This window comes from Pristis pectinata, chromosome 24 (assembly GCF_009764475.1).
Source record: "Pristis pectinata isolate sPriPec2 chromosome 24, sPriPec2.1.pri, whole genome shotgun sequence".
In the NCBI taxonomy this organism is placed as follows: domain Eukaryota; kingdom Metazoa; phylum Chordata; class Chondrichthyes; order Rhinopristiformes; family Pristidae; genus Pristis; species Pristis pectinata.
This window is the reverse complement of record NC_067428.1, coordinates 26369650-26441738: the sequence shown is the minus strand read 5'-3', so window position 1 is coordinate 26441738 and position 72089 is coordinate 26369650. Positions and strand designations below refer to the sequence as shown.

The following is a 72089-nucleotide window of genomic DNA, read 5'->3' as shown; positions in this document are numbered from 1 at the left end:
CAAAGCTAGCTCATTCATATCAATCTCTGAGAGTGGCCATTAACAGGATGAGGTTCAAAGTTGTCAACTCCATTATTTGGACAAACCCAGCAGACCAGGGTGGGTTCGATTTTTTTGTCGCTTCACATGTGCAATGTTCTGGGCTATCTTTGCTTCATAGAACCTTGCAGTACAGAAATAGACCATTCAGCCTGTCATGCCTGTGCTGGTTCTTTGAAAGAGACATCATATTTAGTTTCATTCCTCATACCTTGCAAAATAATACTCTTCAACCACATGTCCAATTGGCTTTTGGAAGTTGCAGTGGAATTAGCCTCAAAGTCAAGTTTATTGTCATATGCACGTCCATGTGTGCACAAGGGCAATGAAAAACTTGCTTGCAGCTGCATCACAGAGCATCGTATAAGCAGCATTCAAAGGAAATCATAAATTAATCATAAATTAAATAGAGTTTTTACAAGAAAGAATACAATTAGAACAAGAAAGGTCCATTTTAATGCAAAGTGATAAATAAACTCCTCCTCCATTTAAGGTAAAGCATACTAAATCTAAAGCTTGCTGTGTGAAAAAGAAATCTATTCATTATCCCATTAGTTCTTTTGCTAATTATTTCAAATCCATGACCTCTGATAGCCAATCACCTGCTAGGGGAGTAATATTGTCCCGCCTTCCACCACCAAATTCATCATTTGGAATACCACCTCTAGATTGCCCCCAGCCCCTCTGATGAGTAGAACAATTTCAGTATCTCCAATCTGTCCATATTAGGTGAATCCCTTACCCACTGCATTTTAGTAGATGATGCTCAGAAATGTACCTAACACATCATCAGAGTACGATGATTGGTAAAATATTAGCATGATTTCCTTGCTGTTGGATTCATGGCTCTCATTTACAAACCATATGTCCCATGCACTGTCTTAACTGCCTTGTCAACTTGGCCTGGTATCTCAAAGGTTTATAAACAAACTCAACCTATCCAATCTCTCCCCATAACTAAAGTCATCCAATCCAGACAACATCCCGATGGGTCTCCTCTGCACTCTCTCTTGCGCAATCACATTCTTCATATTGTGTGGCAACCATATTGCACACAATGGTCCAAGTGTGCTCTAACCAGTGTTTTGTAAAGTTGCAACATAACATCCCATATTTTTCATATTCTATGACCTGAATTATGAAAGCAAGCATGCCATATGTCTTCTTCACCACCCTATATATCTTTGTGGCCACTTTCAGGGAACTATGAACTGTTAAATCCTGGGATACAAGCCAAGTCCATGCAATCTTTTCTTATGAAACAACCCACCCCATTCCAGGTATTACTCTGGTATCATTATCAGATTCTCACCATCCGGACCATGCCATCTTCTCGCAGCTACCAACAGGCAGGCGGTACAGAAAGCTGAAGTCCCACACCACCAGGTTCAAGAACAGTTACTTCCCTTCAACCATTCAGTCCTTGAACCAACTGGCAAAACCTTAATCACTACAGTTTAGCAACATTATGACCACTTTGATCACTTTGCACTAAAACGGACTTTGTTTTTTTTTGTTCTAATTGTGTATAATTTATGTTTAATTTGTGAATGCTGCTTATATGATGCTCTGTGCCTGTGAAGCTGCTGCAAGTAAATTTTTATTGCACCTGTGCATACACGTACTTGTCCATACAACAATAAACTTGACTTTGACTTTGACTTCAGTAAACTTTCGCTAAGCTGCTTCCAATGGGTTTATACATTCCTTCCTTCCTTAACCAAGGAGACCAAAACTTTACTCATTTGAACACACTGAAATACATGTAAAGTGTAGTCACTATTGTGATATAGGAGCCAGGTAGGAACCATTGAACACACAGCAGTGACCAGAGAACATGTTTTTATGTTGTTTGAGTCATACATGTTGGCCAGAATGCCCTAGTGATAAACCATTACTATTGTTCAAAATAGTGCCATGGGACTTTTACATACACCAGAGAAGCCAGGTGGGGCTTTGGTTTAACGACTCATCTGAATGGCAATCTTCCCTCACACCACAAGTAAACCTTCTGTGACAGCAAGCTGCTACCAGCTCCAAGCATGCCTCCTCGTCACCACTTCCTGATTCACTTCCCCTCCCCTCTTACTCACATCAACCTTGGTGGCATCCTAACCCACATTGAAAGGCCTGGTTGGCAGTTGCTGCTGAATATATGTTGTGTGAAAAAATATGGTTATTTATAAAATATTTATGGTGGGAATTTTCGAACTCTCTGCTTCGCTTCAAGTTTACATTTTTCCCACTCCTCTCTTATTTCTCTAGCTTTCCCCCTGTTTATAGAATTATTGAAATTTATGCCACAGAAGGATATTTGAACCAACATGTCAATACTATCCATAAATGGATTCAAGCTTAATCCCAGTTTATGGCTTGTCAAGTGACCATCCAGAATACTTCTAAGATGTTGAGTGAGTTCCTACCTTCACTACGTTTCTGTAAGAACATGATAAATAGAAGCAGGGACCAGGTCACCACACTGTAGGAAAGATGTTTTTGCATTTGAGACGGTGCAGAGGAGATTCACCATGGTGTTGCCCGGATTGGAGGGCTTTAGTCATGGGGACATATCGGACAGGCTGGGCTTGTTTACTCTGGAGGTGACCTGCTAGAGCTATATAAAATTGTAAGAGATAGAATCTTGTTCCTACGGTAGAGATATCAAAAACAAGAGAGCATAGTTTTAAGGTGAGAGGAATGAGTCCTACAGGGGATCTGGAGGGGGAATTATTTTTTTATGTAATATTTTGGATATCTAAGAGATTTAAGAGACATTTGGACAGGCATCTGAATATTCAAGGCATGGAAGGATAGGGACCTGTTGTGGGTGAATGGGATTAGTGTAAATGGGCAAAAAGTTAGGCATCGACATGATGGGCCGAAGGGCCTCTTTCTGTGTCGTGCAACTCTATGCCTCTATGGATTCAGCCCCTCAAATCTTCTCTGTAATTGTAATTGGTGTAATTGGTTTATTATTGTCACGTGTACCGAGATACAGTGAAAAGCTTTTGCCTGCACGTCATCCAGACAGATCACTCCATACATAGGTACATCAAGATAGTACAGAAGGAAAAAGTACAGAACGCAGAATATCGTGTTACAATTACAGAGAGAGTGCAATGCAGGTCGACAAATAGAGTGGAAGGGCCACGGCGAAGTAGGTTGAGAGATCGAGAGTTCATCTTTATCATAATGGGGGGGGGGGTGGTCCATTCATGGGTCTTATAACAGCAGGATAGAAGCTGTCCTTGAGCCTGGAGGTAAATATTCGCAGATTTTGGGTAGCATAGAGAATGACCAGTGTGGGAGGGGTCCTTGACCATGTTGGCTGCTTTCCCGAGGAAGTATAGACACAGTCTATGGAGGGGAGGCTGGTTAGCGTGATGGACTGGGCTGCATTCACAACTCTCGATGATTTCTTGCGGTTTTGGGCAGAACAGTTGTCATCCTCTGTATTCATTAAAATCATGGTTGATCTTCATCCTCAGATCCACTCTCCTGTGGTAGCTCTATTTCCCTTTCCTGCTTTAATATCAACCTCTTTCTTGAACATGCTCAACGACTGAACTTTCACAGCTGTTTCAGGTACATAATTCCATTCAGTCACTATTCTTTGGATGAAGAAATTTCATCTAACCTCAGTCCAAAATATTCAACCTCTTATTTTGAGATTGTGACTAACAAGTAGGTTTGAAACTTTGAAACTTCAGTCTGTGCTCACTAGTTACCAGTGTCTCTGCTAATCAAAAATAACTCCTTTCTGTTCACCCTGTTCAGGCTTCTCAAAACTTTATACACTGCAGTTAAATCCACTTCCAATCTCCTTTTCTGAATTTGGTGGCTTATACTTGAGTGTGGCGGACCCTCCAATGGACCCTCCAATCTCCCTCCAAAGGATTCCTGAGTAATGAACCTTGTTTGCCTACTTGGTCTTAGGGACATTAGAGGAACACAGCATGAACATGGGCACATCAGCCGAACTCGTCCGTGCCACCGATGGTGCCCACCAAGCTAGTCCCATCTGTCCACGTTTGGCCCATATCCCTCTAAACCCCTCCTATCCCTGTACTTATCCAAATGTCTTTTAAATGTTGTTATTGTACCTGCCTCAACCACTTCATCTGGCAGCTCGTTCCATGTACGCACCACCCTCTGCGTGAAGATGCTTTCCCCTCTCAACTTCAACCTATGCCCTCTAGTTTTTAGTTCTCCTTCCCTGGGACAAAGACTGTGTGCATTCACCCGATCTATACCCCTCATGATTTTATACTCCTCTATAAGGTCGCCCCTCAATCTCCTACATTCCAAGGAACAAAGACCTAGCCTGCCCAACCGCTCCCTATAATTCAGACCCTCGAGTCCTGGCAGCATCCTTGTAAATCTTGAGCAACACACATGAAACGCTAGAGGAACTCAGCAGGTCAGGCAGCATCTATTGGAGGGAAATGAACAGTCGATGTTTTGGGCCAAGACCCTTCATCAGGACTGGAAGGTCTGAGTTCTTCCAGCATTTTGTGTGTATTGCTCCAGAGTTCCAGCATCTTCAGTCTCTCTTGTGTCTCCTTGTAGATCTTCTCTGAACACTTTCCAGTTTTATTATGTCTTTCCTATAACAGGCAGAACAAAACTGCAGACAATACTCCAAGTGCAGTCTCACCAATGCCTTGAACAACTGCAACATAATGTCCCAACTCCTAAACTCAATGCCCTGATTGATGAAGGCCACTGTGCCAAGCGCCTTCTTCACCACCCTGTCTACCTGTGATGCCGCTTTCAGCAAACTACGTGCTTGTACTCCTCAGTCGCTCTGTTCCTCAATGACCATTCTCTGTATAAGTCCAACCCTGGTTTGACTTGCCAAAGTGCAACACTTTGCAATTACCCAAACTGAAAGCCATTTGCCAGTCTTTGGTGCACTTACCCAGCTGATCAAGATTCCTCCGTAATTTTTGATAACCTTCTTCACCTCCTATGATAGTACCTATTTTAGTATCATCTACAAACTTAATAATAATTGGTAAATTGTTTTATTATTGTCGCATGTACCAAGGTACAGTGAAAAATTTTGTTTTGCATGCCATCCATACAGATCATTTCATTACAACAGTGCAATGAGGTAGTACAAAGTAAAACAATTACAGAATGCAGAATAAAGTGTAACAGTTGTAGAGAAAGTGCAGTGCAGGCAGACAATAAGGTGCAAGGCCATAATGAGATAGATTGTGAGGTCAAGAGTCCATCTTATTGTACTAGGGGGCCGTTCAATAGTCTTATGACAGCGGTATAGAAACCGTCCCTGAGCCTGGTGGTACGTGCTTTCAGTCTTTTGTATCTTCTGCCCAATGGGAGGGGGGAGAAGAGAGAATATCCGGGGTGGGTGGGGTCCTTGATTATGCTGGCTGCTTTACCGAGGCAGCAAGAAGTGTAGATAGAGCCCACAGAGAGGAGGCTGGTTTCCATGATGTACTGAGCTAATCATGCCTTGTACATTCACATCCAAATCATTTATATAAATAACAAGCAACAAAGTTCCCAGCACTGACCCCTGTGGCATTACAGGTAGTTTTATACCAAAATACCTTTGGTGAATTGTCGATCACCTGATATATCCACCAGTAGAATTATTGCCTTGTAATAGTCAGAAGCGGAGGGGAATACTTGGATGAATGTGCAACAATGCACTCATTACCTGTATGACAAACCAACAGTTGGTATTTTACTCTTTCACTTTCAATAACCCTGGTGACTAAGACTTAAAGGGGAATTTAAGCACTCTGTTTAGTTCTCACAAGTTTACTGTGCATGCTTGCTTCCTAAAAATAGTCTTGAAAGGACGTAAAAAGAGTATCTCTCCAAAAAACACATTACTGATTACAATATCACAAGTTAGTTACACATTTGGGATGTAACTTGACCCAACTCATCTGAACAGAATGACCCTAAATTTCCCCACTGCAGTCCACAATTTTCTCAATTGTGGTCTGGTTCAAAACCAGGCAACGAGGAGTCACAGACGAGAATTTTCCCCACTGAGTTGAAAATATATCTGGCTTTATGATGCAATCCAAGAGCAGAGGATAAATCCACTGTGTGGTCATATGCGGGGGCATAAAGACTAGGAAGATCCCAGGTTCAATCATGGCCTGGAGTTTAAAATAAGAAATGCTGGCAACTTAAGTCTTAAGTCTTTGTTAAATGACAAATCTCCAGTACACTCATCCACTATTATACAACGCATGTTCAGAAAATGACCATTACTCAACTCGCACACTGTGCCTCGAAGTCCATTCAATCTCATGTGTTTGTTACAGTGAACATGTTTACTTTATGGGTAAAATATCAACAATTTTAATCTAAATTATGATCATTTCCCTCAAGGGAGAAATTTGTAAAGGGAAACAATCAGCTCCAAGCATAGTCAAAGTAAAGCAATTTATGATGAATGAAACCCATCTTTTTCAGTAGGTTGTTAAACTTAAAAGCCAGGTTTAGCCATAATTTTACATTTTAACCTTGTAGACTTGGTACTTTCTTGTGGGAAATGAATTGTGTAATTCTTTCCCAGAAAGGTAGGATAAAAAATTGATTTTACTTTTGCAATAGTGGATCATTAAGTAATGGGTGAGGAAAAGCAGAGGGGCCAGTCTATGACGAATGTCTGACATTCCTCTCCATTAGTCAGTAGAAAAGAAAATCAAAAGGGGTGTAAAACGTTACCCATTAGCTTATGTCTAAATATACCCTTCCATGTTTTTAAATCCCAGCAAACTGAAAGCATATCTGTGGTAATTGAAGCGATGATCAGCACTCTTACTGACTCAGATGTATGGTAGCAAAGAGGTTCTGGACCAATATCCAAAGTACCTTCGAATTCAAATCTGACCAACAGTAGCCTGGGAATTTAAAGTCAGTTACTTATCCAATCTGAAACTAAAAGCAGTTATTAGTTGGAGGTGAAGAAAAAGATTATATATAAAAATCCTTCTGGTTCCCCCCATATCCTTCAGAGAGGAAAAGCTGTTGTCTGTCTGGTTTAGACCCACAGCAATGCTGGTGACACAAGGTATACCCTTGATTCCAGGCCAATAGTAATGTGGTTAACTCTTAACAGCCTTCTGAAATGAACTGGCAAACCATTCAGTTCTGGGGAAAATTAAGGATGGAAAATAAGGTGGCTGCAGCCAATGTCTCCATGTCCATTGAACAATTAAAGAAAATCTATCTCAGCCCTTCCTCTTTGTGCATTTTTAAAGATGTACACTCATATGAGGGTGACCTTTCCTCTGGGGATCACATAACATGCATATATGCAGCTTTGGAAGCTGCATACATGCAGGAACTTGGACACCGTCTGACAATATGCATCATCATGTATGCATATTAATCATAGGGGTAGGTTTTAAGGGGCATCTTGAAGTGAGAGGAGAGCAATCCGGAAGAGAATTCCAGGGTTTAGACTTGGGTCACGTGGTCTGTCAGATCTGCTTCTATTGTTACTGATCATTCTTGGTGTTCTGAATTAGGATATATTCTCTGATGAGGCAATTAGAGTTTAAAAAAGGTAGCCCAGTTAATAAAAGATTTGACCACTGCTTGGGCCGCATCAAGACCTGAACTGCCAGGATTTGGAAGCCAGCCATAGACTATAGTCGAAAGTTGGACTTGAGTGAATTGTAGTGGAAGTGTATAGCATAACTGGTACAAGTACAGATTAATTTTCAATACTTAACTAAATCTATTGGGGCAATTTTTCTTTCATCTGAGGACGAGCCAGGATTTCTTTAGAAAACTGGTAGAAGTTCAGCACCTACAACCCAAGTGTCTTTTTTTGTCAACATTGCTCATGCTATTTGCAGTAACTCACTGCCAAAAGAATAATTTCATCAGCAGGAAGAAGAAAATGATTGTGTAAAGAGGGCATTAGTAAACTGCTGGCCATGGTCACAATATATGTCATGTGTCTCATTGACTAAAAGAAACTAGGTATGTCCAGTATCTGTGTCACACCCCACAAAAGTTTTGGATATAAGTGAGCATACTGGTTCTGCAGCTAACTGGAGGTAGTGTAACTTAACATCAATGTAGCATTCATTCAAGTGCAAAGTTGTGGCTAGAAATTGTGTTGGTGGTAATGCTTGCTTGTAGCTTTGTATATGTACACCCTTTCCTTCAAATAACCATGTACCCCTTTCAATAACTTTCCAATTTAGAGGAACGGAGTTGACGACATAATATTGCTCTGTTTCTACTGAGAAATTTTAGTCCAGTCTTTTTTTTTGTTTGTTTGGTTTTTTTTGAAATTTTTCTGTTTAGCTTAGTTTGGTTTGATATATTGTTTATAAATTTTCTTATTGATTTGGGGATTTCTTTTTCTCGTTCTTTTTTTTATTTATATAATAAGTCTTTTTCTTTCCTTTCTTTTATATTATATTCATTTATTTTAGATACAGGATAATCCATCAACCGAAATGCTTATACCAGAAAACAGGAGTTTGTTAATAACTGATTATTTTCTGCTGTAGCGTCCCCCTGATCTACAGCATTTTATCGTGCAGTTTGACTGTAATTAATCACCTAAATCTCCAAACAAAACCCTCAGTGTGGTGTTAATTAGTGAACCTGAAAAGGTGAGATTAAGGCGTGCCAATTGCAGCAGTGGACAGATGGTTTCAGATTTTCACAATGTGATGTCTGTTAGCTATCAAATTAAATTGGCTTTGTTTATATCTTTTAAATAGGTTAGGCCATATTTCTTGGCTTTACTTGGAACTGAATTATAAACCATCTGCATCGTCTCTCTGCATAATTGCACCAAACAATGGAGCATCACCCACACTTAAACAGCGATGCAAGCTGGGGCCTCAGTTGCTCCTGTGCTGCTGTGGTTGGCTGATAGGTTAACGACTGTTACGGCCTTTTGGTCAAGTCATTATAACTTTGTGAGTTTCCAGCAGGAGGCGGGCTACAAAAGACAAGAAGAACCTTAATTTTTTGGAATGCCTTTCACGACCTTGGGACACCTCAAAGTGTCTTACAACTAATGAAGGACAGAGAATCATACAGCAAGGAAACAGGCCTGTTGGCCCATCGAATCTGTACTGAACATCAGAAATGTCGCCACTATTGTGAACAATGGGGTAACAAAATTCTATATCATTAGCAACTCACAGAAAATGCTGGAAGAACTCAGCAGGTCAGGCAGCATCTATGAAGGTAAATGAACTGTTTGGATTGGAGGTTGGATGTCCTGTAGAGTGTAACTTGGCTCCTTTCCACCATCCACAAGACAAGTCAGGAGCATCATGGAATATTGGTATTGGAATTGGTTTATTATTGTCACTTGTACCGAGGTACAGTGAAAAACTTGTCTTGCATACCAATCGTACAGGTCAATTCATTACACAGTGCAGTTACATTGAGTTAGTACAGAGTGCATTGATGTAGTACAGGTAAAAACAATAACAATACAGAGTAAAGTGTCACAGCTACAGAGAAAGTGCAGTGCGATAAGGTGCAAGGTCACAACAAGGTAGATTGTGAGGTCAGAGTCCATCTCATTGTATAAGGGATCTCATTCAATAGTCTTATCACAGTGGGATAGAAGCTGTTCTTAAGTCTGGTGGTATGTGCCTTCAGGCTCCTGTATCTTCTACCTGATGGGAGAGGAGAGAAGAGAGAATGACCCGGGTGGTTGGGGTCTCTGATTATCCTCTCTTTGCCTGGATGAGTACAACTCCAACAACCCCTAAGAAGCTTGACACCGTCCAGGACAAAGCAGCTCACTTAATTTTCATCCCCTCAACCATCCTGTGTGTTCATTCCCTCCACCACAGTCCTGCAGCATGTACCTTCTATAATTAAACTCCAATAATCCAGCAGATTTTCTGGACTATTGGATGTTACACCTATTAATACCCCCAACACACTTTTATTTCACTGTTTTCACATGTTACACAGTAGTATAAATTTTTTTTCAATGAACTTGTGTGTTTAAAGGGAGCCAGAGATAGCATCTGGTGAGTTTCAGCTTGTAAGTTTCAACTTTTTTGCCACTGGCGACCCCAGCCCTGCCTCCATCCACATACCTGGCCCAGCTCTGGCCTCGCACTCCAGATCCCAGCTCACACACCAGACTAATGAGTGAGGAGATGCTGAACCATCCAGATTTTCAAACCATTGGATACAGGAGTTTTACCGTCTAAAACATGCTGCAGTTACTGACCCAGGCTACACCCACAACACCTCCCAAATCCAAGGCCAGTACCACCAAAAAGGAGAACAGCAGGTGCATGAAAACACCACACCTGCAGGTTCGTCTCCAAGTCAGACACCATCCTGCCTATACTGTCAGTCCTACATTATCACTCGGTCAAAACTCCCTGCCCAAAAGCACCGTAGGAGTGCCTTCACCAGAAGGACTGCAGTGATTCAAGAAGGTGGCTCATTGCCACCTCCTCACAGGCAAATGGGGATGAGCTACAAGTGCTGGCCTTGTTGGCAATGCCCTGATCCCGAACAGAATGAAAGAATGAGTGCAAAGAACAAAAGAAAGGGCTCATTTCAATGTATATTTACAAAAGCTAAAAGGGAAAACTAAGGGTGCAGAAGGAAGTAAGTCAGAAACACGCTGCAGTGCTATCAAATCACAGAAGGAAAACAAATACTTATAGTGGTTATTCGTCCAGCCAGTTAAGTTCAAGAATATGACTATGAATGGGCAGGGTCCTGATCCGAAACGTCAACCATCCTTTTGCCTCTACAATGCTGCCTGACCCACTGAGTTCTTCCAGCAGTTTGTTTTTTTGCAGGACACAAGAGACTGTAAATGCTGGGATCAGGGGCAAAAAACAAACTGCTGAAAGAACTCAGCGGATTTGGGCGGCGTCTGTGGAGGGAAATGGACAGTCAACTTTTTTGGGTCGAGATGCTTCATGACTGGACTTATTGTTTGCTCCTGATTCTAGCATCCGCAGTCTCCTGTGTCTCCTCGATGATGAATGTACATGTTCGGCAAAGCCCCTTTTGTATTTGTTCAGAATTCAGTCAGAGTGATCATTATTTTTTGCACTTTTGACTGGAAAAGAAAATTGGTCAGAAAAATTTTAGGATGATTAATCATTGATGTTTCCATGAGGCAGTTTAGTTCACCCAATAAACTGATCACTTGTAATTTTTCTAATTGCCCTTCAAAACCAAATGTTGGGAACCAAGTGGGAGTAGGAAAGTAAGCAACAACTGTTCAAGTTCCTTTAGTTTCGGAAAAAACCAACATGGTGAGGAATAAATACATTAAAGACTGGTAAAGGGTTAAAAAAAAGAAACAAAAATCCTCCTGCTTACATGTTTAATGGCTTATATGGTTATAAAAATGCAGATTCAATTTCTGCATTTAGGTAGTGGTTTTCCTTTGAAGTATCTCCTAGCCAGAACAGTATTCAACAGTAAAACTATAGAGAAAGCTCAGTTTTACTCCTCAATGTCGTTATCCTTGCATCTGTGAGAAGATGTAGCACTCTTGTCTGTCCAAATAGGGTAAAGAGTAGATTTCTACCCAAAGTAATCAGACAGTAATAGGATTTCCATTTTTGAAATGTTTGACTTTATATTCCTTCTGTTCCATGAGGTTTCAAGCAAAAGAGTGCTGGAGGCTCTGGTGAATTGGTCAGGATGTGTTTGGTGACTAATTGTGGACATTTCCTTGAAACAACTTTTGAGATGGATAAAAATAAAACTGCAATTTATAACTGAGTTCTCACGGCCCAGACTTTCCAAATAACCTTGTGATCTAAGGTGAGGTTTTGAGATCTTGTAGTCCAGGGAAGTCCCAGGTTCAACAACTGCACTGAGTCTGAGTTGGCGGCAGTGGGACAAAATTGGACTTAATTTTGCCTGGTGAAGAGGGAAGGGAAAATTTTTCTGATATTCCCATTTCCAATGGTCATTCTGAGTATTAATTTGAGAGTGGGAATGTTCATCCCATAATATGAAACCCTGTTGCCCTTATGGGCAGCAAAGTGGTGCAGATAATAGAATTGCTGCCTCATAGCTCCAGTGGCTCAGGTTCGATCCTGACCTGTCTGTGTGGAGTTTGCACATTCTCCCTGTGACAGCATGGGTTTCCTCTGGGTGCTCCGGTTAATCGGCCACTGCAACGTGCCCCTAATATGCAGGTGGCAGAATCTGGGGGGTGTCTGACAGAAATGTGTGGAGAACAAAATGGGATTAATGTAAGTGGGTGCTTGATGTTCATCATGGACTCAGTGGGCTGAAGGACCTATTTCTGTGCAGTGTGAATTTAGGTTATCTATCCTATTTTGATCCTTGTTCAGTTTATGGATGACTCCAATTCTCAAATCCCCTATGGTTCCAACCCTCTAACCTCCAGTGCCCCCTCTCCCCTAATTGATGATCCTGCAAAATCCCCAGTAAAAGCCCTGATCTCTACACCCACCTTGTTCACAAAGCATCAAACCACCAATGGCTGAACCAAGATTAACCCCCACCCATGCCCCATAAGATGTGACTGGGCTATTGACTGCTAGCCCCCTCTGTAGCCCGTGCTCCCTGATACAACTGGTGCACATGCCTTTGAATATGATATTTATAATGGGGCCTTGGGTGCTACTGAAATTTGCCGTAGCAGGCCCACAACTGGAACAGTCACTGGAATGCTGTATAATGACTACATGGCGTGCCTCTAACACTGCACTACAGTTGTTGGCTCTACATGTTTCCACACAACAAGAAGCAAATAGAAAGCACCTGCCACCACAGTCATTACACTCTGTAGCTTGACATTTGGATTTTCAAAAGAAATAAGGAAATGCAATCATTTACATAGCTCTATGTACCCATTGAAAGTCTCTTGCAGTGTAGCTACAGTTGCCGTGTAAAGAATGTGGCAGGCAATTTGCACACAGAGAGCAACATGATAATGACCAGAAAATCTGTTTTTATGATGCTGACAATATCGGTAATTGTAGCGGTTAGCGTAATGCTATTACAGAGCCAGCGACCCGGGTTCAATTCCAGCCCTGTCTGTAAGGAGCTTGTACGTTCTCCCCGTGTCTGCGTGGGTTTCCTCCGGGTGCTCTGGTTTCCTCCCACATTCCAAAGACGTACGGGTTAGGAAGTTGTGGGCGTGCTATGTTGGCGCCGGAAGCGTGGCGACACTTGCGAGCTGCCCCCAGAACACTCTACCCAAAAGATGCATTTCACTGTGTGTTTCAATGTACATGTGACTAATAAAGAAATCTTATCTTATCTAATAGGTTTATTATTGTCACATGCACCAGGATACAGTGAAAAGCTTTTGTTTGCATGCCATCCAGACAGCTCATTCCATACATAAGTACATCGAGGTAGTACTAAAGGAAATATAGTGTTACAGTTACGGAGAAAGTGCATTGGAGGTAGACAATGCAAGGACCATGACGAGGTAGATTGGGAGATCAAGAATTCATCTGTCAGGATACCAGGGAATACCTTCTCTGCTCTTCTTTGTAATAGTACATTTATGTCTGTGTGAGAGATTCAGTTGATGCCTTGGTTTGACAACTCATCTGTCAGATGAATCCATTGGCAGTGCGGCACTCCTTCCATTGTGCACTGGAATCTCAGACCAGGGGAATTTGTGGGGTTCAAGCATTTGAAACGGAACATGAACCTACAGTTTTCTGACTCATTGATGAGGGTGCTATGAACTGAGCCATGTCTGACACATTCTGAATAACATGCATATCATGTGTTAAGACTTAAAAGGGACCTGAGGGGCAACTTCTTCATGCAGGAGGTGGTGCGTATATAGGACGAGCTGCCAGAGAAAGTAGCTGAGGTGGGTACAATTACAAAGTTTGAAAGATAATTGGACAGGTACATGGATAGGAAAGGTTTAGAGGGATATGGGCCAACCGTGGGCAAATGGGACCAGCTTAGATGGACATCTTGGTCAGCATGGACAAGTTGGGCCGAAGGGTCTGTTTCCATGCTGTACTACTCTATGACCATGACTCTAAAATAGATGTGCTTCAAACAGGATGTTATCAGACCTGGTAGAGAAGAGAAATTAGAAGCTGATATCCAGCTGTACTTTGTGATTGAGGCCTGCTGTGCTCTTTTACATTCTAATATGTCAAAGTAACTGTCAGTAAACCACACTCTGCAATTGTATTACTCCTTCCACTGTAAATGACATGCAAATTACGCTGATCAGGAAACCATTGCAACCTCTCTTCCTCTTTTCTTCCCAAGGATGTGACTGAGGAAGAGCACACGTTCTCCAACATGTTGGACCCACCATGTTACACACACACACACACACACACACGCACACACACGCACACACACGCACACACACGCAGAGTCACTTTACATCCTTCCCAAGCTCAAAGATAACGTGTGGCTCAGAGGGAATTAGAGTTTGATTGGAAGTGAGAGCTGCTGCTGACATGTTTAGCGGGCCGGCACTTGAGGCCAGAGAACGAGATGATCGGACTCAAAGAATAATAATGTTGAGCATTGCTGTGAGCATTGAGACCATCCCAGGCCATGCATTGTATTGCAGTCAAACTGCGGGGGGGAGCCGGGATTAGACTTATGGGAGTCAGTGGAAGGGTTACTGGGGAAGACATCAGAAACTGAAGAATGTTTGTTTTACCCAAAGAACAGTGTGGGTCTTAAAGTCACAGAATGACAGAAACATGATGGCACAGTTGGCCCCTCTCCCCCACCCTCTCTCTATAGCCCTGCATATTTGTTTCCTTTCACATACTTGTCAGGTTTCCTTTTGAGCAACAGAATTGAACCTGCCTCCACTACTCCCTGGCACTGCAATCCTGAGTCTAACCACTCACTGTGTAAAAAAGTTTTACCTTATATCATTGCGAGAGAGAGAGAGAGAGAGAGAGGGAGAGGGGGAGAGAGAGAGAGAGAGAGATATTCATACGGAGAGGAATAGCACAGAAGCCCACCAAGTCCACACCAACCATCAACCACCCATTTTTTCACTTGTCCTACCTAACCCAGTTTACTCTCCCCACATTCCCATCAACTCCCCCAGATTCTACCCCTCACCTACACACAAGGGACAATTTATAGTTGCCAATTAAATCTGTATATTTTGGAGGAAACCAGACAACTCTGGGGAAACCCAATGCACCATACATTCTGCAAACTCCACACAGACATCAGCAGACCATCCCAGGCCATGCACTGTATTGCAGAGATCAGGATTGAACCCAGGTCGCTGGAGCTGTGAGGCAGCAGCTCTGTTAGCTGTGCCACTGTGTCACCCACAGTCACTTTTGGTTCTCTCAGCAATTACCTTGATTCTGTGTCTGCTTGTTCTCTCTTCCGCTGATGGAGCAGTTTCTATCTAGTCCATCTAGCAGATAGACTGGAATATCCTAAATGCAAGTACCTCCAATAGTTAAACTACTGGAACCACCTGACAGGTTTAATAACCAGTCACATTATTAGTGCAATTAATAAAAATCAAGCGATTGAATCTTTAGGAGTCAGTGATTTTGAATAATAGTCAAGTTAATCAAGTTTATTAACATATTGTCATATGCACAAGTACATGTATGCACAGGTGCAATGAAAAACTTACTTGCAGCAGCATCACAGGCACATAGTATTAGAAGCACAACATTCAGAAGAAAAATATGTTAAACGTAAATTATACAAGAATTGTACAAGAACGAACACAATTAAAGCCAAAAAAATAAACAAAGTCCATTGTACTGCAAAGTGGTCAGAGTGGTCCTGGTGTTACTATTGCTGAGGTAGTGATTAGGGTTGTGCCGGTTGGATCAAGAACCGAATGGTTGAAGGGAAGTCGCTGTTCTTGAACTGGTGGTGTGGGACTTCAGGTGTCTGTACCTCCTGCCCGATGGTAGCTGTGAGAAGATGACATGGCCCGGATGGTGGAAGTCTTTGATGATAGATACTGCTTTGTTTGAGGTCTGCTTCTATCGGGTACCCTCTCAAACTTGTCTGTTGCATGGAGAGCATTCTCAGTTTATCTACGTAAGTAAAGTCACTCATCACTGGAATAATTTTAGTAAATCCTTTCTGCTACCTCAAGAAAATCTTTAAGTCTTTCCCAAAGTGTGGAGCTCAGGACTGAACACAATACTCCAGTTGTCACTAACCATTATGAAGTTTCATTGAGACTTCTTTGTCTTGTGCTCCATCTCTCTGTTTATGAAATCCAGGATCCCATTTGTTTTTTTATTATCTGCTCTCTCAACCATTTTTAAAAATATTTTCTGATGTAGAAGTAGACCATTCAGCCCATCATTATGCTAGCTATCAGAACATTCCCATCAGTTCCATTTCCCCACATATTTCCTTGAAACCTATTCTCTCTCATGTGCCCATCAACTCTTCCCTGATTCCCCTCTCACCCAACTGCACTGCTTACAACAGCCAACTAACCTACTGGCAGGTCTTTGGAATGTGGGAGGAAATAGGAGCATCTGAGGGAAGCCCATGCATTGTAACAGCAACCAAGATCAGGAATGAACCTGGGTCCCTGGAGCTGTGCAGCAGCAGCACTACTGTTGCACCACTGTGCCACCCTAATGGAGCAAACTTGCTACTTTCATTAGTTTGTACAAATATACCAACCCTCAACTCTCTGTCCCTGTATCCCTTTCATAACTGTGTCCTCTAGTTTATATTGATTCTTCTTGTTCTTCCTACTGATATGTAATACTTCACACCTTCTTGCTTTAACTTCCTACCTCGAGCCCACCCACCCCACCGGGCTCCTTGTATCCACCTGAAATCCATGACCATCCTCTTCACAATTTACCGTGGTTCCACATTTTGGGGTATCTGCGGATTAGAAAATTGTGCCTTGTACATCCAAGTCATTAATACATATCAAGAAATAGTCTTGACAGCAACCCATAGGGGTACCTCTGTAGACATCCATTGAGTCAGAAAGGTTACTAATTGTCTTGGTGAAGCAGACAGAATAATCAAAGACCCCACCCACCCAGGTCATTCTCTCTTCTCTCCTCCTCCATCAGGTAGAAGATAGAGGAGCCTGAGGGCACGTAACACCAGACTTAAGGACAGCTTCTACCCCACTGTGATAAGACTATTGAATGGTTCCCTTATACAATGAGATGGACTCTGACCTCACGATCTACCTTGTTGTGACCTTGCACCTTATTGCATTGCACTTTCTCTGTAGTGTTATTGTTACACTTTACTCTGTACTGTTATTGTTTTTACCTGTACTACATCAATGCACTCTGTACCAACCCAATGTAACTGCACTGTGTAATGAATTGACCTGTACGATCAGTATGCAAGACAGGTTTTTCACCGTACCTTGGTACAAGTGACAATAATAAACCAATACCAATACCAATACTCTGTTTTCTGTAACTTTGCTTTTTATCTATGCTGCTCCTTGCCACTTATTGCAGAGGGTTATCAGAGGACTTAGCCCAGAACTTGCCTTTCTAAGGCAAAGAATACTGATATAATTGCTTGAGTTCTAAAGAAACTATGACCAGCTCCCAGCCACGTATTCCTGTGTAGGCATGACGTGATAATTAGTGGAGCACATATTCATATTAGTGCCATCTATGACTCCTTTGACCTTTGGAACCCAAGCTCTCTTTAAAAGTACAATGCCTTATCATGCCATTACCATTGGTCATGTGGAAGGCAGTGAAACTACAAGCTTCAGTTAACAATTTATCTGTCATAATGAATGCATCAATGCACAGCTAATTGGCTGATAATAGTGATATCTGCTGACAGCCTACAAGATTACAGGGTAAGATTCATTTTATTCATTTAAGCGATGTGGCAAAGCTGGCATTTATTCCTTGTCCCTAAGCGTCTTTAAGAATATAACAGTGAGCTGTCTCCTTAAACTTTTGCTTTTCTCATGTTGAAGGGGAGACCCACAGTGCTGTTGGGTAGAAAGCTGCAGGATTTATACTCATCAACGATAAAAGAAGGGTGATATATTTCCAAGTCCGGAGAGTGTGCAACCTGAGGAGAACCTGAAGGAGATGGGATTCCACTGTGTTTGCTGCCCCTATTCTAGATGGTAAATATCATAAGTCTATTGGTAACGATCCCTGGAGCAATGGGTACAATTGCTGCCTGTGGCACAACCCTGAAGATATCTTAGGGAAAGTGGCACTGATGCCTTGGTACTTTTGTCTCAGTCTGTATGTATTGTGCTGTTGGAGGCAGCTGGGTGCTATACATCCCTGTCACTACCTGACCAGCCAGGCATCCCTCTATTCCTCCTTTCCCTCTTCTTAATAAACAAATACAAAAGAGAATTTTCTGGGATGAGGCTATAATACAGCCTTATAGCAAATGGTACCAAAAGAGGAATAAAGAAACTAGTGTGAACTTCCTTAGGTTTACTTCCACATAGAAACCCCAAATATCCTTTCACATACATGAAGGCAGCATCTTGGCTGAGATTCTGCCTCAGTACTGTTATTTATAGGCTGAACCTCAATGTTTGCCTTGGCAAAAATATTAGATTAGAGAAGGAAACAAAACTGTTGCTATTGGATACTCAGCAGTTGTCATCATAACGATCTCTCAAACCATTGATTTGGCTGGTGCCACTTCATTAGAGATGAGATAGACCCTCATCATAAGAGTGAATGATTGTACATCATATCTTTCATTTATTTTCTTACAAAAAATTCCAAATGATTCAGTTTGAAGTAAGATCAACTGCCATGTTTTCGTATCTATTTAGTTTCTTCTTCCACCTGGCACAGTCTTGATTTTGCCCTATGGATAGTTTTACTGATATAGTGGGAATTCTTGGTCTTCAGATTTCACAATGAATATATTAACATTGAACATTTAGTGCCAGTGGCCCTGCTGGCTTGTATCCAGGAGCTTAGAGAATGGGTTTGACTTTAAATACAACTAAATGAATCTGGAGCTAAAATCTGTCATCAACAATGGTAACAACTGGATTTTAGTAAAAAGCCAAGTGGTTCACTAATGTCCATTGGGAAGGAAAACTGTAATTCTTACTTTCAAATGTAAAGGGACAGTACACAGTTATTGGCAGGACCCTTAACAGTGTTGATGTACAGAGGGATCTTGGGGTCCAAGTTCATTGCTCCCTGAAAGTGGCTGCACAAGTTTATAGGGTGGTAAAGAAGGCATATGGCATGTTTGCCTTTATTAGTCGAGGCACTGAGTTCAAGAGTCAGGAAGTTATGTTGCAGCTTTATAAAACTCTGGTTAGGCTGCATCTAGAGTATTGCATTCAATTCTGGTTGCCCCATTATAGGAAGGATGTGGAAGCTTTGGAGAGGGTGCAGAAGAGGCTTACCATGATGCTGCCTGGATTAGAGGGCATGTGCTATAAGGAGAGGTTGGACAAACTTGGGTTGCTTACTCTGGAGCGGCTGAGACTGAGGGGAGACCTGATAGAAGTTTATAAGATTATGAGAGGCACAGACAGGGTAGACAGCTGGTAGCTTTCTCACCGGGGTAGAAATATCTAATACTAGAGGGCATGCATTTAAGGTGAGGGGGAAAGTTTTTTCACACAGGGAGTGGTGGGTGCCTGGAATGCACTGCCAGGGGTGGTGGTGGAGGCAAATATGATAGAGGTTCTTAGATAGGCACATGAATGTGCAGAGAATGGAGGGATATGGACATTGTGTAGGCAGAAGGGATTAGATTAGTTAGATGTTTAATTACTACTTTAATTAGTTCGGCACAACATCATGGGCTCAAAAGCCTGTTCCTGTGCTGTGTTGTGCTGTTCTATTTTCTATGTTCTGTGTTCTATCTGGTCCGCTCTATATATGATCCAGGTCCATTGCAATAAATGGATGACTCTTAAATTCCCACTCAGATGATTCAGCAAGTTACACGCCATGAGTAAATCAATAAGATGACACTTCCTTGGGTGCCAGAGATGCTGAGCTGTTTAAATTAGGACTTTAATGCAACTCATTTTTCAATAATAATCGTGCTCCATAATTTCTAAACCTTTCTCTTCCCTGAAAATTCAGGTTGGTAGTAGGTAGTTATACGTTTATAGATTTACTTCTTGAACTAGCCGTAACTATAATAGTCCAAGCCAGGCTCACACTGGAATGGTAAATCAAGAATCTAATAATTGACAGATTAAATGTAATGTGCATTATCTAATAGAATATATACCAATCTATGTATGGAACTTCCTAGAAATGACGCATGGCTCGCCTTAATTGTGGGATAATTTTCATAAAACATTGTTCTCCAAATTGTTTCCTTCTTGTGTTGACCCTATATCATCAGTAACAGACCAGATAATGAGCTTTAATCTAATTTGATAGGAGAACAAAACATTGGATTACATTGCACTATTTTATTAACGTTGTGCAACTGAAAATTGATTTAACAAGTAGCGAATCACATTTGTGAGAGTTTCCAGGTCAACATTTGCTGATCAGGAGTTTTGGAATTTCTGCAGTGTTGTGGCAACTTGGACCAGGCAGTCATTAGACCACCATTGTCAGACAAACCCTGTTAAATTCACAGAGCTGATCTGGTGGGGTGCTATGGGAGTGATGAGGGGCTGTGTTGTTTTTGTGCGTGCATGGGAAGAAGAGGACATAGGTAACTAAAAGACATCCATACCTTGAGGACTTACCCCTACCATATTAAAATAAACAACTCAGAACCCCAGCTAATCATCAGCCCATTCTTAAACTCCTAATCTGTGTCCGCACCAACCCTATGATCCCCAGCTTTGCTTCTGTACTCCCCAACCTCACACCTGCGCTGACCCATCTTACAATTCTCCCCAATGTGCTGACCTCCCCAATATCACCTACAGTGCCCTCCTGAGCCCCCATATCCAGATCAATCACCCCCTCCCTCCCCCATCAGCAAGCCCTGGTCTGGTCTACCATACCCACCAAATCTGCTGGACTGACCAACCGCACCATCCCCAACAGATGAAGGCAGCAAAATCCCCACTCCTAACACCAAATAGGCCACAAGAAGACAGTGCTGCTGTTGCTGAACCCAGTGCTGGGAGGAGAAGACTGTCAGTGCTTTTCTGATCAAAAAACATTTAGTGCTCAGTAACTTGCAATCGATCCTTGGGACTGAGTGGCAATTGGATTTTGATGCAGTGGAACAACGACCAAAATGGTACTTCTCTGTTCCAACCCACCCTTAATGATGCTCTGGAATTTATAGCCATACATTTGTACTCCCCCTAAAGGTATGCTTGAGACTGCAGCACATGAAACATTGGATCTAATACTTGTGCTAAGCTAACTTTCTTTTCATATTCCCTTAAGACATAAGAGGAGGCCATTAAGCCTATTGAGTCTATGCCATTCTCCAAGTGATCCCAACAATCCCATTCCGACACATTTTCCTTTGTAACCTATTCTCTCACACATGGCCATTAACACTCCCTAGATTTTACAAGGATGTTGCCAGGACTAGAAGACTTGCGCTGTAAGGAGAGGTTGGCCAGGCTAGGTCTTTATTCCTTGGAACACAGGGGAATGAGAGGCGACCTTATAGAGGTGTTTATAATTACGAGAGGCGTAGATAAGGCAGGTCTTTTCCCCAGGGTAGGGGAGATTGGAATGGGGGTGGGGAGGTATAGGTTTAGGGTGAGAGTGGAAAGATTTAGAAGGGACCTGAGGGGCAACTTTTTCACACAGAGGGTGGTCCGTGTATGGAACGAGCTGCCAGAGGAAATGGTTGAGGCAGGTACATTAACAACATTTAAAAGACATTTGGATAAGTACATGGAGGGGTGGGGCTTTGGGGGATATGGGCCAACACACAGGAAACTGGGACTAGTTGGGTGGACAATAAGGGCTGGTTGGGCCGAAGGGCCTGTATCCATGCTGTATTGCTCTGTGACTCTATGGGATTCTTCCACTAGCCACCTATACTAGGGGTAATTTACTTAACAAATGACCTTGGCCACCATGATTATGGGGGTACAGTGGCTGGTTAAAATTCCTAATCCTGATCAATTAACCCTTAGAGGAAGGTGAATATGAGTTAGTGTGGATGCAGCAGTGTTGGAACTGGCTTTGCAGCAGCAATTGATCCAGCTGGAATCAGCTGCTGTGCAGGCCAGGAATTTCCAAGAAATCCAAGGGTGTTTCAATGCAGTTACACTTTTTCTTTAACCACACATACTTGCAGGTAACCATTTGATGCAGAACTTATGGTGATGTGCTGTACAATTGTCTGTGATGTATGTGCACAAATCCATAATTACTTTTCTGCATGCAAAAGATCCTGCAAGTTACCTGGATTAATGTGAATGATGTACTGTATAAATTAATCTCAGGAGTGCAAGCCAAAGCCACTTGATATTTCCATAGTTGATACTTGTGATTAATAGTAATATTTGTTTGTAGTAATTCAAAAATATTCTTACTGAGTCCCATACCACACCAACTCAAATGGTGTTGGTCTGAAGTTTTTTTGCATCCTTGATCTTTCTCCCTGCTCATTTAGTAGGATGGTAAATGGGTGTCCCACTGGGGATGTCGATATTCTACGTAATGTTGGAAGGGAAGAGCAAAGTGAGGGGTCACAGCAGATAGCTGGAGCCCATTTGCAATTATTAATTGTGATGGTACAGCATTTATGTTTGCTTACCTGTAGGCAAATCAGCTCTGCAGAAAATGTTGACATATGTTCCCATTGGTAAGATCACCACTGAGACTGATATAAATTTTAATGTTAGTTCTGCATACAGGATATTATTACAACATATTTAAACATTATTAGTAGGGTTTAAATTGGAGGGTCATAGGTGCTAGAAAGAAAAACTTAAATTTAAAGAGTGCCTTTCCACAACTTCTGATCCAAAGTACTTTACAGCCAATGAAAACACCACTGAATGATGGGAGAATGGGATTAATGAAGGATTCGAGTAAACAGGTAGTTGATACTAGAGAAACAAAGGTCTGCAGATGTTGGAATCTAGATAAAAAACACGATGATGCCGGAGGAACTCAGCAGGCCAGGCAGCATCTGTGGAGCACGCCATCTCCACAGATGCTGCCTGGCCTGCTGAGTTCCTCCGGCATCATCGTGTTTTTCAACAGGTAGTTGATAGTCAGTGCACAGTTAGCCAAAGACCTGTTTCCATGCAGTATCCTTCTCTATGACTCCATGAAATATCTCAAACCATCAACACTGTGTTAGTGCAGGAATCGAGCTAGCCAATTTACACTTGGCAAGTTAATAACCAGATCAATTTTTAGTGGTGTTGGTTAAGGGAGTAACATTGGGCAGGTCACTGAGGAAACTCCTGTGCTATAACTTGCAAGTCTTGTATGTCTGCCTGAGAGATCAAATGGGATCTTGGTTGAATGTTGCATCGAAAGCTTCATTCACTATGAATGCAATTGTTTTATAATGATGGACACTATACCTGTACCTTTTCAAAGTGATGGTGCTGAAAAATAGTGTAGCAGCGCTCTTGTGGTCTTAATCCCTCTAAGCTACATAAACTTTAAAAATATTTTCATCTTGGAAGGGTTTCTCCATTGACTTTCAGCAGTTACCAGTTGAGGGTTGGGTATACTTTCGGCAGAGCTTTAGTTAAAAACTCAGCATAGAAAGCTGGCAAGCAGTCAACTAATCATTTGCTTCAGCAGATACATTCATACGTCCAAAATCCTCTTCCCTCAGCAATTCGATAAAGAGAAACAAGAGACTGCAGATGCTGGAATCTGGAGCAAAAAACAAACTGCTGGAGGAACTCAGCGGGTCAGGCAGCATCTGTGGAGGCAGAGGGATGGTCGATGTTTTGAGTTGAGACCCCATGAGTGCAGAGGGGAGATAGGCAGTGTAAAAAGGTGAGAGTGTGGGCTGAGGCAGAAGCTGGCAGGTGATAGGTGGCATCAGATAAAGAGGGGGATGATGGGCAGATGGCGCCATATGGAGGGAGGGGAGGGTCGAGGTGGAGACAGTGGCTGGAAGGTGATAAGTAAACAGAGGGCTGCAGATTCAGGAGACTGATAAGTAAGGTGATAAGAGGAACCAGAAAAGGAAGGGATGAGGGGCAGATAACGAGGGGCTTGGGGTGGTGAGAGAACATGGGTGGATAAGGAGAGAGAAAGGAACACAGGGGTATATGGTACCAACATTGAATTTTCCAATTTCAGGTAACCCGCACTCTCTCTGTTCCTTTTCTCTCTCCTAATCCACCCAGGTCCTATGATCCCCCTTTCTTTCCTACCCCCCACCCCCAGCCCACTATTACCCAGTTTATTCATGTTGAAGATTAGAAGAATCTTGAAAGAGAGCAATTTGAAATTTGGTGATAAGTTCCATAGTTATTCAGCTGAAAGATCTTTATTTTAATAATTCATAATACAAATTAAATAAAATATTTGGCTATGAAATTCTTCAGATTTTTCTTAAAACATCCACTGTGTTAAAGGTTGAGTCATTGCTGACATCACAGGAGAGGGTGATGGGTCTGAAGGTGACTGTGGCTGAGAGGTGCTGGGGACTGGGAGCAGGAACTGGGATTGGAGAGAGCAGAAGTCAGAATCAGGGAGGACACAGACAGGACTGGGGGTGGGCAGAGACCAAGACTGGGTATCGGAGATGGCGGAGGCCTAATTGAGTTCGCTGTGGGGTGGGTGTGGAGAGGGAAGCAGGGTTAAGAATGTTGCATGCTGGCTACGATAGAGGCGGAATGTGGCACTTGCACTTTGCCTCTGCTTGCTGAACGTTGGGTCAAGCAGAAGACTCCTGGTCTTTCCAATTGCAATATCTTAGTAAATAAACTGCCTCATTTGTTATAGTCTGCAGTTGCCCCTACAAGGTCCATTTCCAGCTCTTCACGTACTTGCTGTTCACCTGTGTTAATGTCTTTAGTGATCATTTAGTGACTAGATTGCTTGGCTATTATTCATAACTTCAGTACGTCTTAGCTCCATGTCTTTATTAGGGCATGAACGGCGCTGTCAAATGTGTATGGGTCAAAGCTAATAACTGTTATGTGGAACTTCCCAGTTCTCATGCAGGTGCTGACTGGATTTTATTGTACTCATTAGTTCAACCTTCTAGGTGGATTTTTGTGTCACGCTTCAAAATATTATGCATAAAATTCCATAAGCGTCTGTATGTCGAAATGAGGAAACTGTTATTTTTGTTGGAAATAACATTTCCTCCTTTTGAATTTCACGCGGTTGGGAAATACTGTAGTGTACAGAGTATCCAAGGTGATTTAGTTTGGCTTATTTTCATTCTTGTTACATAAGATAGTTTTATTCTGACCCAGCAGTAATTTGTTGTGTGATACTTGAAAGTCCTGTGTGTGCTGTTTTTACCAAGTGGGGTATCACGTTTGCACCATTCAAATAAAACTATTCACAGGTTTGAAATGAGAAAACAATAGCAGGACAGGTCAGCAGTTCAATATCTACTTTCCAGCTTTAGGATGCGGTTCCTAAAGATATAAATAATGTCTTTGGCTACCTGGGACACCATCCCTTCATAAAATTATTGTGAATGTAATATCAACTATAACAGGCATTAAATGCTTCAGATAAATTTAATGAGGTGAAAAGCAGTAAAATGTTAGAAATTAGATATGCACTAACTAATGCTAGCAAGGTATAGTCATCTGTCAGTGACATGGGTACACAATAAAAGCAGCTTCCAAGAGTGTTGCTCATTGACAAGCAGAGCCTGCAGCTTGCCTGAGTGTTCCCCAAAATGAGCAAAAGCCTTTCTTTGTTTTGATTGGATCCAGCCCAAGTGTGCAGCAAAACTAATACTGGCAGCAGTTTTCTGTCTCGGTTTGGCAAGCTGCACAAAACAGACCGTGGCTGTACAACAACGCATCAATATCTGGCTGTAGCTTTCTTCTCGTAACACTTGCTGGCTCAAGCAGAGAAAGATTTCTCAAGATTGCCCCCCGTCACATGGTGTGCTCAGAGTGGACCAAGTTTGGGAGGTGGATAAAGATAGGAATATTTACACATTTGTCAGCCTTTTAATGCAGTCTTCAGAATTTAAAGGCATGTGCCCACTTAAATATGGGAGCATTCACACGGAAGCAAAAATGAGTGCTGTCTTTCCAAAGGTTACCAGCACTTCACAATCTGTATAAACTTGATACAAAAGTGAAATTCAGTTTTCTACCATGCTCATTAAAGAACTTTGAAATACTTCGCTGTGTGTAAGATGCAATACAAATCTAAGTACTTTTCTTTTCAAGGTCAATCAACATCTGTAAAGACAGGCTAATGTAGGGATTACATTAACTTCCCTTTTCTCTGTACAGTTCCAATGCAAATTTGCTCCAGTTTATATTTCTATCCTCCAGTAAATCTGATTTGACAGCTTTTCTGACAATTTACCTTTCTTTGCAAAACTGAATACAGTATGTTAAATTTGTTTTATCAGATCAGTGATTCACTGAAAATACAATATATGTTAACATACAATAGTTTAGCAATTAAATAATTTGGACACTTGGATTATTAAACTGTAATAAGTCAAAAATATGAGAAGAAATAATCAGCAGGTTGTGCAAGCAATGAATAAGGTGCTATCTTTTAGCAAATCCAAGACCTTAAAAAGGTTAGGAACAAAAAACAGGTCTAAGAATTGAATCAAAGCCAATGATGTCAATGGTTGTGTAGTATCTACAGTTAAGATTAATCTTCATTGGAGTGTGAGCCATTCTCTGCTGGGTGCAATGAACTTCCTGAGTCTCTGGAAATAAGTGTCAAGAGTCTGGTTTCCAAATTTAAATGTAAGCCTTATGATATTTGATTATAAGGATCCATGGAGAACCAAGTACTACCTTGCTCCTTTTACATTAACAGCTAATAAAAAACACACCAACCTGCACAAAGGAAATAAACTGTCCAGCTAAAAACTGGATGGAAGGTAACCCTAGCAGTGAAATTTAATAAATTAAAAATCTTACAACTGCATGCATTTCCTGCCATCTTTTCCCATTGTAAATTCTTATGTTCTCATTTAAAATTGCTAACCTGCCTCACTATAGTGAGATCTCCCAACAATTGAAGTGCCAAAGCACCAGGAGTGGATGTGTAATAACAGTGTGATAAGTCGATTCCAGCAGTTTCCGTTATGAATATAGACATAAAAAGTTTCTAAAAAAAAATGAGGACAGACTGGGTGACTTCAAGATAAAGTAAATGATGTTTGCATCTAATCCACTTAACCAGACTTTTACTAGGATTACTCCTTACTCTCTATGTGGAGACTATGTCACTAGCCAATATAACTTATTTTAGAACATTGCTCATCGCAGTGATACCATTGAGTAGAATTATTTTAATCAGCACAATGGAAGTAGCTAAACACTATTAAAATGAGAATGCTTTTGCAATATCAGATCAGGTAAGATATAATAATTGCCAAATTAGCTTTTGAATAATCTTTGATAATAAAACACAAAGAAAGGGTTAATACTCAAGACTGCTTTGATTTACCACAGTGTTTTGCAATATCCAAACCTCCTGCATTCTGACTCTCCCATTAATAATGTCAAAATCTCTTATTTCTCTGCAGAACAGTGGCATTAGATGGTCCAGCACATTTTCCCTGTTTCGATAACAAATTGTCTCCTCCCTTATACTTCCCAAGCCACTGCCAGCTCTTCAATCTCAGGTCTTGTTCACCATGGTAATTAACCTGTTACTGCTCAGCCAGGAAAACACATCAATGTATGACTTTTGATCCTTGTTTTCCATGTCTAAGTACTCCTTGTTTTTGTAGCCTTCACCAGTCCTACAACCCTTTGAGATCCTTGTACTCCTCCAGTTCTTGCCTCATAAATTCCTGATTTACAGTGGTCCAGTATGCCTTTGATTTGCAAGGTTGCAAGCTCTGAAAGATTCTGAAATCTACCCCCATACTCCTCCTTAAGATGTGTTTTAAAACATTTGATAAACCTGCTCTAATATTTCCTTTTATGTTTGTGTGGCAAATGGTATTCCAATGAACTGTTGGAACTCTATTATTTAAAATATGCTGTGGAAATGCATGTTGTATTAAATATGACTTCAGCAAAAGCATCTCTCTCTTTCCATCATTGAAATCCTCGCCTTATTTCAAATCCATCTTGGAGAGTACATGCTATTCCAAATCCGTTATAATCACATTCTGACTCCATTCAAACTGTGGCTTTTGATCCAAGGAATCAACATCGTCCATCCTGAGGCCACTACTTTTTGTGTTGATGTTTCGATCATAGCCTTCCTACTGGTTTACTCTTTTAACCATGAAGGTGCCAACACACTCAGAGATTGATTCAGAGATTTATGATTTGCATTTTTTGTTAGCATGAAATTTGTTCCCTAAGCCTTGGTAGTTACTCCAAAAATGAAGCTTCCTTTATAGGTCTCGTTTATCATTTTAAAAAAATCCACAGTGGAGCATTGACATTCCATGAAAGGCATTTGAGTAAACTCCATTGCTAAGAAATTCAATTGCATAATGCAGTTTTATTGAGTATTATGCAATTTAAATTTGTTCTTTTGTTCTGGAATAAACCACTTTCTTAAAGCGACTGGTCACTCTTGTGATACTTACTCACTTATTGCAACGCAGTAGGAAGCCATTCAGCCCAGCGGGGTTATCCTGGCTTCCGAACAGAGCAAATACCCATTCCCCCTTTACTTATCTCCCTGCAGCCTTGCAAACTTATTCTCTCTCACGTCCATCAGCCTCCCTTGAACTCCATTCCCTTTAATAAGGGGTAATTTACAGTAGTCAATCAGCCTCACGTAGTTTTCACATCAGGAGTGTATGGGTTAACATATTTCCCTATACTTTGGAGACGCAAGAGATTCTGCAGATGCTGGAACCTGGAGCAACACACACAAAAATGCTGGAGGAACTCAGCAGGTCAGGCAGCGTCTATGGAGATTGATGAAGGGTCTCGACCTGAAATGTCAACTGTTTATTTTCCTCCATAGATGCTGCCTGACCTGCTGAGTTCCTCCAGCATTTTGTGTGCGTTGTTTCCTATGCTTTGTTCCTTTGGAGCACTGACTGTTGGGTTATTCTGGTGGTGCTCCTGAGGTAAAAACCGTCTGAGGGCTGCAGAGTTGAACAGGTGAAAGAATTAAAATATCCACAGACATTCCCTGATCTCCAGCCAACCTCCCCCAACCCTCTAAACCAGCATTTTACCTCCCCTCCCCAGCCAGCCTCACTCCATCCTCTCACCTGCTTGTCTTCAATCCCCTGCTCCCAAAATAATCTTGCAGCTTCCAAACCCCCACCCCACCTGTACTAAAGAAGCACGCTGGTCTCCGATTCCTCCCCTGCCAATTGCCTCCACAATAGAAACAACAGCAGCTTCAGGCAAGGCAGACCAGATGGCACATCTGCCCAGTCTTTTATGATTGAAGCCCATTTTCATATTAACACAGGAGAAGGCCATTTGCCCCATCGACTCTATGCCAGCTCTCAGAGCAATCCAATCAGTGCATTCCCCCACTTTTTTCCCTGTAACCTATTCTCTCTCACATGCTCATCAACTCCCCTCTGATTCTCTTGCCACCTACCCACCTACACCAGAGGTAATTTACAGCAACCAATTAACCTACCAGGCCTTTGGGACATTGGCAGAATCCCAAGCACCCAGGGAGAAACCCATGCAGTCATAGGAACAACATGCAAACTTCATACAGACAGCACTAGTCAGGAATGAACCTGGGTCACAGGATCTGAGAGGCAGCAGCTTTACCTGTTGCTCCACTTGTGCTATTGACCAATGACCTAAAAAGTCCACCCCATCTTCGCCATTCTAGTGCAACCTAAGTTTCTTTCATTAACATAGGACGTATGGCACAGAATCTACGGACTCATGGAAACTTCTGGCACAGGAGCAGGCCATTCAGCCCAAATAGTCCATGGCAACATTTATGCTCCACTCAAATCTCTCCCACCTCTCCTCAATCTAAATCTACCAATGATATTTTTGCTTTCCCTTTTCCCTTATATAGTGATCTGCTCTCCCTTTAAATGCCATCTACTCAACCACTCTTACGGTTGCAAGTTCCACAATCTCACCACACTCTAAGTTATTTTCTTGAATATGAACATTATTGCAGTTTAAGCACATCCTTCCTATAGCATAGTGACCAAAACTGCACACAATATGCCAAGTCCCGTCTAACCACCATCCCGTACAACCGTAACATGATGTCCCCACTTCTGTATGCAAGGCCAAAGCCAATGAAGGTAAGCATGCCACATGCCAAGGTGGTGAAACCTTGTCTACCTGTGTTGCCACTTTCCAGGAACTACGTATTTGGACCCTTAGGTCTCTCTATTCAATGACATCCCCAAGCCATTGCCATTCACTGTGTAGGTCCTGCTCTGGTTTAACTTCTGAAAATGCACTGCTTTATAGTTAGAACATATAGAACATAGAACAGTACAGCACAGAACAGGCCCTTCGGCCCACAATGTTGTCTGAGTTAAATTTCATCCACCATTTCCTTGCCTACTTTCCTAGTTGATCAATATCCTGTTGTAACCTTAGACAACCTTCTCCATTGTTCTACTATACCAGCAATCTTGGGTATCATTTGAAAACTTACTAATCATGCCACTGATATTCCCATCCAAATCATTAATAATACATGAGAACAACAGGGGAGCCAGCCCTGATCCTTGCAGTACACCACTGGTCACAGGCATCCAATCTGAAAAACAACCCTCCACTGCCACCTCTGCTTCCTACCACCAAACCAATTTTGTACACAATTGGCTAGCTCACCCTGGATCCCATGTGTTCTGACCTTCTGGACCATTTTACCATGCAAGACCTTGCCAAAGGCCTTGCTAAAGTCCATGTAGGCAATGTCCACCACTCTGCCCTCATCCTCTTCATAAAACGCAATCAAATTCATGAGGCATGATTTCCCACACAGAAAGCCATGTTGACATCCTTAGTCTATCCTTGCCCTTGCAAATGCTGGTAGATTCTGTCCCTTAGAATCTTTTCCGGTAACTTTCCCACCATTGCTGTAAGGGTCACCGGCCTGTAGTTCTCTGGCTTGTCCTTGCAGCCCTTCTTAAACACAACATTAGCCACCCTCCAGTCTTTCAGTTCCTCACCAGTGGCTAACAAAGATACAAAAATCTCTGCCAGGGCCCCAGCAATTTCTTCTCTTGCCTCCCACAATGTCTTAGGTTAAACCTGGTCAGGCCCCAGGGATTTATATGCTTCAAGATTGCCAACATCTCCTCTTTGACAATGTCAATATGTTTTAGGATATCACTGTTCTTTTTCCTGAACTCACTAACTTCCATGGCCTTCTCCATGGTAAATGCAGATGAGAAGAATTCATTTAAGACCTCATCCACCTTCCATGGCTCCACACATAGATTACCACACTGATCCTTTAGGGAACCTATTCTCTCCTTAGTTACTCTCTTGCTCTTAATATACATGGAATCTTTTAGGATTCCCTTTACCTTATCTGCCAGAGATGTCACATGTCCTCTTTTTCTCCTCCTAATTTCTTCCTTAAGCATACTGCTACATCCCTTAATACTCTGCAAGGGGCTTGCTTGATCCCTGCTGCCTAAACCTGACATATGTGTCCTTTTTTCTGACCAGAGTCTCAGTATCACTCATCAGCCAGGGTTCCCTAATACGGCCAGCCTTACATAATCAAAGACCCCACCCACCCAGGTCATTCTCTCCTCTTCTCTTCCATCAGGTGGAAGATACAGGAGCCTGAGGGCACGTACCACCAGACTTAAGGACAGCTTCTACCCCACTGTGATAAGACTATTGAACGGTTCCCTTATACTATGAGATGGACTCTGACCTCACGATCTACCTCGTTGTGACCTTGCACCTTATTGCACTACACTTTCTCTGTAGCTGTGACACTTTACTCTGTACTGTTATTGTTTTTACCTGTACTACCTCAATGCACTCTGTACTCACTCAATGTAACTGCATGGTATAATGAATTGCCCTATACGATCGGTATGCAAGACAAGTTTTTCACTGTACCTCGGTACAAGTGACAATAATAAACCATACCAATACCCTCTAACAGGAACATGCTGGTTCTGAACTTTTAAAAGCCTTCCACTTACAACCTCACGTGTCTCTTCAGTTGTAAGCTCTGTTTTACTTAAGAGGTTGGTCAGTGTATGCTCTTGGCACTTAGGAGTTGATCTCATAGTGCATGATCTGAAAATTTGCCAAGCTTACAGTGGAGGAACAAATTCTTTAATTCAACAGTGAGACCAGTTGTCATTTCCCCAGGCACTTGCTTACAGATTCCACATTTGTAATGCCCAATTTGTAATGCCCTCACCAATTTTCATCAGTGCAGCATAGAAAGCATCCTATTTAGATGCATCACGGCTCGGTATGCCAACTGCTCTGCCCATAACTGCAAGAAACTGCAGAGAGCTGTGGACACAGCTCAGCACATCATGGGAGCTAGCCTCTCCTCCATGGACTCTCTCTATACTTTGTGCTGCCTCAGTAAAGCAGGCAACATAATCAAGGGCCCCACCCACCCTGGATATTCTCTCTTCTCCCCCCTCCCATTGGGCAAAAGATACAAAAGCCTGAAAGCATGTACCACCAGGCTCAAGGACAGCTTCTATCCCACTGTTATAAGACTATTGAATGGTCCCCTAGTACGATAAGATGGACTCTTGACCTCACAATCTACCTTGTTATGACTTTGCACCTTATTGTCCACTTGCACTGCACTTTCTCTGTAGCTGTTACACTTTATTCTGCATTCTGTTATTGTTTTACTTTGTACTACTCTATGCACTGTGTAATGAATTGATCTGTATGAACGGTATGCAAGGCAAACTGTACCTTGGTACATGTGACAATAATAAACCAATTCCAATTGTTTCTGAGGACTCTGGATTAAAATGGCATCCTTCCATTGCAACAACCTTGTTGAACTGGTCATCGATGGAGCTGCAGGTTAACAGTAAATTAACTAATGTGGGATAAGTAACTGAATTCATTTCCACTGCAGGATGGCTTTATTTCACTCACTGGTGACTTTATCACTATTGCTATCTCCTGTTACCTCTGTAATAATATTGGTGGAAATTCAGTTCCATGCATTCCAATTAGACATCTCCCCATCTCTTCAGATGCTCTCCAAGCCTACGGATGATTGCGGCTGGTGCTTGACCTCCCTGTTTACATGGTCTGCTCTTTGCATATCTCTAGACCTTTCTTGCTTACTTGCAAAGTCATTAAACTCACCTAATCTCACTTCCCATAGTCTCACAGCCCTGTTGCCAGTGTAGTGTTCTGGCTTTGTGTATCTGTGTGGCTGAGGAACTAAACAGACTCAGAAGCTCTGGTAAAAGCATAATTCTTTATTCCAAGAACCTCTCCAAACTGGCTGAGCAAGTCTCCTCAGACAACTGCTGACACAGCAGGTCATATGACTCTGTCCTTAATGAGTTAGTAGCCTTAAAACCATCATCACACTTTTAACAGCTAACACTAAATACAGTGCAGACTGATACCATGAATTCTGTAAACCTTGCAGGCATTTTCCATGTAAGTCCAAAGCAAATTCTTTGGCAAAAGAATGTAGCTTCTGCAGCAAGTTTATCTAGTTTCTAGAACAAAGATGTCTTTGCATATTAATGCTGCAAGAAGGGAGTGACAACTTTAATTTTCATATGGTGTAGACACAAGCAACTGCAGATGCTGGAACCTGGAGCAACAAACAATCTGCTGGAGGAACTCAGCGGGTTGAGCAGCATCTGTGGGGGAGAGAGGAATTGTCGACATTTTGGGTCGAAACCTGAACGAAGGGTCCTGATGCAGGGTTTCGACCCAAAACGTCGGCAATTCCTCCCCCCCCCCCCAACAGATGCTGCTCGACCCGCTGAGTTCCTCCAGCAAATTGCTTGTTGCTCCACTTTTCAGATCATGATGGTTTTATATTGTAGCCAGACCTTACTGCTAAAGAACACCATCCTTCTATTGTAGACAGGTTCTATTCTATTCCTAGAGCAACACAGAAAACGCTGGAGGGACTCAGCAGGTCAGGCAGCATCTGTGGAGGGAAATGGACAGTCAACGTTTCAGGTCGAGACCCTTCATCTGGACTGAAAGAAAGAGGGGAGGTAGGTGGTATAAAATGGCGGCGGGAAGGGGTGGAGCAAGAGCTGGCAGGAGATAGGGGGATCCAGGTGAGGGGGGGGTGATAGGCAGATGAGGGAGGGGGGAGAGTCAGAAGTTGGGATGTGATTGCTGATCGCTCCAACCCTTCCCTCCAACTTTTTATACTGACTATCTCCCTTCTTTCTTTGTCCAGATGAAAGGTCTCGACCCAAAATGTCGACTGTCCATCTCCTTCCACAGATGCTGCCTGGCCCGCTGAGTTCCTCCAGCGCTTTGTGTGTTGCTCCAGATTTCAGTAACTGCGGTCTCTATTTTATATGACAAGAGCAAGTACTGTCGAACTAATTACAGCGTCCATTGCTGTGCACAGACAGCATAGCTATCAAATTGTAAGCCATGCACATATGCAAAGTGCATCACAACATATATCACACTGTGAATGGGCTCAGAAAGAATGGCAATGAGAGTCAGAATAAAATCCAGTAAGCATATGGAGACACAAGAGACTGCAGATGCCGGAAATCTGCAGCAACACACAAAGAAGCTGGGGGAACTCAGTAGGTCAGGCAGCATCTGTCCAGGGAAATGGACAGTCAACGTTTCGGGTCACGACCCTTCATCAGGACCAGCTGTCAGAGCTAAGTCCAGATGTCAGAGTCTTGAAGAAGGGTCTCGACCCAAAATGTCAACTGTCCATCTCCCTCCATAGATGCTACCTGACCTGCTGAGTTCCTCCAGCTCCTTTGAGTGCTGCTCCAGTAAGCATGTCTTGGGAACCATAAGATAAGGTTTCTTTATTAGTCACATGCACATCAAAACACACAGTGAAATGCATCTTTTCGCGTAGAGTGTTCTGGCGGCAGCCCGCAAGTGTCACCATGCTTCCGGCGCCACCATAGCATGCCCACAGCTCCTAACCTGTATGTCTTTGGAATGTGGGAGGAAACCGGAGAACCAGAGGAAACCCACGCAGACACGGGGAGAACGTACAAACTCCTTACAGACAGTGGCCGGATTTGAACCCGGGTCGCTGGCGCTGTAAAGCATATTGCTAACCGTTACACTACTGTGCCTGCTAGTTTGAAAAGGTTTCCTGATCAATAAGTTGATGACGAAGGGGAAACAAATAGGCTAACTCTGCAGAGTCACAGGCAATCAACGCTGCCAGTAGCAGAACAGAAAACAGAGACCTGGAACTGTCAGCTAACCTCATTGCCAGCTAAGTACCAGATGTCAGCTCACCGTAAAGAGGCAGCCATGCTTAACCTGCTGCCAGCCTTCTGCAGACAAACACCAGTGGTCAGCCACACAGCAGCAACCAAGCAGAAGCAACGGATTGAGAAGGGAAGTCTGGTTCACTGGCTTATAGACTCAGTAACCACAGGATCATCATCAGCATTAACAGCAATGTAAGAGACACAGAATCCTGTGCAGGATTGGCTGTGGCAGTCAAGATTGGAAGAATTAACAGTGGAAAATATGGTAGTATCCCCAGCAAAGCTGAGTGTGAAATACTGACCTCATGGGATGAGACATGTGAGCTATGTGGGAGGGAAGGGTTAGATAGATCTTAGAGCAGGATAAAATGTCGGCACAACATTGTGGACCAAAGGGCCTGTACCGTGCTGTAACGTACAATGTTCTGTATCTCTTTTAGCTACTAGGTTTGCTGCAAAGAATGGCTATCCTTTGCTGCTGATTGCTCCCATTCCTATAAATCTCTGCAGCAGTAGAATTAGGCTGTGTTGGAAAGTTTACTTTGTTGTTTAATTTCTGCACATATGCAAGTTGTGTATAATTGATGTTAATATAAGCTTCCATTCTTATCTTTGTCCTTGTCTTGTAATGTACTGTGCTGCTGCTGCAAAAAGCTAATTTTCACAGCATTTATCCCCTGTGCATGTACGTCTATAAACTTGAACTTGTCCTGCAAATGGACAATCAGTATAAGGGTGCACAAAGCTGGGGGACAGTGGAAATGGCCATGCAGTATAGGAGCAGCTGTTCCTGCATAAGGATAGGAGCCGCTCTTCCTGCATAAGTGCTAGTTATGTTGGGATGGGTGGGGTAGCAATGAATAGAGAGCAGGGTGTTGGAAATGGGATCAAGGCCAGAGGTACTGGAGCAGGAAGGGTTGGCTGAGATGACGGTAGTGGAGAGAAAGAGAGGTGCATGGGAGGAAATAAGATACTACAGTCACAATCAAACAGGATGGAATAAAGACCCATATGATTTGAATAATAGATATCAGGAGATCTGGGCAAGGAACTGGGTCTTCAGAATTTTTACACACTTTGACCAAGGCCTCGTCCCTTTTTAAACACCGAGAAACACATTCACAAGACTTATCTTGCTTGAGGAAACTAGAAAGCCTGCAAATGCTGGGAATCTGAAATAAAAACAGAAAATGCAGGGAACACTCAGCAGGTCAGGCAGCGTCTGCGGGGAGAGAAACAGAGTTCGTTTTAGTTTGGAAACTCTAAAGAAGAGCCTCAGAGCTTAAACATTGACTCCACCGACGCTGCCTGACTTGCTGAGAGTTTCCTGCATTTTCTGTTTTGCATTATCGTGCTTAAGAACTGCCTGATCAGAATTCCTTCGTGAATCAGTTCCACAGAGACATTAGTTTGCCGGATTTGTCACCGTCTGTTCATTGTGGACAGGAGCGAAACGACTGGCAGTGATTCAGCCGTGAGGTTGTCGGTTCAGGAGCTGTAGCCGCACTGTGCGCTCGGTACTTACTGCATGTTTTTACTGACAGTTCTTGACTTCAACCGCGACCCTTTCTCAATTACTCACATAAATTCCTTACTAATAGCCCATTCCTATGTTCTTGGATAAAACGACCATTTTATTCATCACGCAACCTATGACAAAATTCTAGCCACGTGAGTAAAGTACATATTAATAATATCTTCAATAAACATCTCAGAAATATGTCTCCTGGACCACCCTCTTCTGAGTAATAGTGGAGTTATGTTCATTTTGTTTTAATGTTTCTACATTTAGTTCATGCATCAAAATCGGAACAGCCCACAAGCAGGTCGGCAGTGGGACGGTCACATTTTCTGCATGGACTATGCTTTTTTTCAAAAAAAAGGGATGAACTTTATGCATTGTGCAGATTTTATGGATGAGTCCTTGTTTTAGAAGTCTGCACACTCTGTACTAAAGCAGCGGTCGAATACAAACAGGGGAATGACTTAACAATGTGAAAAATGTGCCTCAGTTAGCCATCACTGCCAGGAAGAGGAACGCCTATTCTCGATCCTTTCCCCAAAGTGCTGACTTTAAAATGACAGTAAATTGTGAGTCACGGAGGACGTTGTTTTGTTAAACTGTTTTGAGATCGTCAACTAAGCGTGCAAGTATTACTCCCTTTCCTTGTTTAAATAATATATAATACGAAAGAGGGACTATGCAATAATATTTATTGGCGCAATTGCTGCACTCTAAAGTTAAACTGCTGATTATTATCGCCAAATAAGAAATCTTGACGTAAAATTAATTCCGCATTCAATTTAGCACAGAATACTGGATGTGTTTGAGGAGCAGACTGAATACGTTAGATTTTTTTAAAACAGGAAACCAGAGTTACAGCAAGGTAGCAGAAAATATTTACACAAATACTATAATTAATTGGAATCAGTTTTTTGGGAAGTGTTTAATTTGTGACGTCCCTGGTAAAGACAAACACGGTGCAAGAAGTGCGTTAGTAATCTCCCAGGTGTGACTGAGAAACTGTTTGTTATGACACCAACTCACCACGTAATCGCGTAACTATGGCCTTTATCGAAAGACTGCGAAGCGCCCAGGGCGCCACCAACTAGCACAGGGCTAGCTCCCCCCTACTCCAATTATACAGCAGCCAAAAGTATTGGATTCTGCTTGGCGGAGCAGGAACCGTGATCTCTGGAAGAAAACCTTTGCTCGGCGGCGGCTTAAACTGTGATTCATTGATGGTTCTCCCAGCTGATGATGTCAGCGGGGTGTTAAGGCTCCGCCTTAGTTGCTGATCTCCGTTGAACAGTCCCTGCATTTCAACCTCCCACCACACCCGGTTGCCGGCGTCATATCTACTCCTTAAATACCAAGACCAGTCTTCAGTTGAAGGCTTCAAGCAGCAACTTCAGAACGACAGCCTTCTGCCCGAGCTTAAAGGAACTTACAATTTGTACCTCTAACCAAGGGAACTTACTTTTGAAGTGAAGACATTACTAAGAATTAAAGCCATTTAATTAACTTGGTAAGCAATTAAATTGACAAGATTTCATAGCTGATACGTATCCTGGGATTAAATGGAACTGACTGGTGGAACATTAATCAGGTTTTAATAGGAAAGATTGCGAGAAAAGTTGTGCAGTACAAGAATAAATAATCCTAATGCTATTGGTACTGTAAGAACAGTATTCAGATAAGCCGTTCTGTTTATATAACGAGCTGCTATATATTATCTCGCTGAGTTTTAATATGCAGTCCGATTGAGAGAATCTTGTTCAATGATTGCTCTGTTTTTACTGTACCAATAATTATTTTCTGAATGGGCTCCAGCTTAATTATGTTACTAGTTTTAACTCGGCGCATTTTCGCTTGTCAGGATCAGTAGATGGTCGATATTTCCAGCGCGAAATTTAGGAAAGTTTATAGAGAATTGTCATTTGATTAGATGCTCATATATAGTCAATTGTCGCCAGGTTAGGTGAAGCAATACTCCCACTGATCAGGAGGGAGCGCTGTTGCTCGTCTACGGAGAGTTGGAGATATTTCTGTCGGGTACCAACCCCCACAGTCTGCGGCTACAATGATAATGCAAACGAATCCGGCTTTCTTTATGGTGCTAGTTAATAATCACGATATACTAATAATAAATATTGGAACATTTTATAATGTTGCTTTGATACCAACAGTAATAATTGTAATCACTTGAAGTATTTAATTGGGAGCATTCCGGTTTTTTAATAGTTAACTAGGGTTGTGAGATTGCATCTAAATAAAACACTTCCAAACTAAGTCAGCTAAATTAAAGCTGCAACATACCGACTACATGCGGAGCAAAGGCATTGTTTGTTCGTAAAATGTTGCGATCGGTTATAAGTTTTGGGAGCATTTGTGAAACCGCACAGCTAGTAATTGACGGACGAAAATGTGGTTTGACTTGCATTTGCAAACAGTCAATTATGATTTTTTAAAAAATGAAACTTTTTGTTTTTTTTGTCCAAGTATTTCGGTCGTAAATGCGCCTGCTTACTTCCTTTGGGAACTGGTGCAGACACGTACGATTAATTCACCCGCACAATGCGTGGCTATTCTGATTTTTTTTGGGGGGGGGGTTAAATATATGAACGAAAATCGAGACTTTCAGCAATCGATCCCTGAATTCAGCCTCTCGCCTGCGAGGGAGGTGGACGTGCGAACAGTGCTAGTTCTTTAATGAAATGCTTTTGCAGAGTTCCAAAAAGGATTTTAACAAACGTTTGCCCCTCGCAGAACATCAGGTTGACCCTTTGTTTCTCTCGATTCATTGCGTATTTCAATTCAGGTACACACTATGTGTGTGTGGGGGGGGGGGGGGAAGAAGAGGGGGAGGAGGGGGCGGGATTCTGCTGCTGTCACGTGGCAGGCGTCGCAGTCTTTTTTGAATGGTTGAAACTGACGAGTGGACGTCCAGCTCCGAGGGAGACGTCACAATGGAGTGGCGGCTGATTGGCTGGTGCCGGGGAACAGGTGGATACTTTTTGGAAGGTTGAGGCGTCGCGCAAACGCTGATTGGCTGACGCTGTGTTTTCTTTGTTGCAGACGTTCTATGAGGATTATTCTCCGGGGGATCGCGGCAGAGTGAGCCAGAGTCCGGCTCGGAGGCAGTCAGCAGGGCTGAGAGAAGCACGGCTTAGAGCTCTGGGCAAACCACTTGTGTTTTTTTTTGTTAACCCCTGTCTGCGAGATCTTTCGAAGACAAAAGAAAACCTCACAAGGAGAAACCCGAACACATATACCGCACACTTTCGCCGATAACTATCTCAGCAGAGAGCGCCGGGATTTGTTTCCATAATATTTAGGCTCCATAACATTGCATGATTCCTTTAAGTGTCTAAGGGACTTTCTTGTGTGACTCGAAGACCGATCAAAGGTAATCTAATGGACCATACAAGCACCAGGAGTTGCTCCCGAGCCCCAACTTGCGAGGCCCATCAAAACGAGCCTTCAATGCGTGTAGTCATCAATACGACGACCGGAGCCCAGTATGATCTTTCTGTTCCAGTAGACGAAACAGTAGAAGGACTCAAACGGAGGTTGTCACAGCGTTTGAAGGTTGCCAAGGAGCGTCTAGTCCTCTTGCACAAAGAAACGTACGTACATCCCTTTGTTCTGAGCGAGGCCACGAAACCCCAATCGGAGTTTCTGTGACAGGTTTCTACGGCGAGCAGTAGCCATTCAGAACTCAGTTTTACTTTACTAGCAGTAAGCCATATAAACTTTTATATTCGGATGTACTTTAGAGCTCATTCGTGAAGCTTGTGCATTTTACTGTATTGATATGATTAGAGGATCATTATATGGCGGTGCGTTCCCGGTTATGGATTATAACCCGTGCTTTTTGGTATTTGTTTTAGGCGATTAAATTCTGGAAAACTGCAGGATCACGGTATTACAGAAGGAAGCAAATTAACCCTTGTACCCACTGTAGAAGCTGGACTCATGGTAAGATCGACGCCTGACCTCGTGTATAGAATATCGATGCATATTATGTCTATTAGTACATCTTGGGGGAGGAAATGTACGCTTTCGTTAATCCCTTTTCCCTTTCTCTCTCTTTTAAGTCTCAAGCTTCACGGCCGGAGCAATCAGTAATGCAAGCTTTGGAAAGCTTAACGGAAACTCAGGTAAAATATAAAGCCTTAAGATGGGGGTGGTATGCGTGGCCCCTTACTGATATTTAATAAATGTAATTCTGAATGTAATACTTTTAACCCGTCTAACAATTAAATTTGCCAGGATGCTGGGGTGGAATCTTTAATCTGGACTGCGAAGAGCGAGTTTATGCATCATAGTCCACTTCAAAATTTAAAGATGCATTAATCAAAAGTAATGTGGGTTAATAATGATTTTGTAGACTCGTTTATTGTTTTACATTGTACAGTTACGCTCAATTTGACTTGAGTATTTCATGTCTAAATGTGGGATTCGGCATTGCCGGCCTAAATGTTTTGCAAATCTAGTTTCCAAAAACCTCCCGAAGCCCAGACTCCTGTCCCTTTTGTATTATTCGTACTGTGCGTGTTTCATGAAACACTTGGGAGTTCCTTGGCGACAGGCTTGGTGTTTAATCTACACAGAGAATATTGTTCAGAGCCAACTCCTCCCCCTAGTGACGCCATTCAGACTCCCACTGAAGCATGACCCGATAGTGAAAAGCCTCTCCTTTTTGAACGAGATTTCCTGAACCGTGCAATTCACCTTTCACCTCCTAAATTCACAGGCTCCGTGCGTTTTTATCCTAATTACAGCCATTGTTCTCCATGATCTCCTCCTTGTGAAGTTACAACCCAGCCTTGCTGGAACTGCTAAATAACTCGCTTGGTCTTGGTTACCATTGTGTGTGACATTTGTTTTTTTTTGCTTTTGCTGGCTCTCGGTGGTTAACGGCCAATAACTTGTGCGGAGCCTTTCATTAAAGCGTGACGGAGCCTTTAAACTTGATAATGTAGTGCAGCAGTGGGCAAAATGCACCGCTAACCTTTTAACTCCTCTAGGACTTCCTGCTTCGCCCGAGTGCCGCCCATACACTTTCTTTTGAAATCGTGCCTGGCCTCAGTGGTCAAAACCGAGGGGGTTTGTGACTCTGGCAAGCGACAGAAAGTGCCTTAAACACTTCTGAATGCTGTAGTCGACCCTTTTGTTTCATGGTGTTCAAGAGGCTGTCCTGAGGCCCATGGACACTGCAGCTTGCTACTGATCTGGGAGCAGGTACAATAATTTAGGCAGCAATCCCACCGTCGTGCACAAATACCGTTGGCTGAAGTCGTATCGAGCAGCCAACGGATTAACATCCTTTTAAAGCGAATAAATTGGCTGCAGATCGACTTCTGTGTTGGTGGGGGTCTCACGAGGTAACACTGAGATCTGTTGGCCCATATACAGGTACCTCAACCGCCAGAAACCCCTGCTGGAAGAAGCAGTCCTTGATTAATGAGATACCAGGAAGCTTCCAGTTGTTGTCCTATTCTGGTTCTGTTGAGCAATAGTCTTGTCTTGGGGTTTCTGGGATGTTTAGTAGGACATAACAACACATTTGGGAGCTGGCTATAGATTTGTAAACTGCTAGACTTTTGAATTTAATTGATATACTATCAAATCAGACAGACTTCCACAGAATTTTTAGCATCCTTTTTAAATCACTTGTAATGTTTTATTTATGTGTTTTAATGAGGGTCCCAAGGGCCAACAGATTAGCAATATAACTGAGTTAATGTAAAAACAATTGAATATTCAGTCATCTTTAACCATAAATTAATGTGATGCATATAGGGTGTATATGGATATTTCATACTGGCTGAAGAGCGCATGTTAAACACATTTACTTATTCTGAACTTGGCAATATTCATGTGAAAAGTACTATTTTAATTAGTTCCATTGATCATGCAGCCAATTAATCAGCTCCTCTTGAAACTCTTTGCTTCAAATGGTCTAGCGTCGTAGATAAGCATGTTTCCTGGATTTCCTGGGGAGTGTGTATTTTAAACCGGAAATCCTCTTCTCTACAATTGATCTGATGGAGAAAGGGTGCAAGAAATGTTTCTTGTCATCAAATGGTTAAAAGCAACTATAACACATTGGTCTTAAGGATTCTGTGGATAACACCCTTGTTCTGGGGTTGCCAGTATAACATGCTTCTTGTTAGACTTGTATAAGCCTTATTATTTCTCCTTGCTCATAATGAACATTTCATAAAATTCCTATGTCTGTAGTAGCTACACTACAACCAGCCAATCTGGCCTTGCAGCACATTCTATTTGATGGATCTGAGTCAAAAGAACATTAAATTCCAGTTGAAATTCCTTTATCACAAGCTGACAATGATTCCTCCTCCTCCTCCTCCTCCTCCTCTCCTTAGGGAATGGCAGACGCTGTGGAAATTCATAATCCGGAATAGCAGAGGCATCATAGTGACGTAGGCTAAAGCTGCATCATGCTTGACGAAAGAGAAACACACACTGTGTTGTCAAACACATTTGTGGTACAAGGCCACAAATGCTTTCACACTGAATAGGACAACGATTCTCAAATAAGGGGTGACATGCTAGCTGCAGAATCTGCCAGTTGATGTATTTTAAAATTTTTGCCAGACTTGAATACAGTATGACCTTTCTTGTATATTACTAATATCTGTGTAGTTAGGTCCAAGAGGCTGCTTGGCCAAAGAATTTACTAGAAATGTCAGTCTTCTGGCGCAGCTTGTTTTGCTGTGACGTTATACATCACCATGATCAAATAAGAGTGAGTGTCCTTAATCAAGATGAGGCAACCAGTTCAGTTACAAATGGGATCAAGTTAGCTGAGTCAGAAGGTTATGTGATCAGACACATTCAGATCCAGTTACATTTCAATGCATATGACTAGTGGGTACATGGTTTTAAAGGACCTATTTATATCTGTGCTTCAATATAAATGGCTTGGTGTACAAAAGTATAGTTAAGTACCCAATTAAGCATAATCTTGTTCATCTGATTTTGCAAGTGCAGAGGGCCAGTTCACTAAACTAGTCCTTGAAATTTAGCACATGGCTGGTCTGGGGAGCTTTTACTGATTTATTTTTTAAAATATAAATCTGATTTAAAAACAATCCTGTGAAGCTGCATTGTGAGCAGACCTTTTGCTTGGCTGAATGGAACCCCTTCCTGCCCCCATCGCTATCAGTGAGGTTGTTTACTCTTTCATTTATTTCCCTTCCTGTAGAAGGCAGCTTTCCCACTTGACCGGAAGATGCCAAGAGATGGTTTATTTTGAAAGCTGGTCAAACAAGTCCACTTAGTTACCCTGGAGCTGTCTCTGCCGCAGAGTCCAGCATGCTAAGGAACAACAGTATGTTAGTTGAAGGTTATAGGGAAGAGATTTACTTTGTGCTTAAACAAAAAGGAAGGGAAAGTCTGCCATGCAAATACACAAACAAAAGAGCATATCTACGGTGGTCAGTAAGTCTGATCAGTGCTTCCAATTGATCTACCAATTTTTTTAAAATGCTCAGTTTACGGCAATATCAAGAATAGAAGTGAATTGAGTAATACTTTTAAGTCCATAGGAAGCTTCATTCTGCATAGTGTTCATGGAATGAGACTTGATATGATTTCATATCCACTCTCTGCGGCCTCTTTGAAATGTTTTTTTTTGTCTTGGCTCTTTTTGTGTCTATGGTGAGGACTATTTTTAGGAGTCAAGAGTATGAATGAAGAATGTGCTTTTTAATTAAAAATTGTTTTTTCCAAAAAATTCAAGTATTAAATATTAAAACAACATTTGCTAGTTCTGGTAGCTTTTTTATGTACTGCAGATTGTACATAATAGGTCCTTCAGACCCTCAAGACTGCACCACTACTCGATTTATTATTGACCATTTCTGATCTACATCTTAATCCCACTCACTTTAAGCATCCTGAATGTAAATGACCTAGACCAATGTGGCACTGTACCATTTGTATGGAAATTGAAATAAATGACACTGCCCCTTGAGTACGGCATCCTATCTTTATAAATTTGATATGGTTGACTGCACCATCCTCTCTCAATCTGGTCGATTGTCCATTCTATGGAACCAATCCCATCTCCTTCACATCTACAGCCCTCTAAGATAGTTGATTTTCTCCAGCTCCCTTTTCAGCACTGATGGGTGTACCTTTGGCTATCAAGGCCCCAATTGCAAGAAATTTCTACCTAAATTTCTTCTCTTGTCTTCCTCTTCTATGTTTAAATAGTTCTTGAAGAAATATTAGGACAAATAGATTTCAAATGGCTCAACATCAAATTTAATATGATAATGCTGATATGAGATATTTTGCTCATTATTATACATCTAAAAATACCATATTAACATGTATACAATAAATCTGATTTTTGCAGATACTAGTATGACCAGGTTAAGATTATTCTACTTTGAAACAGAAGCTCTATTTAAGGCATTATGGAGTATAGAACTTAAACAACTAAATCATGGGGAACTTCATTCTATGCACTACATTCATGGAATTAGACTTGAGAATATGATTTCATATTCATTCTCTGTGGCCTTTTCAAAATAACATGAGTTTTTTTGTCTTCACTCTTTTTGTGTCTATGGTGAGGAACTATTTTTAGCAGCCAGTGTATGAATGAAAAATGAGTGCTTTTTTTTATTTGTATATATGTGGGCTGCTGCCTTTTTCTTCAGTTAATGATGGCCAGGGAATAGAGCACTCAAACTAAATCATGGCAATTAAAAATAGAGGCTGCTTTTTAAATAGCTCACTGAAACACAGTTAAAATGCACACAGACACACTCCAAGTGAGCTAAATGCGTGTGTGTGTGCGCGCGTGCGCACACACTCTGAACAGGTGATTGTTAGGAAACCAGCAACAAAAGCTGAAACACACACACACACACACACACACACACACACACACACACCAGGTGATTGTTAGGAGACCAGCAACAAAAGCTGAAGTACTCATTGATATTTCTTTGCATGATACTTGAATACAAAGATCTTGAACCAAATACTGAAGCCCTGACCTGGTTTAAATAGTGTCAAACTGAAACAGCAGGAATGAGGGCCCATTGTCATGCACTGTTAATCTCCATGCAAGATCCTTATTTTACATGATCCCCCAGTTCAGAGTAGGTCTTTAGAATAGCTACCTTTGTCTCATTTGCTAATTAGCATGTGTTACAGAACAGGGCTAAAATTTGAGTGTCCTTTGTTCTTTTGGTATTCGCTCCGTCTTGCTACTCTGCTGCCCATGTAAACTGCATTTTAATGCATTATGGATGCTATAAATTTTAATTGAATGAACATCAAGCAAATCCCCAAAAAACCCATTCAGCACTCCTAGGCTCTTGCAGAAGCCATTGAAATGGTGGTATTGTATCCCTGCAGCTGAAGGGCTTTTGTAGCAACACATTTTTGGACCTCTTAAGGTATCTATATATGGTTGTGAGAGAGGTGCATGTGAAACTCTTTTGTTTTTGTGCGGGGGCGAGTCTACGATGTCTGATGGCTTTACATCTGAGGCGGGTGGAGAATCTGCAGTCGTGACGTCTGAAAGTTTGATGCTGTACCTCTTTTATGAGTGAAGTGGGTTCAGTCGTGACTGATTTAGTTTGCAGGGGACCACCTTCGAGATCCAATTAACACTGGCCTGTGGCTGTGGTTTTTATATAAATGCACCTGGAAATAAGTGGGCTTGGTAAATGAATTCCAAGAAAATCTTAAGAAGTGATAGTAGATACCTGCTTCATTAAGGTTAGAAGCATCAAACGCATTAGTTTTATTTATCTTTGATTTCTAAATCCAGCATAAATGCCAGGATAGCTTGGTTCTTTATGGCATATTGTTACAATGTGCATGGTACCCAACTCTTGGCTCTTGTTTTGTATGCTGGGAGGAAAAATACTAATAACATTTGTAAAATGATAGTGTACTGAAGGAAGATGGACTTTAATACTTAAGAGTTGAGATGGTCTTCTGTGTTGAGAAGTTGCATACAGATGAATATTGCAGTACATGGCTGCAAATGAGTTTCTGTGAACTGTAGGGACCTCTATAAATGGATCTGTCAGCATTGAATTTTCAAAGTCTGTAGTTTAGCAGGCTTGTCATTTTGACTGCAAGTTTATGCCTTTCAGCTTTTTTCAATTTGATCACCTTTTGAAGCAATTTGCAGTTAAAAGGATATGAAGTCTGGACTGCAATATAGGTCTGACAAAAAATGGCTAAGACAGAGAAATCTCTGTTTTAAATGTGTAGTTACTATTTTAAAGTCAACTGTGATAAGTGCATTTTGCTGCTTTCAGTAAAAAAACTTGTCATTCATTCATTGTCAGTCCCAGAGTAGGTGTTGCTATGGCTAGAAATAGTGATAGTGATTGTGCCCTACTTGTGTATTATAGTGTGGAGTTAGAACGACCCAGCACAAAGGATCTACAGTAGCAATCCATTGTTTTTGTAATTAAAGAAATGTTTTCATTCAGATATGTGCTTGAATCAGGAAAAGAAGCTTTAGTTTGGGCCTGCTACCAATTAAAAATTGATTGTTGTCTTTACTGACCTGTTAGCTGATGACTGCAGTTGCCTATGGTTGGTGTGTGTGTGTGTCACTGCAATGCTCCTAAAAAAGGAAAGGCACAAGGAGGGTCAAAGTCTGCATCTTGAGCTTCAAAGAGACTTCAGTTAGTCTTTGGCAGCTGGTAGATTGAAAAAGGCAACATGGCTTTTCAAAGATGCAGGAGGAGGTTGGACTCTGTTCCTTATCAGCTTACATTATGCAAGTCTGGGATTTGTGCAGCTCTGGTACATAATCAATACATTCCAGGGTGCTTAAGTTTTGCAGCATGCTTGGAATTCTAAGTAGGCTTGTTACCCCTACTGAGAGAGATGTGGTGGTTGGGGGGCAGTGGGGGGGGGGGGTGCAGAGGATATGAGGGGGCAGGGGAACGGGCAAGGAGGAGTCCGTGAGCTGCAAATTCCACAGATGGGATGAGATTTATGATTTGGTTGCAGAGACTGAATGAGTGATGATGTTGTAGGACATCTTCATACCCTGCAAGTTTAGTCAAGGCCAGGTCACTTGTGTTCTGCAACCCTTCACAAACCTAGAGATAAAATTAAATATTCTGAATAAAGACGCCTGCAATCAGTGCTTATTTTAGCGATACAGGCTTCAGTTTTACTGTTCCTAAAATAGGTGGAAAGTTGAGCTGTATACATAGGGGTAGTATTCTTCTTTGATTTTAAAATACCTACAGATCTCCTGGGCTATTTCTAAATGGTCTACATCCCCTAATCTCCTTTAAAGTACATCTCTTCAGATACAAGAAAATAAAAGGTATCTCAATATTTGTCCTTTTTTTAAAAAAAAGAGTACTTTTGACATCCCAGCACTTGTGGCATGATTTCATTTGTATTGTTTTACCCTGCTCCCCAAATACTTTGGATCTGGATCTAGAGGACAGTGATCAGTGTAACACCTGTTCAGTTTGGCTAATGTGATTTTTCTGTCTCTGATAATCCGGAGAGATAGTGTCATTGCACAAGGACGTCAGTAGGTGGTGAGTCAGTTTAAACTGTTTTCGTGCAGTGAAATTTTCTGATGACCTTTGGTCCAGACATAAGTACTTTCATTAGCTTTGTGCCATTTTCTTTTGTTTATTAGATGTCTAGTTTAAATTTAATCATTATAATTTGTCATTATTTGAGTTTTTTTGTAGGGGATAATGATTCGGAGAGTGATGTATGTTTTCCATATATCTAGGTTGAAGATGTTCTTAAGTGTTCTCACCCTACCTCCTTGAGACGTCACTGTTCTTTTGGATGGAGGAGGAGTTGGTTTGTGTGGGGTGTGGGTAAAGACGAACTTCATCTTAATTTGAATAAAAGCAAACACTTTGGTCTTTCCCTGGACTCTCGACTCTGCTTGTAAAGATTAACTCCGCTCCCACCTTCTCTAAATCCTTACTCTGTTGCTGGACATTTAACCACCCATTAATTTCTCAGGGATTGAGATTCTGGGATGGTATTCCCCATTCTGCTGAACCAAAGTATGAGGAGATCTTGTCTTTTATGGGGTTGTTCTGCATAACCATAAATCTTAGCTTTCACTTTCATGTTGCTGTTTGAAGATCAAGGCTAGCACAGATAGCAAATAGGATTTTAGATTCCATTTCACCAGTATCCCATTGTAAGTTAATAGTGTTAGTATGAACTTTTGTTAAGGCCTTGGATCCCTTTTGGGTTGTTCCATAAATGGTCTTTTACAACTTCTTCACAGGCACACCAGGACTTTGGAACTTCATTGGCAGATTCCAGAGTTAGAAGCAAGAATATCAGATCCAGGTTCCCTGCCAAATGCCATTTTTGGTTAAAGGGAGTTGTTCACGACATGATAGTTGTTCTAACTTGGAATGGTGAAGCCACTTGTGAGAACTAGTCTGGGCCTGAGGCTGGGAATGAAGTGTTTACCCTACTTTTGCAAGAACATCAGAAGGAAGAGTGAACCATTTGAACCCTTTATGCCAGTTCACCATTCAATAAGATCAACGCTGATCTTTTACCTCGGTTCCACTTTCCTGCATTAATCCCATTTCTCTTGATTCCCTTAATATCCAAAGTCAGTAATTGTCTTGAAAATACTCTGTAACTGAGCTTCCTTGGCCCTCTAGGGTAGAGAATTCCAAAGTTTCACTACCTAGTGGATGAAGGAATTCTTTCTCATGGCAATCCTGAATACCCAACCCTTATTTTGTGACTTTGACTGCTGATTCCCCAGTGAGGGGAAATATCCTACATTTGTCCTGTAGATGCCCATAAGAATTTTGTATGTTTCAATGAAATTACCTCTCATTCTCATAAACCCTAGTGAGTATTGGCCCATTCTGTATAACCTTTCCTCAATAGACAAATCCCCATCCCATGAATCATTTCAGTATATCCAGGTAGTTTTGACAAATAATCGTAGTAAAACAATTTATGAATTTAATACCACAATTATGTGCAGAAAAAATGTTGCATGCACATTCAAATAATTTTGCTTTTTGCATATTTTTGAAGAATATTTTCGTAAAAATCTGCTTTGATATTGGCCTATTAGATGGTCTTGACATTTAAAAAAAATCACTGATTTGTCATCAGTTGTCTATCTGTGATTAAAATAGCCAGATGTTCACCTATATTTGAGAGGGACCGTTTAAAACAAAAGTTATGAACTATTTATTGGCCCCAAACTATTTCTCTGATGCTAGAAAACTAATGTTGGATAGAACTTGTAATTCTTAAAGGAAAGCTTTATCCCTTTACTGAGTGCACACTCTGGTTAGAAGTTAATTGTGCATTTGTGCAGATAATTTGAAATGCAGCTGCATTTTGGTGGGTTCACTACAAAAGACCTGGGAGTACAAAAATATCTGACCCCAGAGTTAAGTTCCCATTGTTTGGAGTGGTGGGAGGGGAAGAAATCACTTGTTGCTTTTACTGCAACTGCATAACCTTGAAAGATGGTTGCAAATAAATTCTGTATCATTGGTTGAAGTGCACAAAGATAGAATTTTATGTTTGCTTAGAGATGGCTAAGAATATTCTCTCTTCCAACCTCTTTTTTTCCACCCCCCCCCCCCCCCCATTGTTAGTATGACTTACTGCATCATGTTTTTGTGAAGTGGTAATATGAGCAATCAGAGTAGGATTGTCAGAGCAAGTGCATTACCGAATACTGGAGTGATTTGTGAGCTCTGTATTAATATCTCATCTTATTTAATTATAGTTTTACCAATTTTACCATCTAACAGATATGATGAACAAAACAAATATGGAGGAAAAACTAAATCAAACAAAACCAGATGAAATAATTGGAATACAAAGATCAGAGCAATAAGGCTTATTTTATTAGACTGCTCAGAAGGTCTCCTTCTGAACAGAGATTAAATCTAAAGTATCCTTTCATACAGCTTCACCCCTTCCAATAGACTTGGTATTTTCAGAATGCCTTTTTGGATGAGGTCCAAGCTCTTGCAGAGAGCATTGTATTGTTTCCAATTTTTGAATACAGGACTTCAATTCATATAGCCCCCATCCACAAGGGATGTAAGGAATGTGCTTTGAAATCTGCTTCACCTCTGAAGGTTGAGGGTGTGCACCTGCATTGGGCCTCATCTCCTTGGATAACTGACAAACATTGAAAGTTTGCTCTGGCCAAGCAGATTATATTTCTGATTTTTGGCCATCTGTTTTCCCTAACAATCAGGTGACTGGGCTCGGAAGATGGAGATGAATTACCATCAGCCAGTGAAATTCTTTAGATTCTCTGCCAGCTCAGTAGTTATCATTGAAGCTTAAACTATGGCCATACTGGAGTGCAGCTGTTGAACACGCTGAATGTGGTGCAATTTGTAGAAGACGTTTAGCTTAGTGTTGTGGAGAGCGCGGAGGGTTGAGGGCTCTTAGAGATGCAGTCGCATTGAAGAACCTTTTTATGCATAGAAAGCTATTTGGCATCCTCTGTTGAGACTGGTTCTTTTTAAAGCTCCTCGTATGCAGACTGTCCTGAAACGAGCACAAACCAGACCATTCAACCTTTTTCCAGTTTGTACTCCCCTTCCTTCCTCCCGTCCCACCCGCATTTGTATTGTGCAGCTTTTTGACTGCATGTGACTGCAATTCCAAGTTAGAAATGTAAATATGCACAGCTGGTGTAAATAAGTGGAGATGCGACTGGATATATAAGCTAAATGAGCACGTCATCTGAATCGGTGTTGATTCAGCACTGAGCTGCTGCAAGCTCACTGCAGCCAGGCATTGGGTAATTTAAATAGACATGAAGCGCAGATGTATAAAACAGCTATGCATGCCTTTTAAGTCCCTTGAGTATGGGCTCTATAGGCTATAAGCAGCACGCAAGCGATTTTTGACATTAAAGTATACAGAATTAATTACCATCATGAATATTAGACAGAGCTGAAGAACAGAAAGCCTTGGTAGGAAGCAAATCCATGTGGCAGTTTCCCTGAAGCAGAAAATTAAATGAAGATTAAAAGGCACCCTTTTGTTACCAGTTGATGTTTGTAGAGATTTACTCTCATCAGTTCTGATTTTTACTTATTTAAATGCTTTACTTAACTAATTTGTTTTTTTTTAAAATGACTTCCAATGTTAGGCCTTGGGTTAACTGGTCTCTGCTGGGTTGACAGTAGAGAGGTTAGTCCAGAGCTCAGCACTCCAGTGTGAGTGGAAGGATGCACTAACTCTTGGTTACTGCTCACTGATCCTCAAGGAAAGCTTCTCCATCAGAGCATAAGAAAAGGAAGTCGGTCATATGGCCCCTTGAGCCTGCTCTGCCATTGAATTAAGATCCTGGCTGATCTGATTGTGGTCTCAGCTCAATGTCCCTGTGACCCTTGACCATCCTATAGATAAAATATCGTTCTGTCTTGGTCTAGAAGAATCTGACTCTGCATCCACAGCTCTCTGGGGGAGAGGATTCTGAATATTTGTGGCCATCTAAGAAATTCCTCCTTGTGTTTTTAAACAGAAACAACCCCTTGTACTGAAACTGTCCCCTGGTTCCAGATTCGCCATCCTCTCACCATTTTGGACATTATTTGAGGACTGGGTGTAGTTCATTTGTGATTCCTCTGTTCTGTGGCTGAGTGGTCTGTCAGATGGTTAAAGTACAGCAAAGCTCTGGTGCCTTTGCAACTACAAAATAGTGGCTGCCTCAGGAGAGGAGCAGAAAAAGACTCCAGTTTCAAAGGAAACCTTACCACATAGTTTTATTTAAAAAAAATAAAAATCAGGGATTCTTATTTTTAATTCTTCCAGATAGAAATTTCTGTGCATTCATTCGATTAGCTGCAAGCAGTTCTCATGTCAACAAAATGTAGCTAATTCTGCAGCCAGCAGTTGAGGAACTTTCAGCATTGTAGATGGGTTCATACGTGAAATAAAGGACTGGAAGAGCTCCTTGAATATTAAATGTGGAAATTGAAAGTGGAAAAAGGGCGTGTAAATATTTAAAGTTTAACCTGTCATCTTTGACAATTACCTAAAACGGATTGCAAAATAATTCATTTATTACAATGAACCTTGTACTCCATTGATTGTTTCACCGGCTAAGTAAAAGATTACCACTTTAAAGTAGCCTTCAGACTCCTTACAGTAAGATTCCTTTGTAAATCTGGCAGTTAAATTATTGTTGTCCTGATGTATTACCGTTGATGGTATGGCAGTATATTGTGGTGTAACTGTCTTCTATTGTGAATTTCCACACGCCAGTTTATTTTGTACACCGCCTTCAAAGAGAAGAGTTTGGGAAATACTTTGTGTACAGACAGTTCCCTCTAAAAAATACCAACTCTACTAAATAATTCAGTTAAACACATTATTTCACAAGCTTGTTCAAATCTGGTCTCCCAATAAGTTATCTGCAAACTTGGCTGAAGGTTATGTCCACAACAGTTTAGTTTCCTTCCCAGTAGGGTTAATCGGCGGGGTGGGGGGGGGGGGGGGGGGGGGGGCAAGAATTTCAATGAATATTTCTATAGTGCCTTTTCCATTTCTTTCAAGACGTTCACTTTATAACAAATGAACTACTTTTGAAATAATCGTGGCTGTTTAATTAATTGGCCAGTTAATTAGTCGGCCTGCTTTGACGAGCAGTATTTTTGTAACGACCAGAATATTTGTACTAGTTATATTAATTGAGGGGTGAATGTATTGGCCAGAACACTTGACATATCTCCGCAGTTCCTGAAGGACTTTTTTTATTATAAGCACAGAAGGAAGAAGATGCAGCCACAGTTTTAAACAGCTTCAAAGTTTAAAATGATCTTGCTCTCTTTTTTCCTTCCAGGTCAATGACTTTCTGTCGGGACGGTCACCTTTGACACTCGCCCTGCGGGTTGGAGATCACATGATGTTTGTTCAGCTCCAGTTGGCAGCTCAGCAGGCTGGCAGCCAGCTCCAGCACAGGCATGTGATAGCTAGTCGGGAGAGTAGTGGAGGGGCAGCTGCCCCCAGCTTTGCCAGTACTCAAGGACTTCACAGGCAAACTGTGGGAGCCTCAAACTGTAACCACATCTCGGCCTGCCAGCAAGCGATGGCGAGCCCCGCCCCTGCGGCCGCGACCACCTGCTTCAGCACAGCTCGCCCGCCCTCGGTAACGGCTGGATCATTTAGGTCACATGGCGCCAGCACGTCAACAGCCAGCCATAACATCGCTGCTTCATCTTGTACTGAGGTATGATGAACTAAACCTGGACTTCTAATAATCTTGGTTCCAACTAAATAATATGGAATGGTGTTGCGTTGTATGCAGCCAAGCAAATCATAAATTTGGTTATCATTTTGTTTTAAAATATCAAAATTATGATTAGGCCATTCAGCTGCTCCGCCATTCAATCCCGGCTAACTTTTTTCAACCCCATTCTCCTGCCTTCTCCCTGTAACCCTTAACCCCTTTACCAGTCAATAACCTATCGATCTCTGCCTTAAGTACACCCAATGATTTGGCCTCCACAGCCCTCTGTGGCAATGAATTCCACAGATACACCACCCTCTGGCTGCAGAACTTCCTTCTCATCTCAGTTGTAAAGGGACGTCCCTTTATTCTCATATCCTAGACTCTCCTACTGATGGGAATGTCCTCTCCGCGCCCACTCTATCCAGGCCTTTCTGTATTCGAATATCCAGTAACCACACTGTGATTGATGGTTTACCTTGGGATAGAAGACATCAAGTGCTCAAATTATCTTCAACATCACTAGGCAAGAGAGGGATTTGTTGTCTGCCAGTCCTCCATACACTCTATTATTGGGGCTGCATAGTGGTGCAGCTAGTAGTGCCACTGCCTGTCAGCGGCAGAGACCCTGGTTCACTCTGACCTCAGGTGCTGTCTGTGTGGAGTTTGCATGTTCCCTCTGATCGTACAGGTTTCTTTCAGAAACTCGTGTTTCCTGCCACATTCCAAAGATGTCTGTGTTGGTAGGTTAATTGGCCACTGTATTTTGCTCCTGGTGTGAGGATTAGTGGTAGAATCTTGTGGGAGATGATGGAAATGTGGGGAGAATAAAAAAGACTAATGTTGAATTAGTGTGTAAATGGGTGGCTGATGGTTGGCATGGACTCTGGGCTGAAGTGCCTATTTCGTTTCTGTACATCTTTATGACTAAATCCTGTGGAGGATCAGATGCTACACATTGCTGATGGAAAAGTAATCTGAACCATGTGTCCATGCTCAGTTGCCCACTTAATGCGGACGTCAAGAATGGTTGAATGGCAGCGGAACCAATGGGTATCTGTGGAACTGCAACTTCACCGTGAACTGACACTTTTGAGGGATACTGGTTGATACAGAAGTTGGAGGCTAGAGGGTTGGAAGAATTGGCGAGAAAGGGAACCTGGTACACAAACAGAAAATCAAAGGGGAAATCCAGTAACATTGTTAATTGTAAATTAAAAATATTATCTGCTCACTCCCCCCTCCCCCCCCCCCACCACCTCCATTTTAAATGCATAGCAATGTTCTTAACATTGCATCAAGTGGCTGTGATTAATATTGGATCTGTTCTGTTGATAAATATTATAGTTTACTTTTTAATGAATTGATCTTAAAAGGAAATATAAGTAACAGTTCTGCCTTTGTTTCAGAATGCAAAAGGAATAGCAAAGTATTTTATTGATGTCTTTTGCTGATAGCCAGGTTCTTGGCAGTGATATCTTCTGGGAATTGTCAGCTGCCTATATGCTGTGCCTGCCAAAAACATTACTGAGTTGAAATTAAGATAATTTATTATAGAGCAGAGCTGTCCCTGATTAGCTATAATGACCAGCTCAGATGGGTCTATGAGAGAACGGAATTGCTTTAACTGGTGATATATAGTTTACATTAGTGTAGACTTGCCCTGTTAATCGGTCCAATTAACCATTGTATACTTGAGACAGTCCAAAACTGTCGAGAGGCAAAGGCGCCAGATTAGGTGCAGTAGTACAATTGCCCACATTGTAGCCAGGCCAGGAAATGCTCTCTTCAGCAGGAAGAAGGGACACATACCATCAGTCAGCTTATCTGTGAGTCTTGTGTTCTCCCAGCTTCCTGCCTTGCATTCCATTAGAGGCAGTTTATCAGTAACAGTGCAAGCCTCACAAAAAAAGGATGTAGGGGGAGGGGATCAAGAAATTGGCATTTGTACATGAAAATTGGGTCACACTGATTTGCTCCTGAGTAATAAGTATGATCCATTAACACTTTCATCGCTTTCTTTCAGCACATTATTCTGTAAATGTTGTGGGGGGGTTTGGCAACTTTATGGAATTGTAATCAATGAGGGACAATAGATAGGACACTGCTTACAATCATACTGCGTATGTACTTTTTAGTTCTCTTATTTGGGTGGTGTTGACATTGAACAATTTCTCTCCCAGGGTGACTGCAGTACAAGAAACACTAGTCCAACTGCTTCAGGCAAGTCTCGGAAACCAGGTGCCATCATCGAGAGCTTTGTTAACCATGCCCCTGGGGTTTTCTCAGGAACTTTCTCAGGTAGTTCAAAGCACTCGGCTTTTGTTCAAATCCTTTCAGCAGTGAAAGTGTATTAAAGTTGTCAAAGAGGGCGGTCGGTGGGGAGTAGGTAGCGTTTGAAAACCATCAGAAATTTGGTGAACTCTAAGCAGCAGTTTTGACTTTAACCATCTCTGTTAATATTATCTATGAAATTGTTGTATTTCTTTCCTTCGTAGAGTCATACAGCATGGAAGCAGGCCCTTCGGCCCAACTTGTCCATGCTGACTGTGTTGCCCAGTGAGCTATTAGTCCTATCTGCCTGCATTTGGCCCATAGCCCTCTAAGGCTCTCCTATCCATGAGCCTAAGCAAATGGCTTTTAAGTGTTGCTGATGTGCCCACCTCAACCACTTTCTGGCAGCTCATTTCAAATATGCATTGCCCTTTGTGTGAAGAAGCTGCCCCTGATGTCCCTTTTAAATTGGGAACTTTTTTCTGCCACTGGTGTATTGTGTAATTTTCAGTTCCCCACGTGAAGTATTCTCCTGAACCTACACTTGTGGCAGTTAAAGGAATTTAATTGGTCACTCTCAGCAGCAGAAGAAAGTGTTCTGGGTTGTCGAGCTATTGCGGTGTGCAATTCTTCCTGTTTGTGGTGTTTGCCGTTAACTTTCCTTTTGTTTTCCTTCCTTCCCAAATCAGGCACTTTGCACCCAAACTGCCAGGACAGCACTGGAAGACCCCGCCGTGACATCACCACCATCCTGCAGATTCTGAACGATCTGCTGAGCGCGACCCGTCACTACCAGGGGATGCCGCAGTCCCTGGCGCAGTTGCGTTGTCAGACACAGTGCGCACCCAGCCCGCCGTCCCCTTCGCCACCTTCCCCAGGCTGCTCCAACAAAACTACCTCCGAAGACACAGCCCAGCAACCACTGCATTCCCTCGTCCAGTGCCAGAGCCAGATCAGGATGTGCAAGTCAAGTGGTGAGTCATCTGCAGCACAGTTTACTGGACTATAAAGGGACTTCCTCAAAACCTGTGATCCTGTGCACGAAATCTTCTTGCACGCTGCCTTTTAAGTCAGTTCGCTCGCTTGGAGTGGTCGCTTGGACCACTTCATAGCTTTGCTCCAAGCAATGACCTCAATATCTCAAAGCAGCAGTTAAATACTTGTAGGGTGTAGTCATTTTTTAATGGAGGAGGCAGACAGCCTAAACTTGCATGCAGTGCATTAACTATATTTTTTTAATACTCATAATTTTCTTTCCATTTTGCCATATTCTTCATTGTAGTAACTTCTTATTGAGTGGTTTTGTTTTGATGTGTTTTACTTACCGTGTGCATATATGTGACCATTATTCAGTGTGTGGGTCTTAATGCTGAGCATTTCCCCCACTTTGTGTGTATGATTCATTGAGGAGCAGGTAGGGCTGGCTATGAGTAGCTTTCCCATTGAGTGGTATGGCATTGCACTGTGAAAGCCCTTTTCTGTCAAGAATTCACATACAAATGTACTTCCAGTGGGTATTGAGGGATTAATCACTTTCAAGAAAGTGAGAGGGCATTTTTCCCTCCCTCCCTGATCGAGAGCTGATTAGGAATTGATCATTCTTGAAACAACAATGGATCTGTTTTTCCTGCTATCCTGCTCCAGCATTGGTGTGAGGAACTACTTCATCTGAGGACATCCTGAGATTGGAACGTTTGAAGTTCATGGTCGTTGGATAAACAGATTGCACCATTAGGGAGTGTAAAAGAGCAGGCAAATAACAAAACTTAATTGTATTAAAAGAATTAAGTTTTGCCCCAGTTTGTGCCATATGATTCATCATGGAGCAAGTAGGACTGGCTATAAATAGCTTCCCCATTGAGCATTGACCCATTTTGAGAGGGATTTGAGTTTCAGTCTGCATTAGGCACCTGGTTTGGAAGTCTCTACCTCCCTTGTGTATGGACTATAAAATTTGGCCAGCGTTTGTGTTTCAGACAGTTACTCTGGTGTATCTGCTGGAACTGTGTGTCCAAGCAGAGAATGAGAAAAGAGAAATCCAGCCCCAACAGTCTAATTGCTGCCAATATTTAGAGTAGTGTAAAGAAGTTTGCAGATTGAGGTGGTGGAGAAGAAAGCCCTTCAATGCGAAGTGTGGCTAAGGGACTGAGAGTTGACTGGGTCGGGGGTGGATTGTTGGCAGTGAATGTATGCGGTCACGTTAAACTGGCTCAAATGGGGCTTAATGCATTTGAGAACAGGATGTTCATTTAAACGTTCTCTGCTTGATGGGTTTCTTTTCAGTGTATTCTTACCAGAGGCTGTCACTGTATGGCACAGTAGCGTAGTGGTTAGCGTAATGCTATTACAGCGGCAGTGACCTGGGTTCAATTCCTGCCGCTGCCAGTAAGGAGTTTGTACGTTCTCCCGTGTCTGCGTGGGTTTCCTCCGGGTGCTCCAGTTTCCTCCCACATTCCAAAGACGTATGGGTTAGGAGCTGTGGGCATGCTATGTTGGCGCTGGAAGAGACACATTCTTAGCAATGCAAAAAGACGTATTTCACTGTGTGTTTTGATGTACATGTGACTAATATCTTGTATCTTGAGCAAAGACTGCTAGGCAATAGTGGTAGCATGTGATTTTCTTGTGCTACAACAGCTGTTGATAAAAGTCGAACCGGATAGAACAGCCGTCACTTGGGAGCCAGAGGAATTAACAAGGATAGGTACCTCGGGAATGCTGTAGCATTACTTTGGCCATAAGTGGGGCCTGTCTGTACCTGGGCTGCCTTTTTTTTAAAGGTTCAGCAGCTTGTGAAGGTTTCTCTGCTTCATGGCTGTAATTATCAGCTTTTTGAAACATCTGTCACCTGAAGTGAGTGGAGGGCCTCTTAATGTAATTCGCTGACTTCATGCTGAAAGTATATCACTCAGCATAAACCATACAGAAATTTATGAAAGAGAATTTGTTGTAGTTTCGCCCCCCCCCCCCATTTCTTTGAGGAGTCTTTTGTATTTTTTCTCTTGCTATTTAAAGACCCAAACAAGGCACATACTATTCAGACAAATGTGGAGATAGCTGACATTGTAGTAGATGAGGTCAGTAGCTTGGAACAGAATGAGGAAATTGCAGGAGAGGCCATTGACTGCAGCACACACAGCCATGAATTATTTAAATCCTCTTGAAATAGTTTACAATGATGCTTTTGCAGTCAGAGCAGCAGCATAGTCACAGCCATGCACTGTTTTTTTTCCCTCCTTTTATTTATAGAAAGAATTCTGAGCCTAATTATTTCTTGGTATTAAAGAGTATTCATTGGATTTTCTCCACTGTGGCTTAAATCTAAAATCGGGTCACGCTCTGACCACCTCCTGGTTTTCTGTTCATGCCGAGTCTCAAGTGTTGTATTTTATCTGAGTTGTTTGTATGTGGCATTTCATGTTATTTCTTAATTTTGATGGCGCCCTATTTCTTGTAATCTGTTGTTACTGGCTTCTCCATCTCCTCTGATCTTGAATGAAAATCTATTTTTATCATTACTAAAGCTACCTGCATAAAGTCTGTGTCTGACAACCTTCCCCCGCTGCCCTTCTACTTCTCCCTCCCCCCACCCCAGTATCTCCATCATTCACTAGAGAACTCAAAATTGTCCAAGAATTGAATACTGCTGCTATCTGAGGAAGATTTTTGCCTGATTTCTCTTGTGTACTAGATATGAGTAAAAGCCTGTCATCTGACAAGATAATCTGTTCCTCTCTCTCCAAGTTTCTTCCTCCAACCTTCCAACAATATTTAAGTCGAACCTGGTCCACCATCTTTATGACCTCAAACCTCCAGCACATTTTATCGTCCTTAGAGTTTACCTCTGCAGCCTTTGGGTATTTCAAAGAAATAACTGACTGTGTTTGACCTAAGCAATACCTCCTCTATTCAACTATGTCTGTATCCTTCAGGTGCAGTAGGCAGAGACTCTTCTGTCTCTGTCCCTTAGCAAGACGTGTTCTTTCATGTTTACTTGGGTTTTGAACAGTTGGGGAGAAGTGAACCATAGGAGGAAAGCTATTTCAATAACCTACAATGGTACCAGATTACACACCCTAAGAACACACAAGTGAATCAGCTCCAAAAAAGTTGATCATATCTCACTTTGTTGCTGCAATCGGTAGCAAAACTACAAGATTAGTGGGGTCATTAAACCCAATGATAAGGAAACAGAGTCCAATTCCCACCTCATGAAATATCATTTGTAGCAACTGCCTCTGAAAGTAGACCTTGAGGCAATGCTTGTAGATTAAGATACAGCAGATGGCTGTGATTCTCCCCCTATGCAGTGACGAAGAACTGTGTGCCCATCCCAATGACATTTGGTTTATAAGATATTACGAGCCCAGATTGACCTGGGGTAGGTCCGTCAGAAGTGCCGGCATGAAGGTGAAAGATCTGCCGCCGAAGAAATTTACAAGGGTTGGAGCGTGGTGTAATGCTACTTTAACAATTAGATTTTGACTGATTCAGAACCATGGGTACTGTTCTGGCATATTTTTTGGAAATTGCAAATACTTGTTTTATCATTGCACACATTTGAAGAGCTGTAACAATAGAATAAGGAAGAGAAAGTAGCCCCTTTGCAAGAAAAAAAACAGTTGTTTGCCTGAAACGCATCTAGCAGAAAAGTTATTGCCTGTATTTTAAAATGCAACCAATTTAGGCTCTAGTTTGCATTTCACATGCCAGCAAAGGTTTTTTTTTGTGTGCTGGCGTGACAGGAATTGAATGGTGAGAGAAGGGGGTGGGGGGGGGGTGGTGGGAGAAAACAATGAAGCACTTTTCATCAGTTTTGTTTCTGACAGATGTGGAGAGCCTGCAGGGAATAGGTTTATCAGTATTTGCATTCTTTCCGCCCACACGGCAGGCAGTTGCGTTGAAGGAAGGTGGTGCTCACAGGGTGGGGTGTGGGGGTGGAGGAGGTTGTGGGCGGTTGGGACAGGAAGATGTAGGCCATTGCATATGGTTAACTGTGCTATACCTTGTGGTTTCCACCTTGTTTTTGTTCCAGGTATTTGCTCAACTACCATAGTGCCTTAACATTAACACCTGTTAACTTCAACTAGTTTTGGTGTGGCTTGTAACTCTGTGCAGAAACCCCTTAGTTCCTCATACTTGCTTGAGCAGGGATGTACGCGGTAGAGGACAAAAGTGTAATAAAGGCATAATTGCAGGTAACAACTTCCTTCCCATTTCCCTCTCACCACCATTCATATATTCATAGGCACACACATTAGGTCTTGCCCTAATTGCATAGATTTTTTTTATTCTGCACATCTGAAGGCAGAAAATAAATAATTTGTGGATTGTTTTAACTGCTGCTAATTATTAAGCGGTATTGAGTGATATTTCAGTCCTACTTAGATTGCTGATGAACACGAGGACCTCTTTGTCACCGCTGTCAGATTTCTGTTGTGCATTATCAAACACTGCCAGGTATTTTTAAACCTTTGGTGGCCTGAAAGGAAATTGCCTTTTTTAGTAACAGTTTAATTGATGCTTTCTGCTCTGAAGGGAGTACGAGCAGTTTGCATCTGGAGGAAACTGTCATTGTACATGATTTAATGTATTTTGTTGCACGATAGGAGGTTCAATGCCTCACTATTGAGGTTAGTCTGGTCAACTTGGCTGAACATGTTCATCCAACTTTACCAACTAAACCTTGGAATAGTAACCCATTGTTACTGTATTTGGGATACTTAAACCAATATCTTGTCTTCTCAGCTGGATGCAAGAGATCTTGTGAAATATGAGGTGTCTTGCCACTTAACCAAACAAAATTGTACAATCTGGACCTTGCTGTGCTTTCAGTTGGTTTACTGTATTTGTAAAATGGCAGCATATCAAAAATGATTTGAAATAAAACAGAATGCTTAAGTCAGCGAGTCCGGTTGCATCTATGGAACGTGAAACAGTTAATGCTTCTGGTCTGGGTCTCCCATCAGAACTGAATCCTGCACCTGAAAAGTTAACTATTTCTTTTTCCACTTTTTTAAATTCTTGGTGTTTTTGTTTTAGATAATCCAGCATCTGCAAGTTTTTGCTTGTCAAATATTGTAATGTGGCTTGGGATGTGCAGTAGATGTGATCAATTTCTGTATGAGTGCATACTTTTCCTGATGGTCCAGTAACAGCCATGAACAGGCTTGTATATAACTGGCCATTTGGTGAGATAATTTGTCATTCTGTAAACAGCCAAATAATGATGAGACAGTTGCTGCCGTTATAGAAGGCAAAGTCTACAACAGGAAATGGCTTCCTCTCTTTTATTTTTAAACTTCAAGAAGGACTTGCCCAGAATGTGATTCTGAAGTGCACTCCTGAATAAGAGTAATGAAATCATTTTGATTGCATGGAATTTGAAAGGGAAATTAATGTTTTCATAAGCCTCTGGAATGTAATCTTTCCAATCTTTCTCTGCCCATCTGCCATTCAGAGTAAATGGTTAAAATGTGAATAGTGATATGTGAAAATTGTGCATCTTATGACAATTTATAGAAGGGAGTTGCAAGTCAAGATAAGGACTGAACGTGAGGCACCAATTTAAAATTGTGCATTTGTGGAATCCGGCAGAGGGGAGATGTCTAGGTGATTCTTTCAGAAGGTGGAAGGAGTTTAGTGAGAGTGACTGAAAGTGTCCCACTAGGAGTGAAGCAACAGGCCCTATTCCACACTTCTGAGCCTTGCACCAGTTCTTTTCAAACAGCAAAATCCAAATATTGGCATTCACTTGCCTTTGGCTGCACTGTTTAAATGTGAGGGAGCAACACAGCTTGTTTCATGAAAACTGTGTTTGACTCCAGTGGGACCTGGTACACAAGTGGCAATCTTTCTGTATCTTGACCAATTTGTATATTGGTTTGACAAATGATTCCAGCAGTCTATATAATAACCATTGGTTAGTCTCAGGGCTGGACTTAACACTGGTCTTGTGTGGCAGTTGCAAACACTGCTTTTTAGAAGCAGACCATGGATCCTGATCAAGAGCAGAGAAATTGGTTGGCCTTCCCTTCTCTTATTTGGGTTGCAACCAATTTGCAGGGTTCCCAGAGCTGTCCCAGCTGCAATCGGCTAGCTCAAAGGCTTTGATTGGAAATTCCACCTGGGCTGTGCTGGGCTTGAGATTCAGTGAATAAACCAGCTGAGTCACTGCAAAAGACAAGAGTCAGAATATTAGCCTGGGATAATTCTACAAAAAGGGCCAAGCATTGTTCATAAAAGCTTTCCAAAATGCCAAATTTGTTTGTTAATCTATTCCTTGCTCAAGGATAATGGAAAACAAATACAATATTTCTATAAGATGCCATTTTCACAATGGGAAAAAATTGGAAATGAGTATTAATGTGTTCCTACATCCTTCGAACAAACTAAAAGCACATCAAGTAGTGTTGAGGCATGGAGGTGCTGCTGGTTCTTTGAATTTCCATTAACGTATATTCTATCAAAGAAAGATCTGTAGGAGCCATAGGAATAACCTTTAGCTCTCTGTTCCCATGGTAATGAATGAATGCACTAGCACTGATGTTTAATCAATACAATTCCCATGAGTTTCTAATGCAAGATTGATCTTCTCTAATGTACTGGCATTATTTAATTCCATTCAGTGGGGTGTAGCAAGATCTTTTGAAATGACTCTGTTTTCTATGACTAATGCATCCTCATTTACAGTTGGGCTTTTAACCCCTTTTGGGCTCGTTAGATCCAATATATTCCATTGAGATTAAAGGCCAATGCTTGAGAAACAACCCAATTAATAAAGGCAAGTCAGTAGAATCGAGAACTTCCAAAGATTCTGGGCAGTGAACTAAGAACCAAAATGTAGAAAAACAACAAAAAAAACAACAAACTGTTGTTTTTAAGTTTATTTATGAAAGCCCAACATTTATTAGCCATTCCTAATTGCCCTTGAGAAAGTGGTGGTGAGTCGCCGCCTTGAGGTGTTGCCTGCCTTCTGGTGAAGGTTCTCCCACAGTGCTGTTGGATTGGGGGCTCCAGGATTATTTGGACCAAGTGACAATGGAGGAACAGCAATATATTTACAAGTCAGGATGGTGTGCAGTTTGGAGTATTATTGGCAGATGCTGACATTACCATGTGATTGTAGTCCATACCCTTCTATTACAGAGGCTGTATGGTTGGGAAGTGCCATCAAAGTAGCCTTGGCGAGTAACTGCAGTGCATTTTGTATACACTGCAGCCACTGTATGCCAGAGTCCAAAGTAGACAGATCTAATAATGATATAAAAAATCAATCATAGAAACTTTGTTCTTTAAAACATAATTGTGATTAGCAGATGTATTCCAGCTGTGTAGTAAGAGACCTGGCTAATTCCAATAATTAAGCATATTAAGTGGTCATAGTGATTTATTTGAAATTACCCTAATTTCTGAATTCAAGCCCATGAAACAGGCCCTTCGGCCTAACTTGTCCATGCCAATCAAGATGCCCATCTAAGCTGGTCCATTAGGCCCATTATCCCTCTAAATCTTTCCTGTCCAAGTGCCTTCTAAATATTGTTAATGTACCTGCTTCAACCACTTCATCTGGTATCTCATTCCATATATGGAAAAAGTTGCCTCTCGGGTTCCTATTAAATCACTCCCCTCACCTCAAACCTATGCCATTTTAGCTCTTGGTTCCAACCCCGGCAAAAAAGACTACATTCCCTCATGATTTGAATATAATACAACTCACAGGTATGAAAAGATGTTCCCATCTTGTAGCTCTGGCAGCTTGTTCCACATATGCACCACCCTCTATTACCCTTTCAGGTCCCTTTAAAATCTTTCCCCTCTCACCTTAGACCTATGCCCTCTAGTCAGAGTTGCCAGACATCCAGTATTGCATTGGTGATCTGTCAACCCCCCTCCCCCATCTTCCCTCCACTGCTAACTGAACAGGTTGGGTAGGGTTCTGTATTCTTTGGCGTTTAGAAGAGGTGATGCTATTGAAACATAAGGCCCTAAGGGGGTATTATAGGGTAGATGTCATGGTAGTGTAGTGGTTAGCGTAATGCTATTATAGCACCAGCGACCCAGGTTCGATTCCACTGCTGTCTGTAATGAGTTTGTACGTTCTCCCCGTGTCTGCGTGGGTTTCTTCTGGGTGCTCCGGTTTCTTCCCACATTCCAAAGATGTACAGGTTAGGAGCTGTGGGCATGTTATGTTAGCGACACTTGCGGGCTGCCCCCCAGCATGTTCTCAGTATCGCAAAAAAGATTCCTTTCACTGTGTGTTTCGATGTACGTGTGACTAATAAATAAATATCTTAATTCCTTCTTTCACTGCAGGCGATCGACTGAGACAGACAGAAAACCGTGCTACACGTTGCAAAGTGGAGCGCCTGCAGCTGCTGATGCAACAGAAGAGAATGCGTAGGAAGGCTCGGCGGGACGCCAGAGCGCCATATCAGTGGCTGCCTAACCGTAAGTCCAGCCGGACGAACAGCAACAGCAGCGTATCTAGTGATGGCAGCCTAGACTTGGACTTTGATGACTCTGTATGGAAGCCTGAAGTCAAAGCTGATATCAAGTCTGAATTTGTTGTGGCATAGACCTACCTGGCAAGGGGCGTAATTTAAAAAAAATAAGCAGGACTTCACTTTTGATTTCAGCGACCAAATGTACTCTGAGCAAACGTCTGGTGGTTGCAAATGGAATATACAGAAGATGGAGAGAGACTTTAAAATGTGGTCTTCTGAAATCAGGACTGTACATCTGAAAAACATTTAGTTCCCACAAAACACGAATGCCGTCTGCAGTTCAAGGTGGAGAAAGTCACATGATTAAGTGGATCTAACAAACAGTAGTTGGTGTGTCTGCAGTAACAACAAATGGCTGCCTTACAAAATGGTCAATTATGACGGAGATCAGAGAAGATTTGGCATGTCAGGACATGGGAATGCCTTTCCTCTTGATGATAAAAGCTGCACAGTAAAGCTGCTTGTTGCCATGGTTGCACTGTTTTTTTTCACGCAAAGGTAGCAGGAGCGCTGCAATTGCAAAAGTGCCTCCTTTGCCTCATTGAGAAGGAGGGTGGTGTATACTTTTATCATAAAGGAAAGAAATGAAGTCTTTTTAAAAATCCATAAATAATACTGTATGTAGCATTGTTCACCAACACTCTGAAAGCATTTAGTTACTGAAATTTTGCACAATTATTAACAGTGTGACAACAGGTAGCTTTCATTTGAGTGAGTTTGTCCAGTGGTGACTGCACGTGTCCATGGCGACAGGTGCCTGACCCTGTGGAAGCTATTGACTTTGGAGACGAGAACAGTGGGTATTGCTCTTCATCCTATTTATGATGCCCAATGTCAAACGGGAAAGGATTAAATTGCTGACATGAGTAGAACTGTTCTGGTGAGAGTGTGACGTTAAATTTGGTCACTTTCACCCTGCTGTTTTGGGAAGGGGGCTGGGAATCTCTACAAAGGGAGGCAGAATAAACCTGTTTTAATCGGTAATTTTTCCTACACGACTGAGCCAGATCATTTAGAGGTACACTTGTGGTACAGTACAAGCTAATGTAGACTGTAGATAAATTGCAAGATCCATTATTCAAGTTATCTCTTCTTGCTATCTGCAAACCACATCTTGGACTTGCCAGTGGATGGAAGCTTTGTTTAGTGCAGTCCGAGTGATGGACATTGACTTAGGCCTGGGAGCAAAGGTAATTATATAACGCAGGCCGTGGGGTTGACATAAGACTTCCTACTTTGCTTGACCCAATGTGAGTATTATGATTTAGTCCAATGGTACAAGTTTTAATTTTCCAAGAAAATAGGCAGAAGTCCCCACCAATTTTTTATATATATATAACAAATTTTACATGTTGATGTGTGTGCACAGAAAGAACAGCATGTGTAGTGGGGTGGAGTGTTTAAATCAAAACTTGTTGCATAAGCCTGCATACCCCTCTAGAAATTCAGTACCAAAAGCTATCGGCTGTTTGAAGAAACGGCCCAGCATTCTCAAACTGCAAAGGTTAGCTTGGTGCTCTGTAGTAGGGCCCAGTTGGAGATGAAGTTTGAATATGTGGCATTTGTTGACCACAGTGCAAAGTGCAGTGTGTGAGGTGTGTTCCTTTTATTTTAAAAGAATGTTTTCAAAACAATTGGCACTATACTTATCTGGCAATGTAGCCAAATTAAAATCTGTATCTGAAGTACCCAAGGTCCTACTGTTGCAATACTGTGATGTCACAACCCAGTCTCTTCCTCACCAGTGTTAGGAACACAAGTGCCTTTTTGATCCCAAGTCTACTTCTGTGTCCTTGGCCTCAGCTGGGAGAATTTCCCCCTATCCCACTCGTGCTCTTACTTACAGTCTATGGAAAGGCCAGTGCTGCATTCCTCCCCTCCCCACTTTTCTCTCTGTCTTCCTATTGTCAATGTGTTTCCCTGTCTTTGTCATGGAATTGAGATTTGTTTACGCTTGCTACTGTACAAAGAAAAATGTTATAACACTCTACTCCAAGCTTCATTTAGACGTAAATAGGCTGTGCCTCCATTACGTGTGCAGTTAAGACCCTGCAAGGCCATTGTAGTGTATCAAAATGTGCCATCTGGACCTGTCTTGTCCTGTACCTTTGTGACTAGGCACACGTTACAATGTCCCACTTCTGTTTGTGATCTTCCTGCTCGTATTTACTGTAGGTTTTTTATATATAAACATATATATTTAACTGACTTTGTACTGTGTGCTTTCCATTGTGCCCCTATCCTGGTTTTAAAGAAAAACGTAAAGAAGCATTAATTCACCAATTTGTTGGTGAGGATTAAATGTATGAACACCTCATTTAAATATTCTGTATTCTTGTAGCCAATTTTAAAAAAAAAGATACAATGTTCTAGCTAGGCTGGTGTAGCACAAATGTGACTGTATTAATTTATAAACCAAAATGGTGACTGTGAACTAGGTATTTATTTGTGCTTTTGAAAGTTTGGGGGTGGGGGGGGGAAGCGACGTCACAGTTTGAACACGGCCAGGGTTGATGCAATCTCCTTCATGGAATCTGCACCAGTTTCCATAGTTATAAGCAATACATTTCATTGTGACTTGGAATGGGCCTTGTAGTTCACTTGGGTTGGGGTTGGTTAAATATAACCAAAATATTATTGTCACTTGGGATTTTGCATTTACCTCTGCCTTATACACTTGGCAAGACAAGAGGGTTGACAGATTGTCATCCTAAGCATTGGAATGAAGCAGAAAACAGTAAATTATGTATTGGTATGTAGATAAACTTACATGCATGTATCATTAGGACTTGACAATGGTTTGTGGGACATACAGTAATTGGTTGTTATGTGGTAATCTGAACATGTACAAACTTGTATTAGGTTTTTGTATAGCATTGGAGGAAAAAAAGCAACTCCACAGGTATAAATAATAATAAAAGACCAAATGTTGGTGATAAACATACTTTTCATGTTTTGTGTTGCTTTATTATCACCGACTTTATTGTTCAGTTGTTCTAACTTCTGCTTGAAGGTCCTCTCCAAACATTTTTTTTTTACATTTTCTGTCAAGGCAATGTTGGAGAGGCCATTCTCCTGTTCTGGTACAAGATACTTCTCCTGTATTGGTTACTAATGGATAACCAAAGGCAAAAAAATTTTTTTATTAAGATTTGTCACATGTACATCGCAACTCATAGTGAAATGCACCTTTTACGTAGAATGTTCTGGAGGCAGCCCGCAAGTGTTGCCACACTTCCAGCACCAACATAGCATGCCCACAGCTCCTAACCCGTACACCTTTGGAATGTGGGAGGAAAGTGGAGCACCCAGAGGAAACCCACGCAGACACGGAGAACATATGAACTCCTTACAGACAGTGGCCAGAATTGAACCTGGGTTGCTGGTGCTGTAATAGTGTTACACTAACCAACTAATCATAGGGAAGCTCAGCTGGTCAGGCTGCATCTGTGGAAAGAGCAGCAGTTAATGTTTTGGATCTGCAACCCTTTAGACCCAAAATGTTGAGAGTTTCTCTTTCCACAGATGCTACCTGATGTGCTAAGTTATCCCAGCAATTTTTTTTATTACAGATTTCCAGAATCTTCACTTTTTTTGATAAGTGATAATTATTTTACAGATGTCTTATTCCCACAGACTTAAATTCCATAACAAAAGTTATCACAAAGAAAAAGATGCAAACCGTACCTGAAAATCAGTACTTCTATTCCATGGAATTCTGATTTAATCTTTGATTCTCCTTGTTCCAGTTTCTCCAATGGTTTGATTGTGATCTTCAACACTTTATTCTCAAGTAATCTCAGACAAACCTTTAATTGGCCTTGGTTCACAAGAATACAGAACAACTACATCTCTCTGCCTTAACCAGAGACAGAACTAAATCTTTTTTTAAATGGGAGTGGTCGGAGGATCAGAAAATGGGGCAAACCAGATAGTTTGGTCCGAATATGCACTAAACAGGGACTTTGTTTTGGGGCAGATATTCTGTCTGATCTTTCTCCATCAAGAGCACATGCCCTGGGCAGTTTGCTGTGAATCCTTCCCTTTGTCCCTTGAACTACCTTGTAGAACATACTTCAAATCTTGCTGGAAGACGTGGAATTTGTCGTATTTCTGGCTCACTTTGGAACTGAAGATGTTCCTGTAATGTCTTCCCTTTAAGCTTGGTTTGGGGGTGGGGCGGGTGGAGAGAGGCAGACAGGTGCAATGTGTTTTCAGTAATGGTATTCCATCAGACAGACTAGTCTGGGCACCTCTGTTGCAACTTTGCCAGCACTAGCCACCAAGCGTAAACATGCTATCTCATTACTGGCATTTTGAGATGAGATTAAAATCCCTCAGTTTATGTTAAACTCCACCTTGCTCCAAATTGGGCCAATTGGAATTGGCCTTTATTGCATCATGGACCCCCATATATCTGTTGAAGATGCACAAAGTTCATTCATTGAACTGGAGCCAAAAAGCCCTTACAAGTCATCACACCTTGCCTCTGATCATTTTATAAAAAAACTGTAATAATCTTAAATTCGCCTGTTAAAGGTGGAGGACCTATTATTTCTCAACTATTATCACCATACTTCAAATTCCAGATTACTTGAGTCATGAATGCAATGATTGATTTCCCAGTACTCGTCTTTAGAAAGTAAAAGTTAGTCGTCTTCTTGCTATATAATATTTAAATTAGAAATGTTTCCATTCCTCAACTTTGTTAATATGTAATGAATGCAATAAGTGATGTGTTAATAAGAATTTTATTTTTGTCCTTTGCATAAGCAGCAATTTTCTCCGGGTGTAATCATTCTTGTGTTGCAGGGATCAAGAATTGTTGATGTTTGTCTAGAAGTTGGCAGACTGTGGGAGTTTGGCTTTGCGATATCCCCATTTCCCTCTAACTGGCAGTGACATGGCCGTACTGAAATGAAAGCTAGGAGTTTAAGTGCTTGGGTTAGAAATTTAGACCATGGAACTTCCCAGGGTACCAATGCTCAATACAAGAGGGCATGGCTTTAAGGTAATGGGTGGGAAGTTCAAGGAAGATGTCAGAGGGAGGTTTTTCACCCAGAGAGTGGTTGGTGCATGGAATGCGCTGCCTGGGATGGTGGTGGAGGCTGATACATTGGTCAAGTTCAAGAGATACGGAGGAATTTAAGATAGAGGAATATGTGGGAGGAAGGGATTAGATAGTCTTAGGAGTGGTTTGAAGGTCGGCACAACATGGTGGGCTGAAGGGCCTGTATTGTGCTGTATGGTTAACTGCTTCCCAACACAATGCACTGAAATCCACCCCTAGATATGTTGGGGGGGGGGGGGGGGGGTGGAGACTTTGTAAATAGTTGAGGAGATACAAGAAGAGAAAAGGATATGAAATTGTGGAGAAGAAGCAATTTGTGTCAGAAGTTAATAAAGAAAAAGGATCTTCCCTTCAGAGCATTTGGAAGAGGAAGTCATTTCTCTCAGGGCTTAGTCTAAGACAGTTTCTATAAACTGTGTACGTCAATGATTTGCATATAAAGCTTTGATGCACACATTTATATTAAAATAAGAGGCATTGTATATAATTTTTAGGAAGCAAAATTATAAACTCCATCTCCACCAGAACCCGCTTTACGTGCAAACCCAGAGGATGCAACAGCTGTCATTTTACCTCTTCACCTCTCCTAATCCAGGGACTTCAAAAGTCCTTCAAAGTGAAACAATTCATTTACTCTTCCAAATCGGTCTATTGTATTCAGTACTCACAATGCAGTCTTCCCAACACTGGAGAAATTTTGGGGGCTCCTTTGTGGAACACCTCCGTTCTTTCTGTGTGTCTGATTGCCTGTCACTTCAGTTCACTATCCCACTCTGACCTTCCTGTCATTGTACTGTTCCAAGAAAACCCAATGTGAAGTCAAGGAACCGCAACCCATCCTTCAGCTGGGCACATTGCAACCCTTGTGACTCAACATTCAATTTCAGATAACCAGCCTTTCCTGTTTGTATCAGACTGGCCAGTTCCAATGAAATGTAATGTCATCCACACTAAAAGAGGGATTTTAATGAAGTAGAGATTCTGGAATACTGACACTAGCTTACTGCATTTTATTGTAAATAATACGAGAGTGATTTGAAATATAAAAAAGTAAGTTTAATTAGAATGAAGGAG

At 41.8% G+C, this 72089-nt stretch overlaps 1 protein-coding gene across 1 annotated transcript; it reads left to right on the top strand.

The window, feature by feature from the left end:
• Positions 1 to 37911: 37911 nt before the first annotated feature.
• On the top strand, positions 37912 to 68888 carry midn (midnolin). The gene is made up of 8 exons (XM_052037515.1): positions 37912 to 38435; positions 39986 to 40536; positions 40801 to 40888; positions 41008 to 41070; positions 53778 to 54164; positions 56348 to 56465; positions 57128 to 57412; positions 65754 to 68888. Exons 2-8 carry the CDS (start codon positions 40325 to 40327, stop codon positions 66014 to 66016), a joined length of 1416 nt encoding a protein of 471 aa, XP_051893475.1. The 5' UTR covers positions 37912 to 38435; positions 39986 to 40324; the 3' UTR covers positions 66017 to 68888.
• The last annotated feature ends 3201 nt before the right edge of the window (positions 68889 to 72089 follow it).

Bases quoted from the DNA above. Each gene is read 5' to 3' on its own strand.
- midn (XM_052037515.1), top strand. From the start codon at position 40,325: ATGGACCATACAAGCACCAGGAGTTGCTCCCGAGCCCCAACTTGCGAG. The intron at 40,537-40,800 runs GTACGTACATCC...TATTTGTTTTAG, and splicing joins GTCCTCTTGCACAAAGAAAC to GCGATTAAATTCTGGAAAAC. The intron at 54,165-56,347 runs GTATGATGAACT...TTTCTCTCCCAG, and splicing joins CTGCTTCATCTTGTACTGAG to GGTGACTGCAGTACAAGAAA.